We start from the raw sequence: 62207 nt of genomic DNA, 5'->3' as shown, positions 1-62207 counted from the left end.
AAGAAATCAAGTCTGGTTCATCCTTGGGAGCAATTTCCAAACGCCTGAAGGTACCGCGTTTATCTGTACAAACAATAGTACGCAAGTATAAACACCATGGGACCACGCAGCCGTCACACCGCTCAGGAAGGAGACTGTCTCCTAGAGATGAATGTACTATGGTGCGAAAAGTGCAAATCAATCCCAGAACAACAGCAAAGGACCTTGTGAAGATGCTGGAGGAAACAGGTGCAAAAGTATCTATATCCACAGTAAAACGAGTCCTATATCGACATAACCTGAAAGGCCGCTCAACAAGGAAAAAGCCACTGCTCCAAAACCGCCATAAGAAAGCCCGACTATGGTTTGCAACTGCACATGGGGACAAAGATGGTACTTTTTGGAGAAATGTCCTCTGGTCTGATGAAAAAAAATAGAACTGTTTGGCAATAATGACCATCGTTAGGTTTGGAGGAAAAAGGGGGATGCTTGCAAGCCGAAGAACACCATCCCAACTGTGAAGCGTTGGGATGGTGTACACCTGAGTCAAAATGTATTTGACTCAGGTGTATGTAAACTTCCGACTTTAGATGTAGATGTAGTTTAACTAGTAATTTAACTACATTTTGCAATAGCTTGGTGGTAGTTCAACTATATTCTGATCTTAGTAGTGTTTTCAGTGGTTAATAACTTTTTTGCCATTTGGCAGTTTAGCTAACTACTGGAACTACACTACTTTTTCAGCAATTTTTTTTTTAAATGGATGAAGTAGGCAAGAATTTCCTTTATTTTTCGGGCGTCAGACCTGCCTAATTCTCACTTGAAACTTTTTTTGTGTTTAATAGGATGCATTACACATTCTGTTAAGATCTGAGTACAGTGACACATTCTGTTAAGATCTGAGTACAGTGACACATTCTGTTAAGATCTGAGTACAGTGACACATTCTGTTAAGATCTGAGTACAGAGTGACACATTCTGTTAAGATGGAGTACAGAGTGACACATTCTGTTAAGATCTGAGTACAGAGTGACACATTCTGCTAAGATCTGAGTACAGAGTGATACATTCTGTTTAGATCTGAGTGCAGAGTGACACATTCTGTTAAGATCTGAGTACAGTGACACATTCTGTTAAGATCTGAGTACAGAGTGACACATTCTGTTAAGATCGGAGTACAGAGTGACACATTCTGTTAAGATCTGAGTACAGTGACACATTCTGTTAAGATCTGAGTACAGAGTGACACATTCTGTTAAGATCTGAGTACAGTGACACATTCTGTTAAGATCGGAGTACAGAGTGACACATTCTGTTAAGATCTGAGTACAGAGTGACACATTCTGTTAAGATCTGAGTACAGAGTGATACATTCTGTTAAGATCTGAGTGCAGAGTGACACATTCTGTTAAGATCTGAGTACAGTGACACATTCTGTTAAGATCTGAGTACAGAGTGACACATTCTATTAAGATCGGAGTACAGAGTGACACATTCTGTTAAGATCTGAGTACAGTGACACATTCTGTTAAGATCGGAGTACAGAGTGACACATTCTGTTAAGATCTGAGTACAGAATGACACATTCTGTTAAGATCTGAGTACAGAGTGACACATTCTGTTAAGATCGGAGTACAGAGTGACACATTCTGTTAAGATCTGAGTACAGTGACACATTCTGTTAAGATCTGAGTACAGAGTGACACATTCTGTTAAGATCTGAGTACAGAGTGATACATTCTGTTTAGATCTGAGTGCAGAGTGACACATTCTGTTAAGATCTGAGTACAGTGACACATTCTGTTAAGATCGGAGTACAGAGTGACACATTCTGTTAAGATCGGAGTACAGAGTGACACATTCTGTTAAGATCTGAGTACAGTGACACATTCTGTTAAGATCGGAGTAGAGAGTGACACATTCTGTTAAGATCTGAGTACAGAGTGACACATTCTGTTAAGATCGGAGTACAGAGTGACACATTCTGTTAAGATCTGAGTACAGTGACACATTCTGTTAAGATCGGAGTACAGAGTGACACATTCTGTTAAGATCTGAGTACAGAGTGATACATTCTGTTAAGATCTGAGTGCAGAGTGACACATTCTGTTAAGATCTGAGTACAGTGACACATTCTGTTAAGATCGGAGTACAGAGTGACACATTCTGTTAAGATCGGAGTACAGAGTGACACATTCTGTTAAGATCTGAGTACAGTGACACATTCTGTTAAGATCGGAGTAGAGAGTGACACATTCTGTTAAGATCTGAGTACAGAGTGACACATTCTGTTAAGATCGGAGTACAGAGTGACACATTCTGTTAAGATCTGAGTACAGTGACGCATTCTGTTAAGATCGGAGTACAGAGTGACACATTCTGTTAAGATCTGAGTACAGAGTGACACATTCTGTTAAGATCGGAGTACAGAGTGACACATTCTGTTAAGATCAGAGTACACAGTGACACATTCTGTTAAGATCGGAGTACAGAGTGACACATTCTGTTAAGATCAGAGTACACAGTGACACATTCTGTTAAGATCTGAGTACAGAGTGACACATTCTGTTAAGATCTGAGTACAGAGTGACACATTCTGTTAAGATCTGAGTACAGTGATGCATTCTGTTAAGATCTGAGTACAGTGACACATTCTGTTAAGATCGGAGTACAGAGTGACACATTCTGTTAAGATCAGAGTACACAGTGACACATTCTGTTAAGATCGGAGTACAGTGACACATTCTGTTAAGATCTGAGTACAGAGTGACATATTCTGTTAAGATCTGAGTACAGAGTGACACATTCTGTTAAGATCTGAGTACAGCGATACATTCTGTTAAGATCTGAGTACAGTGACACATTCTGTTAAGATCTGAGTACAGAGTGACACATTATGTTAAGATCAGAGTACAGAGTGACACATTCTGTTAAGATCGGAGTACAGAGTGACACATTCTGTTAAGATGGAGTACAGAGTGACACATTCTATTAAGATCTGAGTACAGAGTGACACATTCTGTTAAGATCTGAGTACAGTGACACATTCTGTTAAGATCTGAGTACAGTGACACATTCTGTTAAGATCTGAGTACAGAGTGACACATTCTGTTAAGATGGAGTACAGAGTGACACATTCTGTTAAGATCTGAGTACAGAGTGACACATTCTGCTAAGATCTGACTACAGTGATACATTCTGTTAAGATCTGAGTGCAGAGTGACACATTCTGTTAAGATTGGAGTACAGAGTGACACATTCTGTTAAGATCTGAGTACAGAGTGACACATTCTGTTAAGATCTGAGTACAGTGACACATTCTGTTAAGATCTGAGTACAGTGTGACACATTCTGTTAAGATCTGAGTACAGCATGACCTACTCTTGCAATTTCAGATTTACATATGACAATTTTTCACAAAGTAGTTTGTATGTAGTGAACTACTTTTTCAAAGTAACTTTAGTTAAATAAACTATATTTTTCTTAACAGTAGCTTTAGTGTAACTTAACTTCCAGTGTGAAGTAATTGGTAGCTTGGTAAACTATCTTTTCAGATTAGCTTTCCCAGCACTGTCCCCACAAACAGACTCAACATGTATTATGAACACACACATTCATACACACTAACAGGAACACATAGGCATGTGACAAAATAACACACATACATAGATTTTATTTCAAAATAAAAGTATATTGTATAATGGAAACAATAATGGAAACAACAATGTATATTGTATAAAAGTATATTGTATAATGGAAACAATAATGGAAACAACAATGTATTTTTGTTGTCAACGTACCCAACCCTATGACACAACAAACACAGAACAGGCTTGGAGCAGAACAGGGTCAGCATTGCCCTTGTAGCAGTTTAGGGGCAAAGTGTATTTACTCATGGTCACAAAGGCAGTAGGAAATAGCACCTGAAACGTGATGTAGGTGTGGTTAAACTTGTCTGAGACCTAAAGATTTGTGTAAGCTCCCTGTCTACGCTTAAGCTTAGCTTGGCCTGCAGGAACAGCCAAAATAAAGGGAACATTAGGGATCTGGTGGCTCTGTTATGGTATTGGGTGAATTTTCTAGGCATGGTTTAGGTCCACTCAACCCCATAGAGGGCAAGGTAAACACCAATAAATACACAGCCATTCTGAGTGATCACCTTCTACCTATGGTGAAGCATTTCTATCCTGATGGGAGTGGTCTCTTCCAAGATGACAATGCCCCCATCCACAGGGTACGTGTGGTCACTGAATGGTTTGATGAGCATGAAAACCATGTAAACCCTATTGCCATCTCAGTCACTAGATCTCAACCCAATTGAACACTTATGGGAGATTCTGAAGCTGCGCCTGAGATAGCGTTTTCCACCACCATCAACCAAACACCAAATTATGGAATTTCTGGTGGAAGAATGGTACTCCAATAGAGTTCCAGACACTTGTAGAATTTATGCGGAGGTGCATTGAATCTGTTCTGGCTGCACCCTAATAAGACACTTTATGTTGGTGTTTCCTTTATTTTGGCAGTTACCTGTAGGTTAAAAACCAGTTTGTCCCATTGGTGCGGTGATCTGGATAGGTATCTGTGAGGAGGTGAAATGGGTGGTGGAGTGTCACATAGGGGGTTCTGTAAGCCATGCGTGTGTGTTCAGAAGCCTTTTTTGATACCTAATGAGGTTAAACTGGAAGGTTGCCGGTTTTAATCCCATGGTTGTCAGGGAAAAATCTGTCTGGTGTGAGCCAGACAGTTGCTGGTGTTATTGACTAAGTTCAAACCTGGGTGACCTATTACCTTGCTGAACTATGGGGCACATGTAGCCTAGATGGTAGAGGGGCCAGCCAAAAGAGTTGCTGGTATCTAATCCTAGATGCCATGTCCTGTTGTTGTGCCCTCGAGCAAGGCACAACCACAAAACGGTTCCAAGGTGTAATGTTCTTTATTTCAGGGGAGCTAACACAAGTCTTCAGGTCTCACACAAGGTTACTTAACATGCAAGTTTGGTTCCCCAAACTACCAAACCACCTCTGTTACACTTCTAGACCCATCTGGGCAAAGACCTGATTCTAACCAAGGTCTCTGTTACCCAGTCTGCCACAAGGTCTCAAGCAAGGTTACTCATCATGTAATCTACCGTAGCATGCGTAGCATGCATTTTTCAGGGGAAACGGAAGTTAGGTTGAAAATACTGTTTCCCTGAAAACGAGATGCTAGTGTTTTACGGCAAGTCCACATAGGATCATGATACACTTCCTGTTGTGTGTATGGTGGGTCAGGGGTTAAGTACTGCAAAAATACAAGTTCCAGTTGAACAAAAATTGGGACTGTGAAAGATCTGCACTGTGGTGCGGTTGACATTTAAATGACTGAGCCGACATCTGCAACGTTTGCTTTGAACGCGATCTTCACGACAACAGTGCCTTTAAACGCTACATAACCGCAAAGATGGAGATCGGTTTGAATCCTGGCCTAAATAAAGACGTTTTATGTCTTTATGCATGAGTATTCCTGTATGATGTGTATGAGTTTGTTTGTGTTGTAATTGGCAGTCAGTGGTGGCATGTGCATCAAATTGAGGGAAGTAGAACATAAAAACATACATTTTGATATGTTATTACATGATTGGTTGAAGTTATTAAATTATTAATACAAAAAGTTGTTACTTACCAGTTCATGTAATAACTACCAGTTCATGTAATAACTTATTACATTTAGTGGAAAAAGTTAACCATTCAATATTTTATTACGTTAACCAGTGTTATTACATTAACCGGTTTTATTTAATAAAAAATTAAAAACGATTACATTTAGAAAAGTTATTACATTAACCGGTGTTATTACATGAACTGTTGTTACACGGTCCTAGACCAGCCCTCTGAAACACCTTTCTCTTTTCCCACACACATTTCTCTTTCTGCAAAGCTTTTGTGCTACTGTACATGAATCTCTTTCACAGCGTGTGAGAGAAGAAATGTTTCAGCAGACCCATTCATTCTGTAAATTCTCTATTTTCTTTATAGGCCTTTCCAACTACCTCTTCAGTATGCTGGATAGCCCTCTCCTCTCCACCACTATTGACGGTGCCTGTAAAGCAGTGATGGTCTGGAATGTTTGCCGTTGATTGTCGAGCGCTAGGTCAGTCACCTGACTGATGGATGTGTTCTTTAGACAGCTGAAAACTCCCAAAAGAACATGAGGTGAAAACTCCCTTAAAAACTGGCCGCGAGAGCTAAGAGGGAGAGTTTGGACGAGGATACATTGGGAGGTGACATGTTGGAGGGTGAAGGATGGGGATTCCACGGCTCTTCGTAGACAATGGCAGCAAGATTTTCTCCCAATTTGTCACGCACATTATTGACAGGCCAACTTATGGAAATGTGGGTTTCTCCCGTTCTCCATTGACGGGTTGGGACCAAGGCACCTTGCCATTTTCTTATGGACTTTAATCACGTTACCAAAACAATGAAAGAGTTCAAAGCCTAACATTTAACAGTACTGGCAATATTTTCACTTCTAAATAGAAGCTTGAAATCACAAAGGAAGCACATCATTAATTAAAGTAGCCTATCGAAGTGACTGCAATCTGCTAGCAGGGTTTAACAAAATACAAATCAACACGGTTTGTTGTGTATCAAAAAGGATGATTCAAACACTTCAATCCGTTTTTGAATGTTTCCTATGTCAGGGGTTGGCTGCTAGCAGACTTGCAATGTTGTTGTCCAACATGAACTGATAAGGGCCTTTATATATTTTTTCAGTCCCCACACTGGCTGCTGCGCCAACTGATAAGACCGTCGCATACCACCTGTATTAATGATTGGTCAAAACCGCCTTTTACTCCAGCAGTTACCAGAGAACACGTCAGATTAGAAAAAAGTTGAACCCGTCTGTACAAACGTAATATTTGAACAACTACAAACAAAACAACTTAAATAGAACTCAACAATCATGAACAGCAACACCTGAGTCTTTCCTTCTGTTCCCTCAGACGATCCAACCAAACCCAACATCAAAAGGAGTTCAACCCAAACCCCTCAGAGTAGCTGCACTGGAAACCATAGCCTAAATCTAAACGGGATCTTTTAACAGGACAGCGTACTCCAGCTCACAGTTACTCAGTCAGTCTTGGTTTGAAATGTAAAATCCCCACCTAATTATTAGACCTCCCTCTCATGTTCTACTTGCTAACCTATGTATCAACCCATCCTCCCTCTTCAGATTACCCTATTTGTTGTATTTCATTGGAAATGGGTTCCAGGCAGGACCCTGTGTCTCAGTTTCGCCCCCGGTCCTGGCATTTGCACCAGGCACTGACCCAGGGGCCGTCAGTCTGTGGTGGATAAAATAAAGTCCTAGTTAATGAGTAGCCCGTGGCGCTGTGGCCTGCTGCTACAGGTGTAGGGGCCAAGGACAGCGACAGATAAGGCCAGCCCAGCAGAAATGGACAGGAAGAAGAGGAAGGGGACCAACTGCAAAGGAGCTTGTGTTGGTGACACTGGAAGCCACCTATTGGAAGGTATAGTTTATATCCTAATCATCCAACCATGTGATTCCTCATTCCATCTAGAGCTAATAGTTATAATCCCTGACTGTTGAGATATACTGTATTATAAGGGCCAGCGTGTGTGAGGTATCCATTACTACTGAGGTCTGTGACCTCTGAACTCTCACCCAGTTGGTCCAATTCAGTCTACTTATTGTTATTTCCTAATTTTTAAAGTACAGTATATAATATAATTACTGTGAATTTACACAACAACAAAAGGTGAACAACTGTCAATTCTCGGGTGGGCAAAACACAAAATCCCAAAACTCCCAAAAAGCTTTGCTGGTGTAGGTGTTATTATAAAGCTTTATGCAACAGAAACAGGCACTTCACACTAAACCCTTGTAAGTCAAAAGGGTATCCTTTGTAATTTTCTATAAAGATGCTTACGCAAACACCTTTTGTCCAGAAAAATAACTGCCGGAAAGCTTGGAGCAACAACTATTGGGGATTTGCATTAATTTGGATCGATATTTCAGATAATCCTCTTTCCCCACCTCTTCCCGCTCACCGTCCTTGTTTGACCAGACGGGCTAATGAGTTACCTGGGATCTCTGCCCCGTCCCACTCACCCCTTTCTCCTCCCCTACCTCTCTCACCCCACCAGCTCCCAGTCACTCTACTCATCTCGTCCATCCCTCCCATCCTCCTCTCTGACCCCCACACCCCCATACCTTAGTCCATTATCTGCCAGCCTTCACCCGGGTGAACAAACTCTTCTATGTTCCGCTCTCGTTCCCCTCTCCCTTATACACGTCTCCAGGTCACCAGGTCCAAAAAAGAGAGGGCCAACAGAAAGTTAACCCTTTCCAGTGCAGGCTGCCAACCAGGTTATCTCTAGGGCCAAAGACTACTGTCCTCTGAGAGATAGATTGCTCGACCCTATTCTCTAGCATAGGAATTTAACTTTGTTCTGGACTTTTGGATGTCACTTTGACTATAACTGGTAATTGACAGTTATAAAACATTAGTGTTGGGTTGCTGAAACACTGGTACCTATATCCAAAATAAAGGATGAAAATAATATTGAATACAATTTAAGCTGCAGTTGTGCAAGTTTTCATCCATTGTTATGGCCATAGCCTAAGACTAGGTGGGCCCAGAGCGTGTGTTTGAATAGGCGTGCCACCCTGTTTCACACTCACAATGGCTACCAAGCTACAGGATTAGATCTACACCGTTTCTTCTCCAAATCCTTACAGCGTGCAAAGGGCTTTCTCAAGATCCGGGTAGCAGTAAATGTGTGTGTGTGTGTGTGTGTGTGTGTGTGTGTGTGTGTGTGTGTGTGTGTGTGTGTGTGTGTGTGTGTGTGTGTGTGTGTGTGTGTGTGTGTGTGTGTGTGTGTGTGTGTGTGTGTGTTAGAGAGAAAGAGAGAGAGAGAGAGAGAGTCAGGGTTGTTTCTAAAGTCTCCCTTACATTGCCCTGTAGAAAATATGTGTGCACACCTTCAGAAGGAAATATAAATGTACACGGAGAGCTAACATGAATAATATGCATGTCAATCTCTCCTGGCTCAAAGTAGAATAGAGATTGACTTCATCACTACTTGTACAGTATTTGTGAGAAGTATTGACATATTGAATTTACCGAGCTGTCTGTTTAAACTACTAGCACATAGCTCAGACACCCATGCATACCCCACAAGACATCTCGCCAGAGGTCTCTTCACAGACCCCAAGTCCAGAACAGACTATGGGAGGCCCACAGTACTACATAGAGCCATGACGCCATGGAACTCTATTTCACATTAAGTAACAAATGCAAGCAGTGAACTCAGATTTTAAAAACAGATTAAACGACACCTTATGGAACAGCAACAACTCTGAAGAGACACACACCCACAGGCACAGACACACACACACAAATAATAACATGTGCACTATACACACATGTACACATGTATTTTGTGTTGTAGATATGTGGTAGTGGAGTAGTGGCCTGAGGGCACACACTTAATGTATTGTGAAATCTGTTGTGAAATGTATTGTAATGTTTTTAATTGTATATAACTTGTTTTGTGCCTTAATTGTGTCTCGGCAGCAGCTAATGGGGATCCATAATACATGGAAATACAAATGTTGAGTTTGAAAGGAAGCCAAAACAGAGAGGTCTTTTTAACATCACACGTTACAATAGTGTGTGTGTGTGTGTGTGTGTGTGTGTGTGTGTGTGTGTGTGTGTGTGTGTGTGTGTGTGTGTGTGTGTGTGTGTGTGTGTGTGTGTGTGTGTGTGTGTGTGTGTGTGTGTGTGTGAGAGAGAGAGAGAGAGAGAGAGAGAGAGAGAGAGAGAGAGAGAGAGAGAGAGAGAGAACGAGAGAGAGAGAGAGATCCTAATGATGATAAGAAAATATACCAGGTTGATGAAAAATAACAAATGAGTCAGTCGGGGTGAGTTGTTTCTGAAGTTTCCCCTACATTGTCCTGTAGAAAATACTGTATATGTTATCAAAAACATATTGAGACAAACGATTACAGCTATGTTTGACTTGAATACATCCAGCAACGTGTCCTAAATTACATCAACTACAACTTCAGGCACTGTCTGTATTCATTAACCAAAACAGGAACACTCACCAAAGGTATGAGTACCACAGCGAGTCTCTGGTCAGGTGGTCACTGTGAGTCTGACATTATCTGCTGCATCACAGGCTGGCTAGGCAGTTCAAAACAGAGCCAGGTGTTTGGCACAGATAAAAACATAATATGTTAAGCAGGTAGTATATGACTTATTTATAATGATGTGTCATTATTATATTATATGACTTATGTATAATGATGTTTCATTATTACAGCACGAGTAGTGAGAGAGAGAGCGAGAGCGAGAAAGAGAGAGAGAGAGAGAGAGAGAGAGAGAGAGATGGGGGGCAGAAAGAGGGAGAGAGAGAGAGAGAGAGAGAGAGAGAGAGAGAGAGAGAGAGATGGGGGGCAGAAAGAGGGAGAGAGAGAGAGAGAGAGAGAGAGAGAGAGAGAGAGAGAGAGATGGGGGCAGAAAGAGGGAGAGAGATAGGGCCGCGGGCGAGAAACCTTGGGGAAATCCTCTGCATTATCATTAACAGCAGACTCGTACATTTCCTAAGTGAAATCAATGTATTGAGCAAATGTCAAATTGGCGTTTTACCAAATTACCGTACGACAGACCACGTATTCACCCTGCACACCCTAATTGACAAAGAAACAAACCAAAACAAAGGCAAAGTCTTCTCATGCTTTGTTGATTTCAAAAAAGCCTTTGACTCAATTTGGCATGAGGGTCTGCTATACAAATTGATGGAAAGTGGTGTTGGGGGAAAAACATACAACATTATAAAATGCATGTACACAAACAACAAGTGTGCGGTTAAAATTGGCAAAAAACACACATTTCTTTCCACAGGGTGGTGGAGTGAGAAAGGGAAGCAGCTTAAGCCCCACCCTCTTCAACATATATATCAACAAATTGGCGAGGGCACTAGAACAGTCTGCAGCACCCGGCCTCACCCTACTAGAATCTGAAGTCAAATGTCTACTGTTTACTGATGATCTGGTGCTTCTGTCCCCAACCAAGGAGGGCCTACAGCAGCACCTAGATCTTCTGCACAGATTCTGTCAGACCTGGGCCCTGACAGTAAATCTCAGTAAGACAAAAATAATGGTGTTCCAAAAAAAGTACAAATACCAATTAGGATCTGGCTAAAGATACTTGAATCAGTTATAGAACCCATTGCCCTTTATGGTTGTGAGGTCTGGGGTCCGCTCACCAACCAAGAATTCACAAAAATGGGATAAACACCAAATTGAGACTCTGCATGCAGAATTCTGCAAAAATATACTCTGTGTGCCTCCCGAGTGGCGCAGTAGTCTAAGGCACTGCATCGCAGTGCTAGCTGTGCCACTAAAGATCCTGGTTCGTGTCCAGGCTCTGTCGCAGCTGGCCGCGACCGGGAGACCCATCAGGCGGTGCACAATTGGCCAGGTGTCGTCCGGGTTAGGGGAGGGTTTGGCCGGCAGGGATGTTCTCGCTCTAGCGACTCCTGTGGTGGGCCGGGCGCAATGCATGCTGACACGGTAGACATGTGTACGGTGTTTCCTCCAACACATTGGTGCGGCTAGCTTCCGGGTTAAGCGGGCATTGTGTCAAGAAGCAGTGCAGCTTGGCTGGGTTATGTTTCGGAGGACGCACGGCTCTCAACCTTCGCCTCTCCCGAGTCCGTATGCGAGTTGCAGCGAGGAGACAAGACTGTAAATACCAATTGGATACCACAAAATTGGGGAGAGAAAGGTGGTATAAAGCCAAAATAAATAAAAAATATACAAATATAAAATATCCTCCGTGTACATCGTAAAACCCCAAATAATGCATTCAGAGCAGAATTAGGCAGATTATCAAAATCCAGAAAAGAGACGTTAAATTCTACAACCACCTAAAAGGAAGTGATTCCCAAACCTTCCATAACAAAGCCATCACCTACAGACAGATGAACCTGGAGAAGAATCCCCTAAGCAAGCTGGTTGTCACGTCCTGACCAGTAATAGGGGTTATTTGTTATTGTAGTTTGGTCAGGACGTGGCAGGGGGTATTTGTTTTATGTGGTTCGGGGTGGTTGTGTGTTTAGTAGGGTGTTTGATTTAGTATTCCGGGTTTTGGGCACTGTTCTATGTTTATGTAGTTCTATGTTCAGTCTAGTTATTTGTATTTCTATGTTTAGTTAATTGGGGGTTGAACCCTCAATTGGAGGCAGGTGTTTTCTCGTTTGTTTTAGTGTTTTGTGGGAGATTGTGCTGTGTATAGCTCTGTGCCTTACCGGCCTGTTGTTTAGTCGTTGTGTTTTTGTTGTGTACGTGTTTATTTTGGTTTACCTTCTTTGTCCGTTGAACTAAAAGAAGATGAGTGCACATTTCTCCGCTGCGTCTTGGTCCGCTTTACCCTACGACAACCGTGACACTGGTCCTGGGGCTCTATTCACAAACAGACCCCACAGCCCCAGGACAGGAACACAATTAGACCCAACCAAATCATGAGAAAACAAAAAGATAATTACTTGACACATTGGAAAGAATCAACAAAAAACTGAGCAAACTAGAATGGTCCTACACAAAGAGTACACAGTGGTAGAATACCTTACCATTGTGACTGACCCAAACTTAAGGAAAGCTTTGACTATGTACAGACCCAGTAACCATAGCCTTGCTAATGAGAAAGGCCGCCGTAGGCAGACCTGGCTCTCAGGAGAAGACAGGCTACTGTATATGCAATCTGCCCACAAAATGAGGTGAAAACTGAGCTGCACTTCCTAACCTCCTGCCAAATGTTTTACCATATTAGAGACTTATATTTACCTCAGATTATACAGACCCACAAATAAATCGAAAACAAACCAAATTTTGATCAACTCCCATATCTATTGGGTGAAATACTATAGCGTGCCATCACAGAAAGCAGAATTTGTGATTGTTGCCACAAGAAAAGGGCAACCAATGAAGAACAAACACCATTGTAAATACAACCCATATTTATGTTTCCCTTTTGTACTTTAACTATTTGCGCATAATATGAAATTTGAAACGTCTTTATTCTTTTGGAACTTTTGTGATTATAATTTTTACAGTTAATGTTTTTATTGTTTATTTCACTTTTGTTTATTATCTACTTCACTTGCTTTGGCAATGTAAACATGTGTTTCCCATGCCAATAATGCCCTTAAATTGAATAGAAATTGAATTGAGAGAAAGAGGTAGGGAGGGAGAGTGAGAAGAAAAGGGAGAGAGGGGAAGAAGGTGAGGGAGGGGCGAGAGAGAGGGCGAAAAGGTTTAGGTTCCCTCAGCCAGGTCACATACCGGGAAAGGACATGAGTACAGCTCCACTGAGGGGAAATGCGTCAGTGGGTTCTGACTCACCCTGTCATAAAAAATTCTGCGATAAGGGAAGTCTCCATGGTAATGCCCCCCCCCCCGCCCCCTCACCAACCCGCCACACTCACCTGTGCCTCTCACATGAATTTATTATCACTCTGTCTGCTGATATCACCTCTGATATTCTTGGTGTTTGATGTCTGGGTTCTCCTGCCCTCTAATTTTCGAAATCCATTTGACCCAACGTTTTGGAAATGAACATGAATGAGAACTTGAATCTACACCTCAAGGGCCACAGATTGACAATCATTCTCCTCCTACTATTATTATTTGTTGCTCTTTTGCACCCCAGTATCTCTACTTGCACATCGTCATCCGCACATCTATCACTCCAGTGTTAATGCTAAATTGTAATTATTTTGCCACTATGGCCTATTTATTGCCTTACCTCCCTAACCTTACTACATTTGCACACACTGTACATAGATATTTCTATTGTGTTTTTGACTGTACGTTTGTTTATCCCATGTGTAACTCTGTGTTGTTGTTTTTGTCTCACTGCTTTGCTTTATCTTGTCCAGGTTGCAGTTGTAAATGAGAACTTGTTCTCAACTGGCCTAACCTGGTTAAATAAAGGTGAAATAAAGAATTAAATAAAAAAAATACTCTGGATAGAGAGAAAAAGTCAAGCCAAAAAGGCAAAGGTGAGGACTTTTCCACAGCTGATAGGTGCAACAATAGCTGCCCGGCCACCAATCCTAGGCTTTTAATCACACAATGTCAACATTGACTCAAGAGTGTACTCGGTATGCTTTTCATGCTTTTCATTTGGCCTGGACAGTCATACAGGTCCCACGAACCAGCAAGCTAATTGAGCTAGCATGTGCAAAGAGCCTATTGTGAAGGTGTACACTTTGCAGAGGCCACCTACATAAACCAGGTTACATTTATCACTATGGAACCACCAAAAGGCAAACATTTGACAGGTTTTTTCTCTCCTGTGGTCGGTCAGAGATTTGTTTGAAGCAGCTTTCCAAAGAAGGGTTTATTTGCCTGTAAAGATAGTTTAATAAAGTGGCCTTTCATCTGTCAGGATATTGCATCAGTTATGGGGGGAGTTTGACAGTGGAGATGTCTCTTTTGAATTACACTGTTCTTGAGGAAGGTAGACTGTATGAGCCTAATAATTGAGTTTTAGTCTTCAGCCTCAAGTAGATTACAGACATTTCACATTGTGAGAAGGCATCCATCAAGTGAACCTAACCTTATCAACTGGATAACCATCCCTTGCAGAGAGGAACTAGTAAGCTTCAGCAAATTCACCATCTCCATCCCTCCTCTTTCAGACTTTCTGGCACCATGTGGTTACAGTAGGTAGGCCTACTGTGGAAAGCACAAACATATTTAGGGTCACATTAAGGGGTCCCACAGGGCTCTGTTCTGGGGCCACTCCTGTTCTCTATATACGGTACATGCTGCCACTTGATATATTAATCAGAGGATTTGGACTACACTTTCATTTTTATGCTGACGACACACAAATACACTACGCTGGTTGAGAGACTGCCAAGAGTGTGCCAAGAGTGTGCAAAGCTGTCATCGAGGCAAACAGTGGCTATTTGAAGAATCTTAAATATAAAATATATTTTGATTTGTTTAAAACTTTTTTTGGTTACTACATGATTCCATGTGTTATTTCTTAGTTTTGATGTCTTCACTATTATTCTACAATGTAGAAAATAGTAAAAATAAAGAAAAAACCTTGAATAAGTAGGTGTTCTAAAAACTCCTGTCTCAACTCCAGATGATCCAGAACACAGCTGCCAAGATCCTCTCACAAACTACACAAAAACCCACATCACCCGTTTTATTCAACCTCATTGGCTTCCTGTTCAATACAGGGTTAAATGTAAGATTCTGCTGCTCACCTTTAAGGCCCTCAAGGGTGATGCACCTAAATACATATACCAACTTCTAGCAAACTATTCCCCAGTACGCACACAATGATTATCGGACTCAAACAGCCTGGTCACACCAGCAACAAACCAGTGCAGCATGGGTGACAGGGCCTTCTCACATGTGGCCGCTCAGCTGTGGAATGCGCTATACCTACACATGTCAAGGAGGCCTCTTCAATTTCCTTGTTTAAAACACAACTAAAGACCTACCTATTCAAGCTAGCTTTTAATGTTTGACCGCTTAATCTGCAATATGAATTTTTGGGGTGACCCAACCAAATTCACATAGAAATCTGTTATAGATCTGCCATTCTAATTGAAAGCAAGTCTCATAAGCGGGTGATCTGTTCTATAGGCGCTTTTCTATGCTTTTCATTCTTAAGTTTAGTTTTTTCTTACTTTCCGTTTTGTACACCAGCTTCAAACAGCTGAAAATAAAATATTTTGGGTTATTGAAAATATATTCCCAACGGTTTAGATGGTACAATGATTCTCTACACCATTCATTGCTTGTTTTGTCAGATAAACTGAAATTAGGGAAACTATTCGAATTTTTGCAACCAGGAAATGGCAGAGTGATTTCGGCATATTAGCCATTAAAGTCTGTATTTTGTAATGGTATGATGTATTGTGCTTGCTTTTCAATGTATGGTTGACAACTTTTGTCTGTGTTTTGTTTTCTACCTTATGCGCATTGAGCGTCGGAAATGCAGTTTACAAATGAAAAAGTATTATTATTATTAAATTGATTGGAAACAATCAATAGCAGGTATTCGATCTGGGTTAGGCTAGGCCCTAGTCAGTCTGGTGGGGGGGGGGGGGGGGGGGGGGTCACCGGGTTCACATGAAAGGACCCGCAGACACCGTCCAAACAGTAGGCAAACATTTTTGGGGGGCAGTTGCCTGGTCTCTGGGCTGTCATAAAAAAAACACCCTAAATATGTGAATGTATGATTTTTAACATAATTTGGCCTAATAAAATGTTAGATCTATTCTAAACTAATTTTTAAAAACATTTCCATGAATTCGTTTGCCTTGCAGTCGGCCAACGAGAAGCAAAACAAGAAACAATAGTCAAGAAACAATAGTCAACATTATCCAACGTCACTTCCTTCACATGCAAGTGATCATTATTTACTTATGTTTATTTATAAAAAAATATATATGTACTTTTTCATCGCACCATTTAGAACTGGTCAGAGCACCACCGAGTATATGGACAATGTCCATACCTACAGCATAATTCATAGAGAAAGTATCGTTACTTGGTATGACGCGAGGAGTTATACACCTTATCGTATCCTGGATGAGCGACAGTTTCAGAGTTATTCACCGGATCGTATCCTGGATGAGCAACAGTTCCCGAGGGCCTCGCCCTTCAACCGCTGTCCCCTCCCTGGGGACGTTAGTACCGCTTCGTTTTCCCGCACCTTGCCTCAATGCACTGAAACACGCAGCAAATTACGCAACACTTTATGATCAAATAAACAGTGTGTGTATGTGTGTGTGATGATGATGTATAGATTATTGTTATTTTTTGCTATTATAAGCATATATTTGCGTATTGTTTATTATCACATTAATCTGAACAGAGTTGGGGTCTTATGCGGCGCCACTATTGAGTTTGTGACATAACACCTTTGTTGGAGAGTACACACTATAAAAGGGACTTCTCCATTCGGCCTACGCATTACCTGCTTTTGGTATCAGTCACAGTAATTGTGGATTGTTGCCAGAATCAGTATAATCAGATAAAATGGGCCATCATAATAGGTACTGTATATACCTACTGCCTCCCTTAGAGAGGGTTAGCCATAAAGCTCCTTTAGGCCTAGGCTACATTGCAGTCGAACATATGTTGAAAATGTGTAGAAACAACAGGTTTCTATGGCAATGCCAAGAATAAACCCAATAGGATTTGCTATGATCTTACAGTGCCCTCATTCGGTTTTCAAAGTACATCGCGAGTGCAGTGAGGAGCTTTTGGTGTGATGTAGCCATAGAGTAGGATAGAGGCCTCCAGTAGCCAAAAAGCTATATTAGCATGGGCAGCGCCATTGAGGTCTTCCACCATTTTAATGTAGTCAACTAGGTGGGACTTCCAACTTCATTGGCTGATCCCTCCTGGTGACCCTGTTGGAGTCATGTCCAACTGGGTCATCAGAATGGATCAGCTAATCGTGAAGGATAAAATGTACTACTTCCAAATGGAGATTGCCTCAATGGCGCTGGCCATCCTGTCACAGATGCTATAATGGCACAGATGAGTCCTCTATGTATCTCTATGGATGTAGCCTCTGCCTAGCCTGCAGAGTCCCCGACGACGGGATGTTCTGGTTTTCGGGGGAAATGGAAAAACAACCTGTGACGCGACATCCACTTTTGGCGTTAACAAGGCGACAGTCTATCTTAACCACTCCGCCACATTTACTGGATTGGCTGAACCGTGCAGAAGATAACCTCCCGGCAGTTTGTTCTTGTCAAGACCAGTATGTTCGCGAACTAGTTTCAGACGTTAGGTGTGATGCCTCACATATGACGTTGGGTTGGATTTTTATTGGTTGTTTAGACTTGGTCACATGACCACAAGCTCGAGACGGTGTAGTCTATTTGGAACTGGTATGCTCTGGTCGTTTCTCATTCTGGCATAGCATTTTGTTTATCAACATGTAACTGTTAAAAACAGTAGGCTAATGTAACCGGTAAATAACATTAAGGATCATTTACTCCATGAAAGATTTCACACGGACTGGCCACGTGATTTCAGGTATGGATATGAGTGCCCTTTGTTGTTGTTTTACTTCTCGCTTATATAGCCTTTGATCGTCTAGGCACGCTCCAAACATCGAAACAATGTCATCGCTGTAAGCTTTTGATGAAGGTATATTCATGATCAACGGGTACAATACTCATGCAATATGATATCTAGTTGCCTGGCAAGTTCAGCAAATAAAAACAGGTAAATGGCACAGGCCTACACTGGGTATTCCACCCACATCACTTTTCAATGTCCATAGGCAATTCATTCGTGGTACGACTCCAATTTACTGGCAAGGGAGAAAGAGGAACATAAACATAACATCTGAAACTATATGTTTTATCAGTCTTTATTTCACTATACCATGGATGTGGGAACAACGCATAACTGTGTTTGTCCATGACTTATTGCCAATTACCATGGGGCAAGATCCAAAAAGTAATCTTATCTTCCCTAATGACATGGTGTAGTTGAAGAACCATTTCAAGGGTGAAGCTTGAAATAAATAGTATTTTCTCTAACGCTGACTCACCCCATAAGCATTCTAACTCGTATTTCCCTGCAAATGTAGATTCTTACGAAGAGATAAACAGACAAGGTCAACCACAACAGACCTGTTTTGTGAGAGGCTCCCTGTTGAATTTAGCACTAACAATGTCATTTGTTAGACTAAAAGCATTTGTTATTTTTGTGTGTTACCCAAAATGGTCAACGTGATTCTGTTAATGTTCTGCCTTTTAAGTTCATGTAGCTTGATAGCGCATTCATAGTCGCTAGAGCCCTGCCCTCAGTTGAGACGTGACTTGCAGCCCAGAGACAGCTAATTTAACTTCTCCTCAGAAACTGTTTCAGCTTCTGCTTTTCTGTAACATTTTGTCCAGAAAACGCATATTATCCAATTGGAGACAAATGAAATGTTGCGCCATAAAATGTGCTCTGAAGGATCTCGCATACTGTTTGTCAAATTATATGTGTAGTATGCACTATATAGGCCTGTGCATTATCGTGAACACCTGCCTGCAAACACTCCTGGCCTGTAGCTTTGACATCAGTCATTCTTCTTCTATATTGTTAATGACACCCAGAACTTTCCTATTATGAATAGGTCTTGACACGCTCCTATAGAATTGGAGGGGCAGAGGCAGTGTGGCGACAATGGTGTGTCGTGGCTGGAATAACATTACTGACAGAGTACTGTACTCCACCATTCATTGTGATATAGGGGCACAGTGAGTTAGGTCACTCATCAGGCACCGTAGAGATACAGCTCAACATGGTTCCTGTCACTTCAACGACAAACAGAAAGGCACTTATCCCAAATTCCTCCTGTAAGTTGCTCTGGATAAGAGAGTCTGCTAAGTGACTAAAATGTAAAAATATATAGCTTGGTCTTACATGATTTGATGTCATTTTCTTCTGTTTTGTTTAGAGACTTTTCTGAGCTGCATTTTCTGATCAGAATCCTGAAGAACTTTGTCCAAAGAGACAATACTCTGTAACAATGATTTCTGATATTCCATACGAGAAGGTAAGGTTTTTGTCAGTACTGTTGTCGTAAGTTTTGGTAGACTTTTGTCTTAAGTTTTCTAACTTGTTATTATCTTCTTCTGGTGCAGATGTGTGATGTGGAGTCAAGGAGAGAAGAGTCCTGCAGGAAAGGACAGATGGTATCAAACGTTAATGATATTTACCAAGTAACCTAATGAAAATGGTGTAAAAAGATGATTGAAACCTACAGTCAGACACACACTTTAGTCAGTGGCCAAGGATGTGAGTTAAAGGGTAAAACCCTAAATCAATTTTCACGTATATTTCTAGTCAATCCACCATGCATGGGGTCTGGAAATATCATCATTTAGCATGTGGTTGCATCATAGTTATCAAAGCACCCCGTCTGTCAAAAAATTGCATGCGAGACTTTGCACTTCCACCCTGCTCTTCTATGCCAGTGATTGTCAGAAAGCAGCACGCGCTGGCAAACTCCACCTCTCGCGCTGTTCAACTGACGTTGGGCGTGTAATTCAAGTTATCTTCTGTGACCAATGTTTTCTAGAGCCCTGCCTGAGCCCTACCCATGCCAGCGACATTTAGACCCTACCCAGGCCAGATTGCTTTTGCCCAAAACCCGAAATAACTTCCTCCATTAGTAAATCCATTAGCTGTTCCTCTCTGTGTGTCACCTGCACCCTGCTCGCTCTGCATGTGCTCTGCTCATCGTGGCTCTGCGTGTGTCTGTGAGTATCCATAGTAACGGCTCTGCTTGGGCTGCTTAATGACGAGACTTAAGAGGGCACAGAGCATGGCTGTTAGCTTCTTTTCTTCACTCTAAACTCCAACAACTCGAGGAACATTATTATTTTCTGTGAAATAATCTCTCCTGTCTTATATTTGAGGTTGAAGCACTTTTAACACCTACGCGTTGGACCAAATTCAAACCACACACCAGCCAGTTAGAGAGAGGGGAATCTTGGGAGTTGTAGGAATTGACTCAAACTGGCAACATCAGGACTGATCAGGACATTCAAAGCTAAATATCTACTCGGGCATCGTTTTGAAATGATTTTTTTTTTGTGAATGTGTCTACTATGGACTACTGAAAACAACAACCACTGAATTAGAGGAAAAATAGTCCTTTACCCAGACAGATTCTCACAGGACTCATGGGGATTATATACAACCTCCGTTCCATAACCGTTATCTCATTCCTCTTTGGTCAGGGTGGTTTGGTCACGGTCGCCTCTACATGACTGTGCTCCTCACCCAGCCATCTCTGTGTGTAGTATTATAGATGTCTGCTGGGTCTCACTGGGGTGGCCACTCTGCTATTGGCTGCCCTGTTCCTCCAGACCCTGGTGCTTCCCGTGGTTAACTCCTCCCCAAACAAGCCCGGCTTCAAGGTCCCACTTCCTCTCACTGACACCTGCACCGACCCCTGCAAGTGAGTGGGACAATGCCCAATTCCCACTGTTCATGTGCTCACTGTAAACATCTTATTCTTCTCATTCATACTCTATTATTCTGCAGCTTTAACTCATTTGTGGTTATGTGTTTAACCACCATGGTCATGTTTTGCAGAACAGGTCCTATCATTAACTGTTCAAGGATGTAGTAAAACAATGACGCTTCCTTTCTCTATTCCAGAATCGTTCTGTTGGAGAGCATCCCAGAGGGGTTAGAGTTCAACTCTAGTGTCACCAACCCATCCATCTACCAGGCTTGGCTCAACCTGATTAGTGAGGCTCGCAGTAGCGTGGACATTGCGTCTTTCTATTGGACGCTCACCAACAAAGATACAGGCACTCAGGAGCCAACAGCGAATCAGGTGAGTGTGTTCTGTGATTGGCAGGTAATGCGATGTCAGATCTAACCTGTTGGTAGATGTGGGTTATTTTATTCTAAACAGTTATGTTTTGTCTATAGGGTGAGGATGTCCTGAATAGGCTAGTTCAGGTGTCTGGGAAGCTCTCTGTCCGCATCGCTGTAAATACACCAAGAGAGTCCCAACCTCAGGAAGACATTAATCTCTTAAAAAGTTCTGGTAAGGGGTTCTCTAACTGCATTTCTGTTTCCAATTCCATTGAATTTGTTAAACTAAAGTAAAATGTAAGTTAAATGGACACCAATCAAGCTGCTACCTTCATTAAGGAAGTATTATTCTGTTTGCTTTTTGTTGTGATAATGGTAGCTCTATTTTTTTTAGGTGCTGATGTAAGAGCTGTGAACATGCGGGATTTGACCACTGGAGTACTTCACACAAAGTTCTGGGTGGTAGACAACAAGCACATTTATATTGGCAGTGCCAACATGGACTGGAGGTCCCTTACCCAGGTGAGTCTCCTCTGTGCCCTCAAACCCTGCCTCACCCCCATCATTTCTGTTTGTTTTTTCAACCATTTGAAAAGTTATGCTTGTGGTTTTTGGAGGAAGTAATTATATTTCCTTGTTCTTTTCAAATGTAAACGTATCACAAGTTTGTAGTGGCAGGGTATTGTCTAAAATTAGCACATCAAGTGGTGGGAAAGTAGCTTTGGTTTAATCTGTGAAACATGTCCTCTGTTGCTGTCCTGTTTAGGTGAAGGAGCTGGGAGCTGTGGTGTACAACTGCAGCTGCTTGGCTGCAGACCTGGGGAAGATCTTCCAGGCCTACTGGTACCTTGGGCAAAAAGACACACCCATCCCGTCTCCTTGGCCCAGCAGTTTCAACACTCCTTACAATAAGGACACGCCCCTGCAGCTGCCACTCAACGGCACAGCCTCCAGCGTGTATCTGTCGGTAAGAATTGACTGAAGGTGCACATTTTCAGAGAAAGTAATCCAATAATTGGATCATATAATACAAATTGGACCATTTTTGTGAAATCTGGTTATGTAATTATCCATATTCCTGTTCTCTGGTCCTATGTTCAGCATACTACTATAGTTAATTTGACTGTGCTGTACCCTCAGAGCTCTCCACCATCTTTCTGTGCTGCCGGGAGGACCGGAGACCTGCAGTCTATTCTCAGTGTGATGGAGGACGCACGGGAGTTTGTCTACATCGCTGTCATGAACTACCTGCCCACCATGGAGTTTTCACAACCCAAACGGTAAGCCTTCTATTTTAATGTGTTAACCTCACCAAAGTGTGCGATTTTTTTTTTAATTTTTTTTTTATGTATTCAGTGTATAATTAATAAAGCACACAAGGCTTAACCCATATGACTCTGGCCTAACCCTCTGTGTGGCGTCCACTACAGTTACTGGGCAGAAATTGACACTCAGATCAGACGTGTGGCATACGAGAAGCGGGTGAAGGTGCGCCTGCTCATCAGCTGTTGGGCGAGCTCTTCGCCTGTCATGATCCCCTTCCTGAAAGCCTTGGATTCAGTGCAGGAACCCAAGGCGAAGCTGGATGTCCAGGTGGTGAGTAGGACCTCTCGCTACTCATGCACTTCACTTATCATCCTTAGTATGTCAAGCTCCTCCAGAAGAGCAATTGTTAGATAATAAGCTCTTCTTCACTGTTTTACAGAAACTTTTTATTGTGCCAGTCAATCCAAAGCAGAAAGAAATCCCCTTTGCCAGAGTCAACCACAACAAGTACATGGTGACAGACAAGGTTGCCTACATAGGTAATTCTCTCTCCTAGATAGCATATGCACCAGTCATGCTACTGTATCATTCTGATCAACAATTTCTAATGTTAAAACCAGAGGTAACTTCTCAGAATTTCTGCACATATCAGATCCCATGCACTACAAAATGCAACTCTATTGTGTTTCCCATTGATCACCAGGTACCTCTAACTGGTCTGGAGACTATTTTGTGAACACTGCTGGATCGGCTTTGGTGGTGAACCAAACGGCTGCCCAGTCAGTGGAGCCTACGGTCCAGGCACAACTACAGGCCGTGTTCGAAAGGGACTGGGACTCTGCCTACAGCACCCCAATCCACCAGCACACTGACCTCAAAATGGTGTGTTAGATACAATACTACACTCTAGACCAGTGGTTCCCAACTCCTCGAGTACCCCCAATAGCACACATTTTTGTTGTATCCCCGTCAAAAAAACGACTGATTCAACTCATCGAGGGCCTGATGATTAGTTGACAAGTTGAATCAGGTGTGCTTGTCTGGGGCTACAATAAAAATGTGTACTGTTGGAGGTACTTGAGGACTGGAGTTGGGAACCGCCGCTATAGACTGTTACAGGGCTTGTGTCCTCCAAGCAAGCATGAGGAGGTATAGGATGTAAGCGGGCCAATATAGCATGTCGAAACTGGATTCAAAGTTTTTTGTTGTTGCCAAGTATGCACATTTCTTCTCTCTGTCCCTGTACACTAGTTCTAATCAGCAGCAGTTTCTGGGATGATTTCTTAAATTGCAGCACAATTTTTTTTCTAATTGCAGCAGTAGTAGTAGATATGTACTGTACTAGAAGATGGGTAAAACTATGCTTCCTTCTGCAGTGTGTCTTATCGCCTCAATGATCAATACACAAGCCTGTGTTTTTAATAAACTTTAACTCTTTGGGAATACATCCCAGTGAATCTCAGGGAGATTGCTATATTATTGTGTTGAATGTTTGGACTGACCTTTCTAGGCATGCTGGTTTGATCCTTTTTATTATTTTTCATGTATGATTGGTGTGTTGTGCCTTGTTTTTCTATGTGGCCTAGACTAGGTTTTTTTTCAATTCAATCATTCTGAATCCTTCTTGCTTTCAAACTAGTAGGTTTGCCATAGAAATGTGCAGTAACTGATTTCATATGTGTGCAATAAAGTCTAGAAAACATATTTTTCTGGAATTTGCACTGCGTGGAGCGTGTTTATGTGAGCAGTGCAGTGGAGAATGTTGTCAATGCAACTGTCAAAATAAGTGTTTAAAAGCACTGCACTGTGTGTTATTTGGCAAGCGCTAGTATTGTACGATATTGATTGCATTTTGTACACACTACTTCCTTTTATGCGGTAATGTCCCTAATAAATTGAATTTAAACAGTTGTCTATCATTCCATTTTTAGCAGTTGTATGCACAAGTGTTTGGAATAACTAAGTCTCTTATTTTATTACCATGAAAAATGCATGCAGTCTTGCAAATTATAAATGTATTTATCCATTGTGCAGTCAAATATGAAACTCATTACGACAACATTCTCAGAGGACTGTTTTAAAAAGCGGGTTTACTTGTCTATTCAGGCCTGCTTTGCATTGGCAGAGTGTCTGTTTTGTGAATTGAGGAGATCACATTGAATAAGAGGGGCTGTTGGAAGCCCTCAGCTTTGGTGTGGCACTGGCACATGTATCTGCTGACCCCCTCCCTCCAGGAGACTCTGTAGTGGAGACTCTCTCCTTGACTGTTGGCCTTCCCTGTAGCTCAGTTGGTAGAGCATGGTGTTTGCAACGCCAGGGTTGTGGGTTCGATTCCCACGGGGGGCCAGCACAGGAAAAAAAAAAAAAAAAATGTATGAAATGTATGCATTCACTACTGTAAGTCGCTCTGGATAAGAGCGTCTGCTAAATGACTAAAATGTAAATGTAAAATGTAGGTAGTGCTGCTGCATGGCTACAGCAGGCTGGGGGGCCGTAGCCCAGGTAGAAGGCCACCTCTGGATCCGAGGTCCATGCCAGCCACTATTGGCCACAATGACCGGAGTAGCCTTCAGGTTCAAAAAGGAGAAACTGGATCTCCTGTGGGAGAGTGGGATACCAAAATTACAAAACCGTTCCAGAATTGTAATCCCCACAGTATTTTTTACAGTATTATGGTCCTAATCTCTACTGAACATGATTTTGTATCTCCAAAATGACATACTCTAACCTCCAGGCCATAATCACAGGCTGCCTCCTTTGCCACTGCCTGCTCCCTGGGTCCTGCAAGGTCCTGTTGGCTGGTAGAGTCCCTAAAAAAGAGACTGGAGCCTTTGGGCTCACCTGCTTTGTCCACCTGGGGCCCAGAGGTGTAGCTCAACCAGTGGGTAGGATCGGACCGTGAGGACCTAGGCACTGACTGCCTCAGGCGCTGGCTCTCACACAGCCTGTTGAAATAGGACAGCATGGGTCCACTCTGCTGGTGGAGCCTCAGAGAGTACAGTCTAGCTCAGTCTCCTGGAAGGCACCGCTTTCACTTGTCTGGAGGTTGGCTTGGAGACCTGAGAGTTTCACAGAGCTGGACGAATGGAAGGCACACTGGGCGTCCTCCTCTGCCCATACCCCCATGGTGGCCTCGTCCACAATGCACAGGCTCTCCATCGGGTCTTCAATCAGCGCTGTGGGGGACTGAGGCTCACTGGGGTCTTCTGGGAGAGAACCCCATTGTTACCTTGGAAGCCCTCTGAGGATGGTGGGTAGCTCTCCCTGTGGTCATGGGGATTTTGACCTAGGGGACATGACAGGTGAGCCCCCTTCTCCCTGGGGTACAGGAACCGCTGGCCCCCCTCTGCATTCAGACGGTGAGACCTACAGCTCTGGAGCTGTATCCTGAATCACGGAGAGCCTGAGCGGACTTCTCATAGTAGCGGTTGTAGCCTGGGTACATGCGTAAGTGGTGCATGCTGATGAAAGGATGGTGTAAGGCTGCATTGGGTAGGATCCTCTGGTGGGAGTCCAAGGTTAACATCTGCTTGAGGAGCTGCACCATGTTCCGGCGGTCCACAACTTCTGCTGCCACGTCTTCGTTGCGGAGCTCTGGGTCGTGCTCTGTGAACTCCATGGTCTCCAGCTGGTCCAGGGAGGAGAGGATGTACCTCCTCCGATCCGTCGACCCCTGCTGCTTCCCCAGGGTACGGCCTTCTGTGCCTGAGGGGGGGACGCTTCTTGTTGGGCTTGAGCTGCCATTTATTCTCTCCTTGACTGTTGGCGGTGAGCTTGAAGAAATTGTGAACCTTGCTGGCCATGTTGAGCAGATGGGCTTGCGGTAGTCCTTGCGTCTCGCAGATGTACCTCACTTGATCAAACTCTGAATATGATGATGATACAGAGGCCATCCAAGGAACAACCAAGGAACAAGGAACAACTCTGACATTACACAACCCAGAGACCACATGTCCACTTTCTCACAGAATGGAAGTAGTCATTTTGGGTTCACACAGACACCCTGAATTTGTTTTAATGATCACATTCATAAATACAAGATATCACAAAGCTTGTGGTGCAACAGAGGTTCTACCTGGATTGGATGTATGGCTCCTTAACAAAATGCACTTCGCTGAAAATACTTGCAGAACCAAAATCAATCAACTTTATGCTGAAGGGATGGCGACAATGATCCACGACCATTATATTTTCAGGTTTCAAATCAGCATAAATGATGGCGAGTTCCTTCAGCTTTGCTAGTACTTCTATCATCTGACACGTGATGGTACCAATGTTGCTAACCGCAGTCGGCTTGAAACCATTCTCTTTCTGAAGCTGATACAGGTTCTTCTCCAATAGTTAAAAAAACAGGTAATAATTAGTTTGGTCACGACATGCCTCGTAAAATTGAACTATGTGGCTTGTCTTTAAATTATTCGGGGAAAGAGCACCTAATTAATTTTAATTCATTTTCTATTTCGGTGAATATCAATTTTCATAATTTTTACCGACACTAATTCTCCATCACGCCAACATTTTGACACTTTTCCGAAGGTGCCCTTTCCCACTATATCCAAAGTGTGGTAGACTTCAGTTTCAGAACTCTCATTCTCAGCTTGCTTCCTTCTCTTTGTAGTGATTTTTATTTATTTTTTACATATTTTTTAAATTCTTAATTCAAAATGATTATTATTTATTATTCATTATTTTTTTTAAACAAAAAAAAACGAAAGAAAAGATGATGCTGAAAATAAATTAAATAAAAATGTAGTGATTTTAATATCAATTATAAACATCTTGTCAATAGTTCTAATTCCATGGAACGTTACCTGGGCGATCTAACAATTCTAAGCATTCTATTTTGAAAGTTTCATCAGCATTAAGCTATTTGCATAAGTTACAATACCTTCACTTGTTAAATGACCAATTTTTTGAAAATCATCATCATCATCCTCAATCATCATCGATTATATTAGTTGGTTAATACCGATAAGACAACAAATTAGGCATTTATGATGATGATGATGATACATGATTAAAAATGTATGAATAGAGTATTATTATTATTACAATAATACAGAGGCTAAATAAATAAATACATTTGTTCACTGTTTTTATTCCAGAAAAAATGACTAGGCCTAGCGAATGCCTACATACAGTAACCTATGCTTGTCTATGTGTATAATCTTTGAGACTACAATATAATTCCGATGTCCATGGCCTCCACCTATCCAACCCTTTCCACATCATCAGACGAAGGAGGGGCATATGTTATGTCACCAATTAGTTTGTGACGGGGCAAAAATGACGGTATATAGGCCTATATCAAACACAATACATTTTGCTCTACAGTTTGTAGTTAATTATCGCAGTCATTTATTGTTTTTCTTTTTAGGAGTGGTTGGTAGGCTATAGAATTGTGCAGCTCATGCTCTATCCACGACATTATTGTCCCGTTATCTTATGATGCCTGGGCGCTCGAACTGGAGCCCTTGGGTGAGGCTTCCAAAAATTTACAGATTGAATTTCGAACGTTTAAGTCATTCACCATAAAGATGAGGTAAGAATACAAGTATTTCTGTTACAATTTATATGTTATTGGTGATTTGGTAGCTTACGTTTTTCACTAACCTTTTTGATCTCACACACACAGTTCTCAATGCAAAACACTGTTAATTAGTTTCATAACGCGATAATAGGCTTTCATATGAATTGATTAAATAATTCGAGGTGTGACACTAATTTGAATTTATACATACATTTGAGTCTAACACAGGCAAATTATAGGATGTGTGTGGTTTGCCTTGACTTCATTGTAGACTCCGTATAACGGTATCAGTAATGACCCTCCAAGGTCACTTTGGGGTTAGCCTAACATTGGTGGACAAAACATCCGCAGAACCAGTGCTGGGGAATAGTGAACTACATGTAGTTCAACTAGTAATTTAACTACATTTTGCAATAGCTTGGTAGTAGTTAAACTAAATTCAAATCTAGAGTGTTTTCAGTAGTTAATTGCTTTTTTACCATGTAGCAGTTTAGCTAACTACTGGAACTACACACTACTTTGTTGTAGAAACAAAATGAAATCTAGGTGAAGTAGGCAATCATTTCATTTCTTGCCTAATTCTCTCTTATTTTGTGTAGGCAGTTTGTGTTGACAGTTTTTGTGTTTGTGTTTTTTTTGTGTTGACAGTTTTTGTGTAGGCTAAAGTTCACATTCTGTTAACATATGACCCCAAATTGATCTGTCTTGCAATATGTAGTCTATGACATTTCACAAAGTAGTTTGGATGTAGTGAACAACTTTTTCAAAGTAACTTTTGTTAACTAAACAATATTTTTGTTACGGGTAGGGTAGCTTTAGTGAATCTTAACAAGTGGTGTAAAGTACTGAAGTAAAAATACTTTAAAGTACTACTTAAGTAGTGTTTTGGGGTATCTGTACTTTACTTTACTATTTATATTTTTTTACAACTTTTACTTTTACTTCAGTACATTCCTGAACAAATGTATATACTTTTTAGTCCATACATTTTCCCTAAGACCCAAAAGTACTCGTTACATTTTGAATGCTTAGCAGGATAGGAAAATGGTCCAAATTCACACACTTATCAAGAGAGCATCCCTGGTCATCCCTACTACCTCTGATCTGGTGGACTCACTAAACACAAATGCTTCGTTTGTAAATTATCTCTGAGTGTTGGAGTGTACCCTTGGGTATTCGTATAGATATATATAAAAAATGGTGCTTAATATAAGGACCTAAAAATGATTTACACTTTTATTTTTACTTTTAATTCTTAAGTATATTTTAGCAATTACATTCACTTTTGATAGTTAAGTATATTTAAAACCAAATACCTTTAGACTTTTACACAAGTAGTATTTTACTGGGTGACTTTCACTTTTACTTGAGTCATTTTCTATTAAGGTATCTTTACTTTTACTCAAGTATGATATTGGGTACTTTTTCCACCACTGATCTTAACTTCTTCCAGTGTGAAATAATTGGTAGCTTGGTAAACTATATTTTCAGAGTAGCTCCCCCAACACTGCCCAGAACAATACGATTGATAAGATTATTTGTGATCATTAATATTTGAAGATTATAAAACAATACCCAGAACACCAGAGTATAATATTTGTCACACTTTGAACCATTTAGGACCCCAAATAAAAGGAAAATAGATAAGGGCTGCATTCAATCTCATCATAGAAGTATCATTATTGCTAGCTCAATTGGAATTTAATGGCAATTTAATGGCAATGAAATCACCTTTAAATTTGAACCCGGAGCTTCAGCCAGGGGCGCATCTTTCACTGGGGACGGGGGTGACATGTCCCCCCCCCCCATACATTCTGAAATTGCATTTTTGTCCCCCCCAGTTTTATAATTGGAATGGGATACAAAGTGTGCTTTAGGACCATGCGGACGCCTCCGAGTGGTCGGGTAGGCTGTTTGGAGCGTTTAAACGACTGGATTAAATAAATATAAACTCAGCAAAAAAATAAATGTCCCTTTTTCAGTACCCTGTCTCTCAAAGATAATTCATAAAAATCTAAATAATTTCACAGATCTTCTTGTAAAGGGTTTAACCTCTACGGGCTAGGGGGCAGCATTGAGAATTTTGGAAAAAATATGTGCCCATTTTTAACTGCCTCCTACACCAACTCAGAAGCTAGAATATGCATATTATTGTTCAGGTTTGGATAGAAAACACCCTAAAGTTTCTAAAACTGTTTGAATGGTGTCTGTGAGTATAACAGAACTCCTATGGCAGGCAAAAACCTGAGAAGGTTTCATGCAGGAAGTACCCTGTCTGACAAGGTGTTGTTGTTCTTGCTTCTGTTTATTGAAGAGTCAGGATCTTAGCTGTAACGTGACAATTCCTAGGGCTCCAATAGGCTCTCAGAACCCGGGAAAAACCTGAACGATGACGAGGCAGCCTCAGGCTGAAACACAGAATCCCCCTTTCCAAGTGTTGCATCAGTGGACAATAGAATTAGGCGCGTGCGCGATTCGCCCCCGTGGAGTATTTACCTTCGGCTGTTTAGCTAATTGCAGATTCCCGGTCGGAATATTATCGCTTTTCTACGAGATAAATTGCATAAAAATTGATTTTAAACAGCGGTTGACATGCTTCGAAGTACGGTAATGGAATATTTAGAATTTTTTTGTCACATTCTGCGCCATGCGCACGACCGTGATTTAGCATTCTGATAGTGTCTAGAACGCACGAACAAAACGCTGCTGTTTGGATATAACGATGGATTATTTGGGACCAAACCTACATTTGTTATTGAAGTAGAAGTCCTGGGAGTGCATTCTGACGAAGAACAGGAAAGGTAAGACCATTTTTCTTATAGGAAATGCGATTTTGGTGAAGGCTAAACTTGCCGGGTGTCTAAATAGCTAGCCCGTGATGGCTGGGCTATGTACTTAGAATATTGCAAAATGTGCTTCATCCGAAAAGCTATTTTAAAATCGGACATATCGAGTGCATAGAGGAGTAATGTATCTATAATTCTTAAAATAATTGTTATGCTTTTTGTGAACGTTTATCGTGAGTAATTTAGCAAATTGTTAGTAAATTCCCCGGAAGTTTGCGGGGGGTATGCTTTTTCTGAACGTCACATGCTAATGTAAAAAGCTGGTTTTTGATATAAATATGAACTTGATTGAACAGACATGCATGTATTGTATAACATAATGTCCTAGGTCTGTCATCTGATGAAGATCATAAAAGGTTAGTGCTGCATTTAGCTGTGGTTTGGGTTTTTGTGACATTATATGCTAGCTTGAAAAATGAGTGTCTGATTATTTCTGGCTGGGCACTCTCCTGACATAATCTAATGTTTTGCTTTCGTTGTAAAGCCTTTTTGAAATCGGACAGTGTGGTTAGATTAACGAGAGTCTTGTCTTTAAATAGCTGTAAAATAGTCATATGTTTGAGAAATTGAAGTAATAGTATTTCAAACGTTTTAAAAATCGCGCCACTGGATTCAACTGGCTGTTACGTAGGTGGGACGAATTCGTCCCGCCGGTCCCATAGAGGTTAAACACTGTGTCCTATGCTTGTTCAATGAACCATAAACAATTAAAGGACATGCACCTGTGGAACGATCATTAAGACACTAATAGCTTACAGACGGTAGGCAATTAAGGTCACAGTTATGAAAACTTAGGACACTAAAGAGGCCTTTCTACTGACTCTGAAAAACAAAAGAAGATGCCCAGGGTCCCTGCTCATCTGTGTGAACTTGCCTTAGGCATGCTGCAAGGAGGCATGAGGACTGCAGATGTGGCCATGGCAATAAATTACAATGTCCGTACTGTGAGACACCTAAGACAGCGCTACAGGGAGACAGGACGGACAGCTGATTGTCCTCGCAGTGGCAGACCACGTGTAACAACACCTGCACAGGATCGGTACATCCGAACATCACACCTGTGGGACAGGTACAAGATGGCAACAACAACTGCCCAAGTTACACCAGGAACGGACAATCCCTCCATCAGTGCTCACACTGTCTGCGATAGGCTGAAAGAGGCTGGACTGAGGGCTTGTAGGCCTTTTGTAAGGCAGGTCCTCACAAGACATCACCGGCAACAATGTTGCCTATGGGCACAAACCCACCGTCGCTGGACCAAACAGGACTGGCAAAAAGTTATCTTCACTGACGAGTCGTGTTTTTTTCTCACCAGGGGTGATGGTCGGATTCGCGTTTATCGTCGAAGGAATGAGCGTTACACAGAGGCCTGTACTCTGGAGCGGGATCGATTTGGAGGTGGAGGGTCTGTCATGGTCTGGGGCAGTGTGTCACAGCATCATCAGACTGAGCTTGTTGTCATTGCAGGCAATCTCAATGCTGTGCGTTACAGGGAAGACATCCTCCTCCCTCATGTGGTACCCTTCCTGCAGGCTCATCCTGACATGACCCTCCAGCATGACAATGCCACAAGCCATACTGCTCATTCTGTGCGTGATTTCCTGCAAGACAGGAATGTCAGTGTTCTGCCATGGCCAGCGAAGAGCCCGGATCTCAATCCCATTGAGCACGTCTGGGACCTGTTGGATCGGAGGGTGAGCTCTAGGGCCATTCCCCCCAGAAATGTCTGAAAACTTGCAGGTGCCTTGGTGGAAGAGTGGGGTAACATCTCACAGCAAGAACTGGCAAATCTGGTGCAGTCCATGAGGAGGAGATGCACTGCAGTACTTAATGCAGCTGGTGGCCACACCAGATACTGACTGTTACTTTTGATTTTGACCCCCCTTTGTTCAGGAGCACAATATTTCATTTCTGTTAGTCACATGTCTGTGGAACTTGTTCAGTTTATGTCTCAGTTGTGTCATTTTGTTATGTTCATACAAATATTTACACATGTTAAGTTTGCTGAAAATAAATGCAGTTGACAGTGAGAGGACATTTCTTTTTTTTGCTGAGTTTATGTATATATATATAAAATAAATATGTCCCCCCCACTTCTAAAACCAAAGTTGCACCCCTGTCTTCAGCAATACAGATTGAATCCAGCCCTTACCGCCTTACACTATAAAGGTGGCACTCTCCTAGCCACGCTAACCTCGCCCTCGTGTGGGTGCTAACACGCTAGCAAGCAGCTAAGCAGTGCTACATTTCAACAGCCATTGTCAGCCAATCCAGTAGGGGTTGGAAGCTATGGTGAGCTTCAATTGGTCACTCACGTTGCGTTATCGCAGAGGATTTGAATAAAATTCAACTTTAGTTCCGCCCTGTTCAGCTCCCTCGCCCATGCTCGCATCGCTCAATGGTCCCCTGCCCACTCTGCTTCTCTTGCTTTCCTTCCATTGAAAGTGAATGGCTTCGATGTTTCACCGCGCAATGCCGCTTCCTGGTGTAAACTCACCGTTAGTGTCACTTCTTATTTATCATTCATGGCTAATCCCTTTTAATCTCTGGAAATGCTTTCCTTGCTGGTCCAGTTTAAACACCAAGATACGTCCTCATATAGCTCAGTGGAGCAGCCAATGAGGATCTTAATAGATACTAAATACTTCCGGAATTAAAGGTATAAGGTTGTCTTTTTTTCTCTGCATTTATCACTTTCATTATGTTAAACCTTCTCAAGGTCAAAAGAAGTCATACTTTATTTACAAGTTTAGTTAGGTTAACTCTAACCATTTCATCATTCAGGTTCCTGCCTTGGATGACCGCTCCCAGTGCCAAGAGTAGAGCATTGCCATTGCCAACTATGGGCAGCTATTGTGTGCCGGGCATTTCAGACGCCCAGAAAGAAAATCTGCATGCTTTTTTCTTTGCTAGTTTGATCAGTTACCTGATTGGCCATTCAGTATTTATTGATTCAGATACATTTGAATGTTAAACATTAGTTTTAGTCTGATTAGTAGAGTATATTGCTACATTGTAGTAGCAGCGTTTGAGCACTGGTAGGCAGCATTGATGCAGTTTCCATAGCTGTAGTGAGGTCAGATGGCGAGCAGTACTGCTTCGCATTCTCATCATTAGATCTAAGATAACATTTTGACAATACTTTTTCTAGCATGTGTTAATAACCACGTCATGGCTGAATAACAGCCATTATCAATGCTTTGTGGATTGTCAGGGAAGGCTCTCTGTAAATCAGAGGCCTATCAGTCAGAAAAAGGTATGCACTGGACCATGATAAGGTGCAGTCTGCACTGGACTTCATAGTGAACACGGATGTGCGTCACTCTCTATCATGATCAGATCTTAGAACAATTTCTGTAATGCCATGTCGTCAGGTAGAGAAGTACGCAAAGCCCAGACCAGAGTTTATTGTTGTTTCCCCGTGCCAGTGCCTTCACCCAGTGGGGAAGAGGAGGGAGGGTGGAGAGGTACGTGCCTACTGCCTACAGCCATGGTGGTCGATTGGCGGTGCAGTCCTCTATCAGGACAGGATGCCGCTCTCTGAATGTCCTGTGTTTACAGTGGAGCCTCCGCTCCGAGCACCACCCTGGAACAGCCGCCCGCCAGCCCACCCTCCTCACCCCTAATCACTCAGACTACCCCCTACTCACCTGCTCCCTGCCCCTTAGAGGGAGACAACTCTGCACTCTCCAACTTTCCCATTGAATATTGATTCTGTAGGGCTAACCATTTGGTCTGGATGATGAACATGTCATATGGCCTTTCCCACACAGATGCTGGTGTTGCTGGACTCCTTAATGGAAAAGAAAGACCTCTAAGATGACCTTACATACCAGTAAGGAGGAAGGATCTTGGTTTGTGTTTAGGTACAGCAGCCAAAGGGTGTTTTCCTTTGATAGAAATATTCCTACTAAAAGAACAAATGCACTTTAATTACCATCCTGTCGTGCCAGTGGGCAGGTGTGGTCACGAGGGTGCATACAGAAGTCGTGGGCGTCACTCTCCTCCCTGCCTGGCGCTCCCCATGCCGGGCCCAGGGCCTTTGAGAATTCCACTACAACCCAATGAGTGGCCCACCCATCTGGGTGGTTCTATTTACCCAGGGGAGTATGGGCAAGGGGTGGGTTTGGGGTGTACTCTTTCTAAATGGCCTGGAATGAGATCTCTATCTTAATTGATATCTAGCCATTTAATCTAACATAGCATTCAGGACCCAAGCCTGATCTCTCCTTTTGTCCCTCTCTATGGAAAGTGTAGTTACTGGGCTGTAGTTTTTCACTATTATTTTAGCTATTTTACCCATATTTCTATTATTTTCTACCCCTATGATCCTCTCCAGCCCTCTCCCTTTCCAGATTATTTAGGCTGGACCAGATGCAGACGAGGGCCATTCCTTTGCCGTGCTGGTGCCACAGGGGACTGTCTGGGATGTCTCAATCGGTGGTGTCTGGCTCCACCGTGGGCAGCAGATGACTTTGAGGTGGGTTCCTCTACCACTGCGAGTTGGCTTCCTTCTATCCCAGCCTATAGCCCAGGAACCACATTTCTCTTCCAGTTACATCAATTAGTACCATTTACACAGTTTCCAATCCACACACTTAGACATGGTGGGCTGCATTTGGTCCTGGAGGATTTGGTTTGTCGCCACAATGGTTTCTTTCATTATGGATGATGATTTTATTCATTCAAACTATTGTCATGGTTTGCTGCTCGCTGATGTTCCCTACCCCTTTTCATGTTTTCCTTAGTTGTGTATTCTGCTTGGTGACTCTAATGTCTGTTATCGCGTAGCTGTAGGACCAGTGGCTGGAGGATCTGCAAGCAAGTGATGGCAGATGGAAGGACCATCAAAGCAAGGGATTGAAAAGGCATTGCGGAGGACCAGAGGATCAAAGCCCTGGTCTATTGACCAATCCTTTCTAACACGATGTCCAGTACAAATCTATTATTGGGATGAGTAGCTCAGCCAATAAAAGTAAAATCACTATTAACAATTCGTCCTGTTCATAGCAGTGAAAATGTTTACATTATTTGTTATAAACAGATTGTTTTTGATTCAATTCTGTCACATACAGTATTAGTCATGTTTATGGAAATGCAAAAAGGTTAGTGCAATCAGGACTATGTGTGACCTGTGGATTTGCTGCCAAGTTTATACTACACTTATGTGGGAAATAAAGTACTGTTTTGATCCTGAACTTCTGTTCCTTATCTCCTCGTGCTTTTGAATGGCATCATACAATTAGGATACCTCCTTTTAACCACTTCAAGTGTTATTGGATCGGCTGTTGGCAGTTATGAATGGTCAGCAGCGACACTTAGATTTCATCACATTCAGGGGATATTCTCATGCTTCCCAAGTGACAGCAAATCAGGTAAGCGGCGGAGTGGATTCAAACTCTGAATTCTGCTATCACCAGGTGAAAGTTGCGTTGGTCAATTGCTAATCAAGTGTGGATTTTTCTTTAAATATCTTCAATAGCCTTGTATTACTTATAATGTGTTCATTTTAGGGTATAACATTTTTTATTGCAGAATATTGATATGATTATTAGAAATGTTAATATACTGTAGTTGCTCCAATTGTATGTCAGGATGTTATGTTTGGATGATCAGCATCCTGAGTATATTATGTAATTTATATGTTCCTGTGGGAAATGGCTCACATGATTGAACTATTCACAGCTCATTAGAAATAAAAGTACTGAGGGGTTTCCATCTGGTTGTTAATGTTTTGAGTTGGTGTCTTTGAATGGGGAGCTGATTTGGTTGCCTTCCTGGACCTCTGCTGGAGCTCTTTCTCTCTGCCAGGGCATCTTCAGTCCTCTCAGCAAGGATCTATGAATCAAGTTTCCACCAACTTATAGTCATTGAATCATTGGAATCACGTGTGATGAATGTGCTTTTGTGCTTGTCTGAACCAGGGTTCCCCAACTGGCGGCCCGGTGATTTTATTGTATGCAAAAATAAATAAATAATAATATGTTTTAGAACACCTACTCATTCAAGGGTTTTTCTTTATTTTGTACTATTTTCTACATTGTAGAATAGTAGTGATGACCTCAAAACTATGAAATACCATATGAAATCATGTAGTAACCAAAAAAGTTTTCAACAAATCAAAATATATTTGATATTCTTCAAAGTAGCCATCCTTTGCCTTGACACTCTTGACATTCTCTCAACCGGTTTCATGAGGTAGTCACCTGGAATGAATTTCAATTACGTGTGTGCCTTGTTAAAAGTTATTTTGTGGAAATGATTTCCTTAATGCGTTTCAGCCAATCAGTTGTGTTTTGACAAGGTACAGTAGGTATAAGGTTGATAGCCATATTTGGTAAAAGACCAAGTCCATATTATGTCAAGAACAGCTCAAATAAGCAAAGTGAAACGATAGTACATCATTACTTTAAGACATGGTCAGTCAAGACGGAAAATTTCAAGAAGTTTGAAGGTTTCTTTAAGTGCAGTCGCAAAAACCATCAAGCGCTATGATGAAACTGGCTTTCATGAGGACCGCCACATGTGAAATGTCAGAATAATAGTAGAGAGAATGATTTATTTCAGCTTTTATTTCGTTCATCACATTCCCAGTGGGTCAGAAGTTTACATACACTCAATTAGTATTTGTTAGCATTGCCTTGAAATTGTTTAACTTGGGTCAAACGTTTTGGGTAGCCTTCCACAAGCTTCCCACAATAAGTTGGGTGAATTTTGGACCATTCCTCCTGACAGAGCTGGTGTAACTGAGTCAGGTTTGTAGGCCTCTTTGCTCGCACACACTTTTTCAGTTGTGCCCACAGATTTTCCATAGGATTGAGGTCAGGGCTTTGTGATGGCCACTCCAATACCTTGACTTTGTTGTCCTTAAGTCATTTTGCCACAACTTTGGAAGTATGCTTGGGGTCATTGTCCATTTCGAAGACCCATTTGCGACCAAGCTTTAACTTCCTGACTGATGTCTGAGATGTTGCTTCAAGATATCCACATAATTTTCCTACCTCATGATGCCATCTATTTTGTGAAGTGCACCTGTCCCTCCTGCAGCAAAGCACCCCCACAACATATTGCTGCCACCCCCGTGCTTCACGGTTGGGATGGTGTTCTTCGGCTTGCAAATCTCCCCCATTCTCCTCCAAACATAACGATGGTCATTATGGCCAAACAGTTCTATTTTTGTTTCATCAGACCAGAGGACAATTTCTCCAAAAAGTATGATCTTAGTCCCCATGTGCAGTTGCAAACCGTAGTCTGGCTTTTTTATGGTGGTTTTGGAGCAGTGGCTTCTTCCTTGCTGAGCTCCATTTTATGTTATGTCGATATAGGACTTGTTTTACTGTGGATATAGATACTTTTGTACCTGTTTCCTCCAGCATCTTCACAAGGTCTTTTGCTGTTGTTTTGGGATTGTTTTGCACTTTTCGCACCAAAGTACGTTCATCTCTAGGAGACAGAACGCGTCTCCTCTTGAGCGGTATGATGGCTGCGTGGTCCCATGGTGTTTATACTTGCATACTATTGTTTGTACAGATGAATGTGGTACCTTCAGGCTTTTGGAAATTGCTCCCAAGGATGAATCAGACTTGTGGAGGTCTACAATAAATTTTTCTGAGGTCTTGGCTGATTTCTTTTGATTTTCCCATGATGTCAAGCAAAGAGGCACCGCGTTTGAAGGTAGGCCTTGAAATACATCCACAGGTACACCTCCAATTGACTCAAATGATGTCAATTAGCCTATCAGAAGCTTCTAAAGCCATGACATAATTTTCTGGAATTTTCCAAGCTATTTAAAGGCACAGTCAACTTAGTGTATGTAAACTTCTGACCCACTGGAATAGTGATACAGTGAATTATAAGTGAAATAATCTGTCTGTAAACAATTGTTGGAAAAATTACTTGTGTCATGCACAAAGTAGATGGCCTAACCGACTTGCCAAAACTATAGTTTGTTAAGAAGAAATTTGTGGAGTGGTTGAAAAAGGAGTTTTAATGACAATGTCAACTTCCGACTTCAACTGTATATATCATTAAGTTAAAGTCGCATACAAACATGGTCTCTTTTTTGTTTTTTTGAGTAAGGCAGCTCCAAAATGCAAGTGTTTCACTCTAGCTCAGTGCTTTCTGTAGTGATGGGGCAAACCAGCAGAAAATATGTGGCGTTGCACCGTGACTGGCTCGGTGTTCTGTCACTCATGGGGATACTGCGTCACCTCCAAGTCCAAGGGTAGAGCTAGAAAATTCTAGCCCGTTGGGTTCTGCCATAGAGTTACATTAGAAGTGCCCATCCAGGAATGAATCAAGGTTATTGGCCACAGATACAATTACGTCAAATCACATTATATCTACAGTTGCTTTGATTGGACTGATCATATCAACATCATACTTTCAAAATCTTTGCTAGCAGTCATCATCATGAACTAAGTCGACAATCTACTGGCAAATCATTTTTAATCCTTGTCTTATGAAGATAAATAATGAAGAGAAATTATAGATAAAATGTATCGGTGCTCATCGGCCATTGGACATAAACATTCCACAAAAAGTTGGAAATTGCAAATTCTACAATGAGTGGTTTGGGAGGAATCAGTGTGGATAATTGCAAGCATTGCAAAGCAATCCTTAGCCTGCTATTCAGTGGAGTGGCTATGTGGTCCCAAGTCTAAGATTAAGGGTCTCTTTTCCTAGTTTAAAATGATTCAACATGAAGCATTATTTGTGCTGCGCTCAAAACAACTGTTAACTCGGAACTACAAAATCTGACTTTAGTGAGTTCAAGACAACTGGGAACTCAGGAAAAACTTTCATCCAACTCAGAATTGTAAATTCGGGAACTTGGGCTTCTTTCTAGAGCTACGACCTGAAGATCACTGACGTCATCATGATTCAACCTTTTTTGATTTTGATTTCTCAGTTGTCTTGAAAGCACCATAAATCCAGAGAATGTCAGACTTTGATGACAAAGTTTGATGACAAAATTTGTCCGCGAAGGACCGCCGTGCCACCTTCCTGGTCAAGTGACCACAGCACAAGAAGGGGAATCCAAAAATGCCTTGTACGCTGCTGCATAAATTATGTAATATGCCTGGGAGATATGTATACTGTAGCTAAGAAAGTAATAGTAAGTGTATGTTGTGTAGTAAGCTGTTAGTAGCCCTTGTGCCTCACCCTAATATTTTGGTCTATTTTCACCTCTTAATTTTGCTTACTGTTCTGACTTGGTGGTGCACACGTAGCCTATAACCTGTTTTTGAGAAATGTCATAATCTAATATTTTAAGAGCTTTCATTGTCTGCTTATATGCCCCCTTTATTTATCCTACGGTTCTGACTCGGTGTACAGGGAGAACACTGTAAGAATGGCCCTTGTTCTGAATTCTGTTGCTGTACATTTCAAAAGTGCTGAACAAATAGTTATATTAACTACGTCTGTCCTAGCTCGCTCATTAATGTCTTAATCAAAATTACGGATTGCCTCTTATGTGCTTGTCGTCCCCTTGGGCCATAGTTTGTACATCTCAGTTGTCAGTATAAACCACATTTGTTTAAGCAAGTCAGCCATATCAGCTATGTTTTTTTAAAAGGCAGTAAATGATGCTAAATGAACTGTTTCGCTGCCAGACAAGGTTTCGCTGATAGCCAGGTGTAGCAGTGGTAAGGTGTTGGGACTGCTGTTGGGACTCTGCTGTTGGGACAGCTTTATGTTGGCCCTAACAGTTTGTGGGCACCGTTTGTCACTGTTATAGTGCAATTAATGTATTGTTTCGTGTTGTGTTGTGTAGTGGCTTTGCTGGCATGCATCCCACTTGTTTTTTTGCCCCACCAAGATTTACATGCTAAAATCGCCACTGGGCATGCTTCAGATGCCTTACATGATCAACAAAATGCTCTGGTAGTACTTCACTGCATTGATAAGGACTCAGCTCTCAGTCCCTCTGAAGTGATTACACTGTTTGGAATCAAGTTTGAAAACGATTGTTGAACTCTTTCCCCAAGTTCTCAAGTTGTCCCTCCAGCCTCATGGCTCATAGTTAGTAGTGGTACTAGTGTGTGACTAACTGTACAGTATGATAATCTTACTAGGCTACCTGTTGGCCTGTTAACCACAGGATAGGCAGGGGGAATGTGTTTTTCTTTTGATTATATTGTGGCTGATTTTGAGCTTTGTCTGACATGGTGTCCATTGGCCAGTTAACACTAAGCCTGCTTACAAGGCCGTGTTGGGCTGGGGCTAAAGCCATCCCGCCACCGAACAAAAGAGTAGGGCTTTACCAGGGGGACACCCAAACTGCTGACTCTCAACTTGAGCTAATGTGGCCCCATTCTGTCCCGTCTCGCTCCTGTCGGCCTCTCTCTCTCCATCCATCCATCCATCTATCCCTCCCTCTCTATCTATCCCTCTCGCTCTCTTTTTCCCAGCCTGGGACCCTCTTTTTACACACTAGCTCAGCAACAGCCAGGTCTTCCACCAGCCTACTGACAGACAGAGTGCTAACCTTCAGATAATTATCTGTCCATTCAGTTGCACCCATCTCTCTCTTTTTGTTTGTTTCTCAGTGTGTCAAAGTGTGTTTGTGTGTGTGTGCTCTGTGGGTTTGCGTCTCTTCGGACCATGTGTGAGTGTCTACGTGGGATATTCAGAGTCACCTGGACACCCTCTTCCAATGCAGGTCAGTAGGGATGGGGGACGAGTGATGGGGGTCTGCTATTCATTAGCCCCATTGTGATAGACATTGCTTTGTTGAGTTGCATTCAATAGATGAGTCTCTGGTGACACAATATTGATGAGTGACAACATTGACTTATTCTGTCTTGAATCAAATCTATTGGTTAATCCAATCTATTTTTATTGGAAGAAATGTGTGTTCCAAAGTGGCTTTTATTTCACATTAACTTTTTTTTTCTATGAAGAGATGCAACTCAAATCAGTTCTTAGTTTTAACCATCCACTTGCTTCAATGTCGTGCTGTGTGGTAGCACTAGCAACCCCTACCACTCCAGTTGACCTCCCTTCTGAAACATATCACAGACAAATTCCATCTCTTGCTCTTGTTATTTATGTTAAAGGGTGGTTCCCCACCAAGTCTCTTGACTATAAATACACCTAGACGGAGGTCCTGGTCATGGTGAAATGAGAAGAGGATATGAGCATTGTTTAGCTGACAGTTGTGTTAAGATAGTATAACCTTATCTGGCAGACATTCCTGGTGTTATATGACGTCTGTGCTGGCTTATCTACTGAGATCTGTTTCCTTCTTGTGTCTTCTTAAATGCTTGGATTTTGTCCTGGTCTGAGACAGGGATCCATAGCTGGAGGGGATGCTTAGCAGATATAGGTTTTCTGGTTGCCATGTTTGTACATTTCATATTAGCTTTACCATATCAAATGTCTGGGTTTCTGTCCTCACATAGTGCAGTCATATTAGCGAGCTTGAAGAAATGCTTTTCTTCCCATCGTCTATAGATGTTGGGCTTGTGTCTGCTCGGTCTATGTTTTTTTCAGTGCACACGTACACGTACACGCACACACACACGTGCACGCACGCACACACACACACACACACACACACACACACACACACACACGGTTAAAGACCAGACAGATCATGTGACCATATGTGACCAACCTCTGGAGTCAGTCAACACTATGGCCTGCAGCTGTCCCCAGAGCAGAGCCCATCCCAGATCCCAGTGGGGTTGTTTCCCCTGTAGCCCCCCACAGCCAGCCAGCTCCGGTTTCCCTGGCCCTGGCACAGTGAACTGCTGACACGAAGGGATTGCTGTGCCGCTGGGACAATCTGTCCCGTGCCAAGCCAGCTGCCCGCCTCACCTCACCCCCCAATGCTCCTCACCCCCCTGTCTAAATCCTGGTTTTGTGTTAGCGGCGTAATGCAACAATGACATCGTTAGGACAATGCAAGCGGCCTGATCCCCCTGGCAGCCTTCAGCAGTGGGCTTGGGTCCCTGGCCAGGGTCTGGTCTCACTGGGACCACCTGTGTGGCTCACATGGGGGTCCAGCTGGCAGAATGGAGGCTATTACTCCATGTCTATCTAGGCAGGGTGGTTACTAACCACCACAGCACTCACTTTGACTATCTCAGCTCTGCAAGCAGGGCAGTTTATAACAGGCCATGAAAACGCACAGCACACTCAGTGTTAAGCTCACAACAACAGCTGCTCTCCCCAGAAGAGTCACACTTTCTCTAAATGAAGACCCCAGGCCTGTTCTTATTTGGAGCTCTAGGGATAAAAATAGCCCCACAACATCAGCTCCAGTACCCCAGATCTGAAGACAATTCCTTTTGTTATTCCACCACTTTGTTTGACTCCTCAGGGAATTTAAACAGCGTCACCAGCAGCCAGCCAGTCAGGCAATTTACATGTCGCTGAAGAAGAGTAGTCCCCTGTCTTTTTCTCAAATCTGCAGCAGGAGAAAGCTCATGCAACTCTGACTGAGTCCTGTCAAAGTTTTTGGCCCCTTCCTCCTCCTCCTATCTTGATAGTCCTGCCCCTCACCTTCCTAATATGGGGGCATCCCTTTGCCCTCGTCCAATCAGTTTTCTCGTTACGTCCCACCTAGAGATTTCCCCACTGAGGTTTCAGTGAAGGGACAGGCTGACTGGTAACAGGGTGATCAGGAGAGAGTGAGTGAGAGTTTGACAGAGAACAGTGTATGATTTCAGCTCATCAGCCTGGTGAATCTCTCCCCTCTACCCAGGGAGGAAGCACACTGAGACAGTGGTATCAACCAGGTAGGATGAGTCTCAATCTCACTACAGTGGAATTGTCTGACATCTGACTCCTTGTGACTTGTTAGATCTGAGAGTTTGTGGACAGTTCATGTGGAAGAGGGGATTGTTGCAGTGGGTAGGTGCCTGTGGTGCATGTATCTCAGGTTAGGATAGTGGCAGGACTTTTTTAACCTCAGTGTTATGGCTGTTCAAATGTTTGTACATAGTGCAGAATGGAATCAAGATCACTGGTGGTAATATACTTAAGTATTGTTCATGTCATATCTTTTCATCTAGTTATCTGCATCGTTGTTTGAGAATGTTCTTTCCCCCTTATTTTATAGAAAAGTTTGTCCAACTGTGCAAAGGGTTGTGCAGCATAGACTGCAGTCTGGAGACTGCACACCCTTAGGTATTGAGAACATAGCTATTGTTTGTTGGATAAGTGCACAGGCCATTTAGAAGGACAAATGCCACTTGTATTGTTGATAACATAGGGCTATGTCACCACACAATATGCTCAGCATGGTTGCTGCTGCCTGCTGCTGTTCCCACGTGCATAGACTACTGATAGGTAGCAGCAGCGCGCGGTTGTTTCAAACACTTCGTCTTACTTTTACACACGGGCAACAGCTGCAACCTGCCAGTCACAGGATCTGAGTGTTGCTCCCCAGCCCAACAGCTTGGGATGCCATGGCAAGGTGGGTAGAATGGCAAACCCGCTATTGAGGGCAAGACCCACCCAGGGTTAAGGCTCGGTTGGAATGACAATAACAGACATATAAGTATTGTGTAAAAGTATAAGCTGGCCTCCCAAGTGGCGCAGATGTCTAAGGCACTGCATCGCAGTGCAAAAGACGTCACTACAGACCCGGGTTTGATCCTGGGCTGTGTCGCAGCCAGCCGTGACCGGGAGACCCATGAGGTGGTGCACAATTGGCCCAGTGTCGTCCGGGTTAGGGGAGGGTTTGGCCGGCTGGGATGTTCTTGTCCCATCGTGCTCTAGCGACTCCTTGTGGCGGGCCAGGCGCAGTGCACGCTGACTGCGGTCGCCAGCTGTACGGAGTTTCCTCTGACACATTGGTGCAGCTGGCTTACGGATTAAGCGAGCACTGTGTCAAGAAGCAGTGCAGCTTGGTGGGGTCGTGTTCCCAAAGCCCTCTCCTCCCTTTGATGGCATGTGTTGAATGTCTGTGTGTGTGATCCCCCTGCCATTCCTCTGAGGGGGGGGGGGGGGGTCAAATGTGTTAATGGGACACCAGCACCATCCGTGGGGGTGGGGGGTACAGTCTGCTCTGGAGTTAACGTCACTGCACGGATCTGTTATGAATGTTATTGATATACTATGGATATATGTTTATAATACTGCATAGCGGAGGCTAATTCGGCAGCTAACCCTCCCAAAATCACGTCTGAAATAGGGAGACTGTATGGGACCCTCTACAATGCTGTGGATTTCATCCAAGCCAGAGGGTTATAGATATATCATAAGAAGGATTTTAATGGAAATATTAACGTTTATGGGAGTTTTTATTTACTGGGAAAGTGTAGGATTCTGTGGTATAATATCACAGGAATCCTATCCTGTTTGAGCTGTAGGGGAGTGTGACAGAGTTAGTATGAACTAATGTGTATAAGAAAACTAATTAGGACAGTTTCCTAGCGACAGGTTTCTTGAGCAGTGGGCGGGTCGGTAGTAGATGAGGAAGTAGTAGGGTCAAGAGGTGGTTGGGCGATTTGGAGGAAGCTGGGGAAACTCACAAGGAAACACAGTTTGACACAGGAAAACTGCCATCAAAATACACAGATTAAAGCTGGATTTAAGATGTATGCCAGTGCTTTGAATACATTATTCATCACCCAACAGTGCTATATTTGACATTATAATCTGGGTGGTTCGAGCCCTAAATGCTGATTGGCTGACAGCCGTGGTAAATCAAAGCGTATACCACGGGTATGATGAAACATTTATTTTTATTGCTCTAATTACGTTGGTATCCAGTTTACAATAGCAAAAATGCACCTCAGAGTTTTGCATTGTGCCTAAAAACAGCCTTTAGCCGTGTTATATTGGCCATATGCCACACCCCCTTGGCCTTATTGCTTAATTATCATGGGAGAAGGAAGGTTGTTTGCGTCTTGCCCTCCTTGTTGAGTAGTTATCTCACAAAATATCCCAGTTTCCTGTTTACAAAGAGATATTTCCTGTCCGCTCCAGGGTGTGGCTCATTTTTCCATCTGAGCTTTCAAAAGACAATCAGATCCTCTCTATGTCTGAACTTCAGTTCCCATAGTTCTCTTCAAAGACAGACATCTCTGTCTAAGACAATCCCATTTTCAGTTCACTGTTACATGTTAGTTTTGTGTATTCAGGTTGTGCATTACCTGACTACAGACTCTGCTAATACTCTGTCTGATTTATGTTCAGGGAGCACATGATGCTTTAGGAATCCACGTTGGGTACTACTATACCTTACCTCTCACCAGAGTCATAAGACTGATTATCTTCATGTTTAGACCAGACATGTATGTTTGTATGTATGTATTCACAAGTTACACAGACACTGAAACCGTATTTTGTCAACATGCTGAATTATTAACAGTCCAAGGCAACCACGATAAATTATAGATGTCTCCTGTTTCATAAAGTTCGTTTTTTAAATAGGATATTGTATCTGAGATATATGTACAGCGGTAAGAAAAAGTATGTGAACCCTTTGGAATGATCTGGATTTCTGCATAAATTGGTCATCAAATTAGATCTGATCTTTGTCTAAGTCACAGCAACAGACAAACAGTCTGCTTAAACTAATAACACACAAATGATTGTATTTTTATTGTCTATATTGAATAACTCATTTAAGCATTCACAGTGTAGGTTGGAAAAAGTATGTGAACCCCTAGACTAATGACTTCTCCAAAAGCTAATTGGAGTCAGGAATTACCTAACCTGGAGTACAATCATTGAGACGAGATTGGAGACGTTGGTTAGAGCTGCCCTACATTTTGAAGTGATTTGTTTGACAATCAGGTGAAAACATCATGCCTGGTTGTGTTCATGTGTTCATGGCACATTAAAAGGTAATACATTTTTACCGTTAAATGACATCTTTATGATTAGGCCCATCAAAAAATGTCAAGCTTGTGCACAAAGAGACTAGGGTGTCCCATGAAAAAAATAGAGACTTCCCTGAATGTCACGGTATAATTTGAACTCTGTTTTACCTGGGTATTATGGACACAAGCTCAAAGGTTTGTTTAATTTAGCTATGTCAAGACGTTAGAGTCATTTAGCTATTTCTTGATACCGGTATTAACGTTATATAGATCATAAAAGATCAGAAGCGCAACACCCTTATTATTGAAATGTCCAGTACTCATGAAGCATACTATCCAAGGCGGGTGTTGCTGCTTTCACAATGTTTAGCCATCTTGTACAAGAGCTCTCTGAATGTCTGTAATTTGTTCTCGTGACCGGCTGAGACACCCGACACCACCCATAGAGGCATGAGAAATATGCTGACACTGAATACTGGATCCTCCTTGACAAACACGCACACACGCATAAACACACATGCCAAAGCAGATCAAAAAGCCATCACATGAAACCCAAAAGGGTAGGAAGGACATGCATGACATTGCTGGGGAGCAAACCATATAGTGGGAAAAAGTCAAGTGCCTCCTACCTATAAGTAGAAGGGTATTGAGGGGCTAGGGTGGGTGGTGCAGGGATATGCAAAACCGTGGAAATAATTCCAAGAGTGCCATAGCAATGCACCGCAGTCTGAGAGGCCGGTCACAAAACCAAATGGTTGGAAATCGATGAGCATGCCGCAAGCTAAAACATTTTTATATAGAGAACGTGTCATCTTGTATCCATGTGTTGTATCCATGTATCCATGACATTATGTCATGCCAATGTAGAAATGGGGTCAAAGCAGACAAGTAAAGCCATTGATGATATCTATGAAGTGATGTAGTCTGGTTGAGATCTCTGATTTGTCCTCTGTCAGTGCATAACACGCCAACATTGACCCAATCTTCTTCTGTCTGCAGACTCTGACAGAGAATTAGAAGAAAGTAATGTATTTACCCAGGCCAGAGAACCAGCCGTGAGTAGCCACTATCTGGCTTTCACTTGTTCAAGAGATGCTATATACCATATATGAAGTGGTGTACTGCAGTGCTGTTTACTGACCTGTTAAACTTGGTATCTCCTGTACTGAGCCAGGTGAAAGAGAAAAGGCGGTCTCCCCCTTCGGACAGGCCTCCCACCGCCCCCCACGCCAACCCTCACCACAGTGCCTCCCCAGAAGACCAGGAGAGCCCAGAGAGAGTGGTGAGTGGAGACTGTTTGGATACCCTAACACACTCAAGCCAGGGAAGGATAGGATATGGTGAACTTTAATGTCCCCGAGGGGAAAACTGTCTTAGTGTCAGTACTAAGACAGTTTTCACACAAAGCTTATCAGTATACAAAATAGTCACTGTACATTACACACTCAACATAATACATACATTGCATGTTACCCCTGTCATGCACATTGTACACTTCACATATAGCCACATACATAATACATATTGCAAATTTCCCTTACATTCTGTCAGTGGCGTACTAACCCAGCTCACTTTATGATAGACATGGGAATGAAGGAGTGCTTAGACCTGTTCAGCTAACATGTAGGACCCTATAGCGTCTGAGGGCTGACCCTATAGCGTCTGAGAGCTGACACTCGGAATTAAGTACATGGGAGGGATCTAAATATAATTCAGGAAAGAAAACAATACACTGTGTGTTTATGGACATGCACTCACTGGCGTATAATATTTTCACGTTGCTCGTATATCCTATTTAAAAAAAAAAAAGTTGATGCATTTCAGAATTGACAACAGTATTATGCATTATAATAATGTTTATGACATATCCTCTAGTCCCCAACACCTGGTGTGCTAACACAAGATGTCAATTGTAGTTGCCACTGTGCCCTGCCACCTACTGTATGAAAACAGTGGCATCTCTGCAGAGCTTGGCGAAATGAATGGTTGTTTCGGTTGAGAAAAGTGACCAGGAGAGAGAATGACCTCAGCAGGTTTTGACTGTGTCATTGTACTTCAGTCAGTAAGGTTTGGTCAGGGCTGCAGCTCACACAACGCTTATAGAGTGTCCAAGCCCATGTGATTAGAGAAATAATGTCTCTAATCTCAGAATGAGAGTGGCTAAAATGAAGGTATTCTGTCAATCCCTAATAGGTATTTTCTCTCCATATCCCAAAGTATTCATAGGCTATTTTAATTGGTGCAAGCACAGAACACACACACACACATCAAGCTTATTGGGGTTCAATCCCCTATGCTTACAAGGTAATTTACCTGCCAAATACTTTTATCCAAAGGACTTACAGTTAACACACAATAACCTATATTGTGTGTGGCCCACGCTGGATTTGAACCCATGACGAAACTATTGTCATTACTATCACAGTTCAATCAACTGAGCCATCAGCACAGATACAATGCTTCCTTCCTTTTTAGGTTCAGAAAGAGAAACTTCATGCAGAGCTGAAGCAGGTGCTGAGTCTGAAGAGAAGCCACCTGAAAGAGACGTCTCATTTGGCCGAAGCAGAGATGGATTCTTCAACCGAGGCCCAAGCGGTGGTAAAGAGCCAAGAAACAACTAATACTCATGAAACAGTAACCACGTTGTTTGGTGATATCACTGTAGATATTTACACATGCGCAGAAAACACTCAGAATCGCGTGCCATTCTACTGTTTACATTTGAAGACAAGAGACTTGTGAGGAAACCCTCTCCTCTGGTGTGTCTTTACAGGAGGAAACTGCATCTGAGGTGGTGGAGGTTGTGATGGAGACAGAGGCTGAGGCTGGAGCCAGTGGCTACAGTGTCACAGGTGGAGGGGAGCGAGGCATCTTCATTAAGGACGTCCTTAAAGACTCCACTGCAGCAAAGCATCTTAGCCTCCAGCAAGGTAACTGGACGGGGAAATTAGAGTTGCATGAATATAAAGCTATGAGACACAGCTGAGGTAAATTAGTTATGGACTAGTTTAATAGATAGAAATAGCAATGAGAATGTCAAACAGTAAACTATTAAAACATACAATTAATTCCATACTAGAAATAACTGAAAATGTTGAAACCATCTTGTTTCTCCCCATCAGCATCCTTTCCTTGTGTAACTTCCATTAAGTGTATTGTGTAATTTATTGTAAGTAATGTCATTGATCAATCACCTTGTTTTGATGTGCATACTGTACATTATCTTGGGCAAATAGAATGTAAACATCAAAAATGCCATTCCCTTTCACATCCTCCCTTTGATTGTCAAAAGCAAACCACAACTATAAGACTTCAATATTTCCCCCAGTTCTCTTTATCTCATATTCACTTTTGTCTGGTTGATTGGTGTCCTTGCAGGAGATCAGTTGCTCAGTGCAAGAGTCTACTTTGACAATGTGAAGTATGAGGATGCCCTGAAGATCTTGCAGTGTGCAGAGCCTTACAAAGTCTCCTTTTTCCTGAAGAGGACCATCGCCGGTGCTGATGTCACCATGCACCCTGGCGCCACAAGCTTGGAACTGAAAGGACCCAAAACCAAGATGCAGAAAATGGTACGGCTATGATAGTATTTGTAATTGCCAATGTGATAATGAGATATACAACTGGGTATTCCAGATTCATCAGCTTCGTGTCCACCTAACTCATACTTGCATCTCTGTTGCAGAGTGTCAAGAGCATCAAACCTTTCAAAGCGAAGAAAAAGAGGGGAGGACATTTTGGATTGAAAAGGCTGAAGGAGAACAAGAAAGGGAGCACTGGAGCAGAGTTGGAGATGGAGGGATCACCTTCCAAGGTGGAGCTCAACCCCGTTGACGTGGAGTTTGCCTTCCCCAAGTTCAAGCTGAGGAAGGATGGGAAGGCAGAGGGAACTGAGCAGCATGGAGGAGTGGTCGCCACTGGCAGGAAGAAGAGAATGATAAGGTGTCCCAGGATGAAAGCAAATGGTGCTGAGGCGGCTACAGGAGAAGTTGACATAACAGAACCAGCGGGACAGGCTGATGCCTTCCTGCCAGACGTGCCTGGAGCTAAAGTCAAAGGAACGGGCCACAGGTTCGGAATTCATTTCCCTAAAACAAAAAAGACTAAATCAGACACTGCCTTGTCTGAAGGGTCCCTGGACCTGAAACCTCCGGATGTCAAATTCACACCACCCTCAGTGGAATTCAGTTTGCCATCTGGAAACAAGGACGTTGACCTACAGAAAACAGATGTGAAAGTCAAGGAGGGGTCAAAATTGATGCACCGAGAGGTAGAGCTTTCATTAAAACTCCCCTCAGCCTGCCACTCTGACGAAATTGATGGTGAGATAAAAGCAAAACGTTTAGCTGAAGGAGTTGAAGGGTCAACAGGCCTATCTGGCATTAAAATGCCAGCTATTGACATCTCTGCACCCAACATAGATCTACAGCTGGACACCCGGCGTACAGTGCCAGACGAGACAGAGGGACCCTTTTTTAAAGGGCCAAATATATCCATGCCCAAAACTGACATCTCATTTCCAAAGATTGGATCATCTAACATGGATTTTGAAGGTCCAGAAAAAGGTGGAACAATTTGCCTGCCAATTGTTGACATTTCCCTGCCAAAGATGATACCAGCAGAAGCCAATGTTGATGTGGAAGGACACATTGGAAAAGGAGGCAAGTTCAAAATGCCAACTTTTGATGTTTCTCTTCCAAAATTCAAGTCTTCAGAGGAGCATATGAATATAGAGGGGCCTGAAGTCAAAGGGGAGTTGAACATGCCAAAAGTTGACCTTTTACGCCCAAAAGGTAAAGCAGAGGGAGAGGTGGACATTGAAGGATACTTAGGAAAAGGAGGTAAATTTCAGATGCCCACATTTGACATTTCTCTACCAAAAATGAAGACATCAGAGAGAGAAATGAATGTAGAAGGACCTGAAGTGAAGGGTGGCAAAATTAAAATTCCCTCTATTGACATATCTCTCCCTAAAGGAAAAGCAGAGGGGAATATTAACGTTGAGGGACATTCTGGAAAAGGAGGTAGGTTCAAAATGCCCTCATGCGACATTTCTCTTCCTAAAACAAAGGGTGATGCCAGTTTAGAGGGACCTGAATTGAAAGGGGGAAAGTTTGAAATGCCCACACTTGATATTTCCCTTGCCAAAGGAAAAACAGAGGGTGAAGTCAGCATTGATGCAAATGTAGGAAAAGAGGGAAAGTTCTCTCTTCCAAAAATGAGGTCGTCAGGAACAGAAGTCGATGTAGAAGGGCCTGATGTAAAAGGAGGAAAGTTCCACATGCCACAAGTAGACATTTCACTTCCCAAAGGAAAAAGTGAAATTAACATTGAGGGAAATTCTGGAAAAAGAGGGAAGATTCAAATGTCCTCATTTGATGTCTCTCTTCCAAAAATAAAGTTACCAAAGGGTGACATGAAAATAGAAGGATCTGATGTGAAAGGCAGCACATTTCATATGCCCACTATAGATTGTTCACTTCCAACAAGAAAAACAGAAGGTGACATGAGCGTTGAAGGAGATACATCTAAAGGCGGAAAGTTTCACATGCCTTCACTTGATATTTCTGCTCCAAGAGTGAAGTTACCAGAGGGTAAAACCAAAGTAGAAGGCCCTGAAATTAAAGGTGGAAAGGTTGAGATGCCAAATATTGATGTTTCCCTTCCAAAAGGCAAAACAGCGGGAGAAGATAACATTGAAGGCCATGTCAGTAAAGGGGGCAAGTTTAAGATGCCCAAATTCGGCATTTCTTTCCCGAAATTGAAGTCACCAGAGGGTAAGGTCAACACAGAGGGACCTGAAGTCAAAGGAGGGAAGTTTAAAATGCCTACAATTGGCATTTCACTACCAAAAGGAAAAGCGGAAGGTGACATCAATGTTGAAGGAGATTCTGAAGCAGGAGGAAAATTTCATATGCCCACATGTGACATTTCTCTTCCAAAAATGAAGTCACCAGAAGCAGATATCAGTTTAGAAGGACCAGAAGTCAAGGGAGGAAAGTGTCATATGACAACAATTGACCTTTCCCTTCCCAAGGGAAAGGGAGCAATTGACACTGAAGGACATTCTGGAAAAGGAGGCAAGTTCCAAATGCCAGCATTCGATATATCACTTCCAAAAATGAAGACACCAGGTGGTGAAGTCAGACTAGAAGGCCCTGAAGTCAAAGGGGGGAACATTAATATGCCAACGATGAGCATTTCTCTTCCAAAAGGAAAAATGGAAGGAGAAGCTAAGGGACATGCAAGCAAAGGGGGCACATTTCACATGCCCTCAATTGACATTTCCCTTCCAAAAATGAAGTTGCCTGAAGGTGAAGTCAAAGTAGAAGGCCCCGAAGCCAGAGGGGGAAAGATTGAAATGCCATCAATTGATATTTCACGTCCCAAAGGAAAGATGGAGGGGGAAATTGACATTGAAGGACATTCTGGAAAAGGAGGAAGATTTCATATGCCTACATTTGACATTTCCCTTCCAAAAATGAAGTCACTAGAACCAGATGTCAGTTTAGAAGGACCGGACGTCAAAGGAGGGAAGTTTCATATGCCAACAATGGACTTTTCCCTTCCCAAGGAAAAGGGTGAGATTGACACTCAAGGACAGTCTGGAAATGGAGGCAAGTTCCAAATGCCAGCATTGGATATATCACTTCCAAAAATGAAGACACCAGAAGGAGAAGTCAGCCTAGAAGGCCCTGATGTGAAAGGTGGAAAGTTTGAAATGCCAAAGATTGATATTTCCCTTCCAAAAGGAAAAACAGAAGGGGAAATAGACATTGAAGGACATTTGGGGAAAAAAGGAACGTTTCACATGCCCACATTTGACATGTCCTTGCCAAAAATGAAGTCAAATGATGGTGACATGAAATTAGAGGGGCCAGAAGTGAAAGGTGGTAAAATACATATGCCTGCCATTGACAATTCTCTTCCAAAGGGGAAGGCAGAATGTGATCTTCAGGTTGACGTTCATGGTGGCAAAGGTGGAAAGTTCCACATGCCCTCAATTGACATTTCTCTTCCAAAAATGAAGTTGCCTGAGGGTGAAGTGAAAGTAGAAGGCCCTGAAGCCAAAGGTGGAAAGTTTGAAATTCCAACAATTGATATTACACTTCCAAAAGGAAAAGCAGAGGGAGAAATTGACATGGAAGGACATTCTGGAAAAGGAGGAAAGTTTCATATGCCAAAGTTTGATGTATCGCTACCAAAAATGAAGCTCCCAGAGGGTGACATCAAACTAGAGGGACCGGAGGGGAAAGGCAACAAAATACATATACCTAACATTGACATTTCTCTTCCTAAAGGGAAAACTGAAGAAGATCTTGAGGTTGAGGGACATGGTGGCAAAGGGGGCAAGTTTCACATGCCCTCAATTGACATTTCCCTCCCAAAAATGAAGTTGCCTGAAGGTGAAGTCAAAGTTGAAGGCCCCGAAGCCAGAGGTGGAAAGATTGAAATGCCATTGATTGATATTTCACTTCCCAAAGGAAAGATGGAGGGGGAAATTGACATTGAAGGACATTCTAGAAAAGGAGGAAGATTTCATATGCCTACATTTGACGTTTCCCTTCCAAAAATGAAGTCACTAGAACCAGATGTCAGTTTAGAAGGACCGGACATCAAAGGAGGGAAGTTTGAAATGCAAAAGATTGATATTTCACTTCCAAAAGGAAAAGCAGAGGGAGAAACTGACATTGAAGAACATTCTGGAAATGGAGGAAAGTTTCATATGACCTCATTTGATGTGTCACTACCAAAGATGAAGCACCCAGTGGGTGATGTCAAAGAAGGCCTTGAAGTCAAAGGGGGGAAGTTTAAAATGCCCAAAATCGAAGCAGAGGGTAGGAGTGGTGTCAAGTTACCAACTGTTAAACTGCCAACAGTAGACATATCTGCACCAAAGGTTGACTTAGACTCTGGGCTGTCAAAAGCTAAAGGAGATGATAGGGAAGAGATGGAGCTACTAAAAGCAGAGGGTGGTAGGCCATCCTCTGGGTCAAGTTTTGACATGCCAGATGTCTCTCTTAAAATGGCAAGATTTTCTCTCCCTAAATTTGGTGGAAAGTCTAGTGGAGATGTAAACCTAGAAGGATATGGCACAGAGGATGATATTGATATTAGCCCCCCACGAGCGGATAGTGAGGGCAGACCAGCATCAGCAGAAATACGCGGAGATGGAAAAATAGAAGGTAAACTAACGAAGCCCAAAATGAAAATGCCAATGTTTGGAATATCTAAGAAAGATGTATCAATAGCCAGCCCTGATGTGGAAATCAAGACAAAAAAAGGGAAAGTGGACATTCCAAAGCCAGGGATCAGTATAGAACATCCAGAGGACAAAACAAATAGAAAATATAGACTTAAATTCCCAAAGTTTAAGAAGTCATCTCCTAAAGGTAAACTACCAGAGGGAGAAATAGATGTCTCAATGGATAGTGGAATGAAAGGGAAAGGTGGCTTTCATGCACCCGATGATACAATCAATATGCCAAAGTTCTCCATGCCAGGGTTTGGCTCACAGGAGATAGACTTTGACAGGAGTGGACCCGGTGCTGAACTAGATGTCGAAGGAAAGGTAAAAATACCATCAGTGGAGATATCCCTGCCAGCTGCCAAAAAATCTGAGCAAGAAGTGTTACTCCCAAAGGCTGAGGTGGATGTGTCTGAGGCTGACATCAGAGATTATGAAGGAAACCTGAAAATCCCTAAAATGCCAACTATTGATGTATCAGCACCCCAAATTGACCTTGATGTAACTCTGCCTAAAATCAAGCACGAAACAAAAATTGAGGGGGAGGGAGGCAAATTTAAGATGCCAAACATCAAAATGCCTGATATAGATTTATCACTTCCTAAAGAAAAAACTGGTGACATTGATGCATCCAAGGTTGAAATTGAAGGAAGGGGTGGAAAATTCAAGATGCCTGTCATTAAAATGCCAAAGGTTGACATATCACTTCCAACAGGAAAACATAGAGCAATGGATGTATCCACAGCGGAAATTGAAGGAGAAGGTGTAAAATTCAAGATGCCACATATGGAAATGCCAAATGTTGATATATCACTTACCAAAGGAAAAAGTGGAGGGATTGAAGGGCCAGAGATGGAAATTGAAGGAGGGGGCGGAAAATTAAAAATGCCACATATGAAATTGCCAAATGTTGATATATCACTTCCAAAAGGAAAAACTGGAGATGTTAATGTACCTGCATTCGAAATTGAGGGAGATGGAAGAAAATTCAAGATGCCACATATGAAAATGCCAAATATTGCCATATCACTTCCCAAAGGAAAAGGTGGAGAGATTGAAGGGCCAGACATGGAAATTCAGGAAGAGGGAGGAAAATTCAAGATGCCACATATGAAAATGCCAAATATTGATTTATCACTTCCCAAGGGAAAAAGTGGAGAGATTGAAGGACCAGAGGTGGAAATTGAAGGAGGGGGTGGAAAATTCAAGATGCCACATATGAAAATGCCAAATATTGCCATATCACTTCCCAAAGGAAAAAGTGGAGAGATTGAAGGGCCAGACATGGAAATTCAGGGAGAGGGAGGAAAATTCAAGATGCCACATATGAAGATACCAAACGTAGACTTATCACTTCCGAAGGGAAAGTCTGGAGACATCAGTGCACCAGAAATTGAAATGGAAGGAGAAGGAGGAACATTCAAGATGCCACATATGAAAATGCCAAATATTGATATATCACTTCCGAAAGGAAAAAGTGGAGAGATTGAAGGACCAGACATGAAAATTCACGGAGAGGTAGGAAAATTCAAGATGCCACAAATTAAAATGCAAAAGGTAGACTTATCAATTTCGAAGGGAAAGTCTGGAGACATCAGTGCACCAGAAATGGAAATGGAAGGAGATAAATTCAAGAGGCCACATATGAAAATGCCAAATATTCATATATCACTTCCAAAAGGAAAAACTGGTGATGTTAATGCAACTGAATCGGAAATTGAGGGAGATGGAGGAAAATTCCAGATGCCACATATGAAAATGCCAAATATTGGTACATCACTTCCCAAAAGAAAAAGTGGAGAGATTGAAGGACCAGAGATGGACAATGAAGGAGAGGGTGGAAAATTCAAGACGCCACATATTAAAATGCCAAATGTTGATATATCACTTCCAAAAGGAAAACCTGGAGACATCAGTACACCAGAAATGGAAATGGAAGGAGGAAAATGTAAGATGCCACATATGAAAATGCCAAACATTGATATAGCACTTCCCAAAGGAAAAGGTGGAGAAATTGAAGAACCAGAGATGGAAATTGAAGGAGGGGGCAGAAAATTGAAGATGCCACATATGAAAATGCCAAATGTTGATATATCACTTCCAAAAGAAAAAACTGGAGATGTTAATGCACCTAATTTGGAAATTGAGGGAGAAGGAGGAAAATTGAAGACGCCACATATGAAAATGCCAAAGGTAGACATATCACTTCCAAAAGGAAAAATTGGAGATGTTAATGCACCTGAATTGGAAATGGATGGTGAGGGTGGAAGATATAAGATGCCAGAAATCAAACTGCCAAATATAGATATTACAATGCCAAAGGGAAATTCTGGTGACATTGATGCTGAAATTAAACAGCCCAATGCTGAGGCAGAAGGAAAGATAAAAATGCCTTTGATTGGTTTACCAAAGTATACAACTCCCAACCTTGATTTGGACATGAATGTTGGAAAACCCAACCATGGAGCTGAGGTTCATGGGAAAAGTTCAGACAAAACTGGTTCACATTCTGAGGGAGACCATAAGATGAAAATCAAAATGCCAACGATTGACATAGAGTGCCCAAAAGGAGATCTGGAGCTGGATACAGGCTTCCATAAAGCTGAGGGAAAGAAGGACAGACAAATAATAGAGTTGCCTGACTTAGACCTTAAAACATCTGATACCAAAGGTAAGGGGCCAAAAGTCAAAGGCACCAAATTCAAAATTGTAATACCAAAAATGAAGAACAATGGAGATCAAGTATTAGCTGCAGCCACAAAGAAGACTGGGAAAGAGAATGAAGGGGCCAGTGGTAGATTTATGATTAAGAAGACAAAGCTTGGCAAAGGTGCAGATGTGGCGGCAGATACGAAGGCAGGTGGTTCTGTGTTGCCAAACATCTCCCTCCCAGATGTGGGCTTCTCAGTATCCAAAGGAGCCAGCCAAGAGGATGAACGTCATGGTCCAGAGATGAGTGCTAAATTGCCAAAATTCAAACTCCCTAATGTGGAGATCTCAGGTCTCAGATCTCAGGTCAACAGCGGACAACAAGAAAACAAAGATGGTATCAAGTTTCAAATGCCAAAGGTTACTCTACCGTCTGTGGGGCTAAAGAGCAAACAAGGCTCTACCGAGCCCACTGGCACAGATGCCAGCACAGAGAATGGATTCACATTACCTAATCTTGGAATCAAAGTCCCCAAAATACCAGATATAGACTTTGATATTGGAGCATCTCAAGCTGAGGACCAAGGGGCAGATACAAGTACAAGACAAAAAATCAAAATACCCAAGTTCGGGGTGGCTTTACCTGCTATTTCTTCCCCTGAAGCTAGAGTACATTTAAAGGACCCAGAGGTTGAGTATGAAGGCCCTAAAATGCCCAAAGTTAAAAAAGCTGTATTTGTTTTGGTGAATCCCCAAACAGACCACTCCACTATGTCCACTATATGTGAAGCAAGTGTAGAGTCTGGAGAGGCTAAAATCAGATTACCAAAGATCAAAATGAAGCCATCATTTGGAAAGTCAGGATCCAAGGAAAAGAGTGTTGCTTTGAGCATTGAAGGAGACGTGGATGGAGATGACAAGTCAAAGGGAGCAAAGCAAAAAATTCCCAAAGTCACCTTCTCTCCAGGCAAAACAGGTTCATTTGATGTAACCCTAAAAGGTGAGGGGTCTAGTTCCACCCTCAATGGTAAGAAAGTTTCAACATTCCAGAATGGATCCAAGGAGGATAAAGCTAAGTTTGTGAAGCTCAAGCTTCCAAAGATAGAGTTCTCATCGCCATATTCAAAAATAGGCAGCGGAGAAGAGGACCTTGAAATGAGTGCTAAGCTTGTCAAGGAGTCCTCAGGAACTGACAGAGAAACCAAGGGGAAGAAAGTGAAATCAGGCAAAATGTCCTTCCCAGGATTTAAGAAGAAGACATCAAAAGGAGAGGAGGAAACTCAAGACAATGTGGTGTCCTCGTCGGCCAGGACAGAAATGCTATATCAGGATAGTTCAGAATCACCAACTGAGAGCAGCAAGAAGGAGCTGGAAGGAAAGCAGTCGACCTGGTTCAAAGCCCCCAAATTCAACCTGAAACCCAACTCAACAGGAATCCTCCTCATTACACCAGAAGGTTCTCCCCAGGGCAGCAGATCCTCGCTCCAATGCCAGGGTGTAGATGAAACTGCAGGTACCTTCCGGCTCCAGATGCCAAGCATGGGGTTCTCCACGCAGGAGGTGTCTGAGGAGAATGTTACCACAACAAAGGAGGGAACCATAACTGTGGTGACAAAGACGACAAAAAATACGGTAACAGAGTCCAGAACTGGTCAAACCCACACATCGCTATCCCATTGTAATTACTGAAGTCCGAAGAGATGTGAGAGTAATATATTTTCCCTCTGTCCTGATGTGATGACTGTTTTTCTAAAGGTTCCTCCATGTTTTCTTTCTATTTTAGTCTTCATCATCTTTGATAATTTGAGTGGTTTAAATCTGAATGTCAATTCATTATGTATTGTTGTTGATATATTTTTTATGCAAAAATACCACACATTTTAATTTCCCAAAGGAAATGTCTATTTTCAATGCCTTCCCATTTGATATACCGACATTTACTTTGGTATGATTGTAGAATTAGACTGACAAAGAACACAAACCAATTTACCAAAAGCAATTTGTATGTAAATACATTGACATGTTGCCTGCTTACTTAATGAAACATGTAATTATTTTCATATTACCGATGATTGGAATAGTAATAAGGATAGTAGTGATTTGTGTTAATGTAACTGAGGCTTGAGGATGGTGTGAGATTTGTGGTTTTATCATTTACTTACTTCAGCTTGTTTTTTCTTTTTGATATATGAAGATTTTTTGTAATTATACCATACATTGAAATGTAAGATTAAAGGCTTCTACAATGCAATCCATTTCAACACTCTCTATGAGAATCAAGATAAATAGACAAAACCTAAAAGAATAGGAAACTATCATCTGATATTAAGCCATGGTTTAAAGAAACAGATTGAAATATTTCAAAATTAATGCAAAACCTCTTGGACAAAACAATGTCTCAATGTCTACATTTTCCTTTTCTTTTTTGGTGAGTTAGAAAGTAGGAATTCAATGTGTGCGCTCTACTGCATGGGAAGAGTCCCAGCAATCCTCTGTCAAACAAGTTTACAAAGTTTTCCTTAACCAGATTTAATGCCTGTTGGAGCTGAAAATTTGAAATAACCATATAGAATGGTGCATGACAAGGAGAGAACATGTACATGAACAGATAACACAGTTTAACAGTGTTTATACGTATTTTACAAATACCTTTGTGCTTATGTTTTCAGTGCTTATGGCTTCACAATAAGCAGTTTTCAAAGCAAAGTGTTATCAAAGTGGCATTATCAATAATGTTGTTAAGAGATCATATTATTAATAAACCTAATATTCCAACAACAAAAAAATGAAGTTGTATTGTCTTCCAAATTATTGTCTTTCTAAGCGAACAGCACCCTCTCCTGTCAAATACAGCAGACATTTCAAACATACTTCCTCACCTTATCACAACATGGTCATGGGCCTTTTATCAATTCGATTTGTCCTGCATCCTCTCTCCTCTGTCCCCTCCTTTTGAAAAAGGTCAAAGTTAATTGAGGAGAGTCAGCGAGGAGAGTAAACATGGATGGAAATGTGCTTGCTTGAAATGAGATGGTCTTTCTCCACCAGCCTGGTTTCATAGACTAGACGTAACATAGTAAACGTAAATCCGGGACACTTTAATTATTTTGATATGTTATGTTTGATATGGTTACATAATACAGAAGGTTACTAAACAAGGGAGGGAGGGCGCATAACGCGAACTTCTAGCAAGGTATCATGAGGTATCATGGGCTCTTTGGTATTTGAGGGGAGTCGACCAAGACAGGTTTGGCCTTTTACAACAATGTCCTCTATTTGTTTGCACATTCCAGGCTAAAACAAAATGTCCCGTGCTCTCTGTTTGCACTTTGAATGCCCATGTGTCCAGCATGGATCTTCAACAACATCTCTTCTCTGAGAGTGTCAGGAATTCTGATTTTCTCTCCCTTGAAAACAATTCCATTGATCTGTGACAGTTCATCACAATGGTTCCAAAACTCTGAGATGCTATGTGGGCATTTTCTCCTCTCAGGCCATCCATCCTGTATGACTTTCCTGAGCTGTGTGAGTTGTGTGTCTTTTTCTGTTTCTGCTCGGATCCCCTTCAGTTTGTGTCACTAACAGGTAAGTTGCTGCACACAGTGTGTACCTACATCTCCATGCCTTCACCGAGGCTGCTGTCCTTGTAGGTAGGAACCTTCCTGGAGAGTGTGACAGTGACAAGGATGTCTTTGCCTGAACGGGGGAATGATTATGAAATATTATATGAAGGATCAATCTCTGTAGCCTTGGTGGGGCTGCTGCTAGCAGTTTCCTCACGATTGACTCGAGGGGCTGATGGAAACACTTACGTCTAGGCTTGGGCGATATATATACCGGGGTATTTGGAAATAGACACAGGATGTTTTTTCAATACCGTTTAAACTTTTTAGGTAAGTATCTCAGTCAACTTGTGCAATACGTTAGGAGATAAATAAGATCTCGTTCTTCATTTCACTTGTCACAATTTTTCATTATGAAGCTTACATATAGTCCCCAGTCACATGGTGTTTGTTTACAAGCACACAACAATGAGAGACTGGAGCCTTGTGAGTCACTCAGTGCTGTGCAGCACGTGCCAGGTGATCTAGTTACAGTGTGATATTCACTACTAAATGTTTAACAACTATTAAGTTAACTGTCTAAAATGTGCTAAATGCTCTGCAGTTGTGCATTTGGTTTGCTAATTTAGTAGCTAGTTAGCGATCTAGCTAAGTGGTTAGCTTCTTCCAAAATCAAGCTTTGCTTGGTAACAGCAGAGAATCCCCTCCTGGATCAAGAGCCTTGCTATCTAATATTTGTTTTATGCGTGCAGCAAACTGTGAGTAGCATTCTTTAGTTACTGGTAAAACTTTGTGAGCTGGGTTGTCTGTCCTGCAAATACATTTAGTTAGCATTCTCTATGGGATTTTGCATGTACTTGTTAGCATTGCTAACCTTCGGATTACAGAGACTCAGTGGGGTTAGAAAATAGCTCCCCTTGTGTTCAGTGCCGGTATTACCGAATATCC

General features: G+C 42.1%; 2 protein-coding genes and 1 long non-coding RNA gene across 4 annotated transcripts; all 3 read left to right on the top strand.

Annotated features, from left to right (window-relative positions):
* The first annotated feature begins 17673 nt into the window (after window positions 1–17673).
* LOC115206000 (phospholipase D3) lies at window positions 17674–24549 on the top strand. 2 transcript variants are annotated; one of them, XM_029772496.1, is made up of 13 exons: window positions 17674–18075; window positions 19289–19394; window positions 19496–19594; window positions 19683–19733; window positions 20847–21004; window positions 21208–21388; window positions 21487–21604; window positions 21767–21894; window positions 22139–22339; window positions 22513–22652; window positions 22803–22968; window positions 23078–23177; window positions 23342–24549. In XM_029772496.1, the coding sequence occupies exons 3-13, from the start codon at window positions 19568–19570 to the stop codon at window positions 23527–23529; spliced, it is 1458 nt and encodes a 485-aa protein (XP_029628356.1). In that variant the 5' UTR covers window positions 17674–18075; window positions 19289–19394; window positions 19496–19567; the 3' UTR covers window positions 23530–24549. The 2 variants fall into 2 exon arrangements, with proteins under 2 accessions (XP_029628356.1, XP_029628357.1); XM_029772497.1 differs by lacking the exon at window positions 19289–19394.
* A 10084-nt stretch (window positions 24550–34633) lies between these two features.
* LOC115204916 (uncharacterized) lies at window positions 34634–36212 on the top strand. The gene is made up of 3 exons (XR_003880523.1): window positions 34634–34880; window positions 35354–35494; window positions 35806–36212. It is a non-coding gene; the product is annotated as an uncharacterized LOC115204916 (long non-coding RNA).
* Window positions 36213–43631: 7419 nt separating this feature from the next.
* LOC115205999 (neuroblast differentiation-associated protein AHNAK) lies at window positions 43632–60486 on the top strand. The gene is made up of 7 exons (XM_029772495.1): window positions 43632–43763; window positions 47799–47854; window positions 47974–48081; window positions 49275–49397; window positions 49573–49729; window positions 50178–50371; window positions 50485–60486. Exons 1-7 carry the CDS (start codon window positions 43685–43687, stop codon window positions 59383–59385), a joined length of 9618 nt encoding a protein of 3205 aa, XP_029628355.1. The 5' UTR covers window positions 43632–43684; the 3' UTR covers window positions 59386–60486.
* Window positions 60487–62207: the final 1721 nt, after the last annotated feature.

Source organism: Salmo trutta, chromosome 13, assembly GCF_901001165.1.
Source record: "Salmo trutta chromosome 13, fSalTru1.1, whole genome shotgun sequence".
Lineage (NCBI taxonomy): Eukaryota > Metazoa > Chordata > Actinopteri > Salmoniformes > Salmonidae > Salmo > Salmo trutta.
Note: the sequence above shows the minus strand (reverse complement) of the source record. Positions and strands in the feature narration are given on the sequence as shown.

What these genes read in the sequence shown, in the direction of transcription:
- LOC115206000 (XM_029772497.1), top strand. Translation starts at nt 19,568, where the DNA reads ATGATTTCTGATATTCCATACGAGAAG. An exon ending in CCTGCAGGAAAGGACAGATG is followed by an intron (nt 19,734 to 20,846) that starts GTATCAAACGTT and finishes CTCTGTGTGTAG; the next exon opens with TATTATAGATGTCTGCTGGG. An exon ending in CGAAGCTGGATGTCCAGGTG is followed by an intron (nt 22,969 to 23,077) that starts GTGAGTAGGACC and finishes ACTGTTTTACAG; the next exon opens with AAACTTTTTATTGTGCCAGT.
- LOC115205999 (XM_029772495.1), top strand. Translation starts at nt 43,685, where the DNA reads ATGATTTCAGCTCATCAGCCTGGTGAATCTCTCCCCTCTACCCAGGGA. An exon ending in CCCAGGCCAGAGAACCAGCC is followed by an intron (nt 47,855 to 47,973) that starts GTGAGTAGCCAC and finishes GTACTGAGCCAG; the next exon opens with GTGAAAGAGAAAAGGCGGTC. An exon ending in GCATCTTAGCCTCCAGCAAG is followed by an intron (nt 49,730 to 50,177) that starts GTAACTGGACGG and finishes GTGTCCTTGCAG; the next exon opens with GAGATCAGTTGCTCAGTGCA.